Genomic DNA, 63,659 nt, shown 5'->3' with positions numbered 1-63,659 from the left:
AAACATTCCCTCCCTGAGCTTTGAAAAATCCGGTTTCCTGATTGGTCCTCTGGTCAGGTGTTTGGTTCCCTTCATTAACCCTTTACAGGTAAAAGAATCATTAACCCTTAGCTATCTGTTTATGACAAGGTGCAATAGCGTTGGACTTCTGCCCATACTCCCAGCCAGTAGAACCTTTTTAGGACTCTATCCAGGGTCTTGTTTGCTCCTAAATGTCCCCCAAACAGATGACTGTGAGCTAACTCTAGTACAGCCCTCATGCGCCTCCATGGCACCAAGAGCTGTTCTACTACTTCCCCCCATATTGGCACTACTTGGTACAACAGAGCCTGCTTGGTTATATAGTATGGCCCTGTGCCTTTGGTTTTCCCTTCTACTGGCCCACCATTTACCTCTACAACCTCCTCCCTCACGTCTGCATACAGTGGGACATCGGCTTGGTCCTTCCCAAAACATTCACGTGTGGGACCAATCTGGCCTGATTCTATTGACTTGGGCTCCCCTCCTTCTTTTGGGGTGCTTCTGCTCATGCTGGAGGCCATCTCTGGGTCTCCACGGAGCCTCCTCCCAACCAAGGCAGCTCTCTGGTTTGCCGCCAAGATCCTAATCTTTTGTCTGCCCTCCTTTCCTGTCTGGATTTCCAAGACTTCCCGGGGGGTGAAAATAACTCTGGGGAAAACTCAGCAAAAATTGTGGTAGGGTCATCCAGGGGCACCTCAAATTCTGTTCGGGGTTTACTTCCCTCCCCTAAGTCAATGCAGAGGGAGTAGGCTCTCAAACCCAGGAAAGTCCCTGCCAATTAAGACCAGGTGGGGAGCTTGGGGACCATTCCTGCAGTCATCTTGGTAGTATTTCCCTGGATCTCAATCCGTACTGGAATTGTGGGGTAGAAATGTACTGGGCCATGGACACACCTTAGTCCAGTGCTCTTGGCCTGGCTAAGTTGGTCTTGCCCCACTAACTTCCCTGAGACCAATGTGACAGCACTCCCAGAGTCCACCAAAGCTATGGTCTGGATGCCATTCATCTTTACCAGCCTCGTGTTCTCATGTTGGGCTGTCGCAATCCTCACCAGGCTGATTAGGTCACATTGGTCCCCGGGCTCCCCAGATTATATTGCATGGGCTCCTCCCTGTTCGGGCACTGGGCTGCTATATGCCCCAACTCCCCACACTCATAACCGTGGTATTCCAGAGGCTACCCTCTGTCTTGGGCCCTCTGACTCACTTCCCCAGCCCTCTCCCCCCAGACCCCTAGGTCCCTTTGGGGCTTCAGGCCGCTCCTAGGTGCCTGTTCTTCCAGCTATGGCTTTCCTGGAGTTCTCGACAATCCAGGGCCTCGGGGTCAGGACTGGTTTCCTGAAACACCATGTTTCACCTCCCAGGGTTTCGAACAGTTCACGGGCTGCCAGTTGTCTCTCTGCAAGGGTGACTAGTTCATCGCAGGTGGAGGGGTCATTTTCTCCAAGCTGAGAGTCTCTGGATGTAACCACTTCTGGGCTAGGTGGATTAGGTCAAATAGTTGTGATCGCGGTGTCTTGTCTTCACAGTACTGCCATTCATGGAACCTCCGGGCTCGCAAGGCCATTGTTACCCCTGCCCTGGCTAGGATCTCTGCCTTCAGTCAGGGGTAATATGCTGCCTCCTCTGCAGTCACATCATAGTAGGCCTTCTGGGCCTCCCCACACAAAAATGGGGCAAGGATACCTGACCACTGATCTCAGGGCCAGGCCTTCCTCAGGGCTATCCTCTTGAAGGTCAGGGGGTACACCTCCCCATCATCCTCCTGGGTCATTTTCTGCAGACAGTAGCTGGCCCGTATGGTCCATGTCCCATCATATTCGCGGTCAGTTCTATAAGGGCCTTCACTTGGTTCACTAGTTCCTGCAGCATGGCCCGATCTTGAGTGACCTGGGTCATCAGCTGGTGATTGGTCTCTCGCTGCAGCTGCATAGCCTCCTGTTGGGCAGCTGCCTGGACCCAGGTAGCCTCCTGCTGGGGGGCAGTAGCTTGCACGAGTGCTTTGACCACATTTTCCATCTTGAGGCAGGGTGGTTGTGGCCCACCCTGGATTATGTTCATGGTGCAGAGATCCCACAGCTAACACCACATGTGACAAGATGGCCTATGTAGTCTAGTGGGTCCTGCACTTTTCTTGGTGGGGGGCTAAGATGCCACCCCTTGCCCCAGATCTTGGGGTACCAAGGGCCCCACTAGTGGCCCAGAAAGGTGGTAAAAGAGGGAAGCAGGGGTTTGCTCCTTACTCTGAGCCCCAGCTCCCCATAACTCCTGCAGGTTCTTACCCTCTTCCCCCTTGGGTGGGGTACCTTCAGTCCTTAAACACTGAGGCATGGTCTCCCTTATTTCAGTTTTCTGATCTTCCAAGTCTCACAACACACCTCCAAGCTCCAGTCCTCTTTCCTTCCTCCTTCTCCCCTGACTGGCTGAAGCAGGGGTTTTTATTAGGTTGCTAACAGGGCCTTAACTGACTACAGGTGCTCCAATTAACCTGTAGCAACCCTCCCTTGTCTACAGGGAACCACACCTTAATTAGCCTAGGGCTTATATACTTCTCCTCTCCCACTGCTTTCTGGCCCTCCTGTATCACATGGGTGAGAGGCCAGCACTGGGGTACAGGAGTGAAAGAGATGCCAGTTTTCCCTTTTAAATTTTCCTTTCACCTAAGAGATCTGGGGAAAAGAGAATAGGTAACTCAGGGGGCTGGGGCTAAGATGTGAAGCCCTTTGTGGCCATGTCAGCAGATCCAACCTGGGCCCAGGTCCAGGGGGTTGGATGGCTCCTGTGGGTACACACAGAGCCCCACATTCTTTACACACATTTCTCTGACTCAATATCACTTCCCTCCCTTTCACACTTTTCTTTCTGACACACAGTCATACGTTCTCTAGGACACACGCACACTCTCTTGAACACATCCACACAGAGTTGCTGTGGAGAGGAGGAGTTCTCTGCTTGCTCATGTCCCATAGAGCACTGGTTGCCTAGTAACTGTCTCCAGCTGACACTTTCGCCCCAGATTCTGACAATGCTATATTTCATTCCTTGCGCTGCAGTAATAACATGGCCAATAGTAAATTCACAGGTCTTATTTCCCCCTTTAGTCTATGCTAAAGACATTAACTCTTAAGTGCATCCGTGTTCTGGGCTCACATGAGCAGAGCTTTCCAGCAAAATGCAGCAGGGAATGGATAATGCTGAGGGACTGGGGAAGGGCTACAGAGCCTTTCACAGGGCGATCACTGGTTCCAAGCTGGCCCTGGCCTGGAGGAACAAATATGCTCAAAGGGATTGTCAATGGAATACAGACCATTAGGTCTCTGCTTCCCAAAAGTTTTTACCATCTGGTCGCTATTCAGTGGCTTATGTCAAATGAGTTGGTCCCTGCTCTGTGCGTGGGGACCCCCACAATTGAGCAGTGGGGTTATCTCCTATGTTATAGGGCCAGATCTGAGCTGGGTCGGTGTGTAGGGACCCCACACCTCCCCAGGTCACAGAGGTGGGTTTGAGGTCAGCCTGTGTGCGGGGATCCCATACCCAACTTGTGGGCTAATCATCATCACTTTATGTGTGGGAGCCTGCCCTTTAACAGAGATCCCAGCCTTACATTAGAAGTGTTCAAAATCCTCATCCCTTGTGACAGCTGTGAGTTAGTGTCACAGTGGAAAGCAGAAAGTAGGCTGGACGCGACGCTTGCAACCCTCAGGCTCTGCATCACTTCAATGCCAGCATTAAATATTAACCGAAAGATTTTTCATGGAGTCAGGTCTGAGCCTGCAGTGAAACGAGAGCTGGAGAGCTTCAAAACCAGCACTTCTCATTTGGCTATGTAGCAGTGCATCTTGTTGCCATGACAGCATTGCAGGGAAGTGATCAGATTCCTGCCTCCCATCCCCTGCCTGCTGGAGTTGAGTCTTCCTTGGGGCAGGGAGTCCATGATGGCCACTCTCTCTGCGACCTTTCCAGTGCTTTCATGGACTCAGGACTCCCCACCATGCAGTCCAATAGCAGAATGTTATGGAGCCCTGCTCCCCTCCGCAGTAAAGTAAGTCACAAATGATGCACTGCTTATAATTGGATTTTGGAGGACTGTGGCATTTCCCAGCTGGCAGATAGGAAGGGTCATGCTGGTTGGTGCTGACACATGCCACCCTGCAGTTTTCCACCTCACTGCCCACCTGTGACTCAAGCACTCTACGATGGTAGGATGATGGTAACAGCACATGGACTGGGTGCAAGAAAAGTCACACTAGGACAAACCTCTCTTCTCCTCTCCCCACCCCTTAGCACAGAGAAACACACTTGCTGCCAGCCCAGTAGGCTTCTCCTTGAAACTCCACTGCTGATGCTCTCATGGAACAAGTTTGTAAGGTGTGCCAGTAGGGAAGATGACTGTGGCTACTCCCATTCCAGAACGGCCCAAGATTGCTGGCTGCAGAGGGAAATGCTTGTCAGGAAAGGCTTAGGAGAACATGGAAACCTCCCAGATGCCCTAGCTGCACTTGCTTTAGGAAACTGAGGAGTTTTATCTTCCAGATGTGGGGTCTAATTTCTGGGGACCAGCCAACTTCAGCAGAATGTGCTTGTTTTGTGCAGGTCACAGAGACATGGCTGCAGCCACATGACCAGATAACAGGTGGCTGGTGGGGCCAAGAGATTGTTTGCTGAGGTAACCTCCCTCCCTCTGTCTGATCTCTGCAGGTCAGCCTGACCCTAGCATGGGCACCCATGACCAGGAGGCATGTGTGTGTGTGCGCGTGCACGGCTATTAACTATTCATTAGCATGAAAGAATATTAACTGTTCATTAGACAAGAACTGGCACGGACTGTAGCACTGCTTGGGCTCTCTTCTGAGAATGCCAACAATCCAATGAGCCACGGAGACTCAAATCCTCTTTAGAGGTTGCCCCTTTAGATCAGGGCCGAGGCAGATTGGCAGAAGGTGGGGAGTTTGAGTAGCCTGTCATGCTGCTGCTCATGTTGAACCTGCTCCAGAGATAAACAGAAGACTTTGCTCTCCAGCATTGTTGATCTGGCAACCTTCCCTCAGCACTGAATCCTTCCACCAGCACAAAACCCAAATTAAAGAGGACAGACCTCCTTCTTCCCACTGGTACAAGTCACCCAGTCAACAGGAGAGTGAGTGAAGACATGTCCCAGGCACGATGCCTGAACTCAGTCACAGTTGGCTGCCTTCCCTTTTTGCCCCCACCTCGATGGGTTCTAAAGAGAAAACTTCAAACACAAAAGCCACTGTTGTAATAAACTTTTTATTGTTAAAAAAAATCCCCATATTCATATAAATAAGCCACATATGTAAAATACAAGTAGGTTCATTCTCTTCCTTAACACCTTTCCACAGCTGTAAAAAGATAGAACAGACTAAAGAACAAATGTATATTAATCTCCGATGACTAACAAACTGGCAGCTCACATGGAGCCCCCCATTACTACCAGTCTCTAAGCAAGATATGGAGTGTGCACAATCCTGACACCCATGGTGTGCAGAGAGCTTTTGCCTCCTTTAAGGATGCATTCAAATGCTGTATTGAGTTTTCACCCACTCCCCCATGTGCCAGAAACTGCAAACATTTTAGAGCTATGCCACTGCTCAGTGGGTGTGAAAAGGAGGGGTCAGTTTGCATAGCAACCACCCACTGGGTTTGGATTTCTAAGTTGTCACTTTCTTCTCACACCCAGGCAGCTCAGCTGTCATGTTCTTGTCCCAGAGAGTGGGAGAGAAGTGCAGGAAAGCAGACTTAGCCCCTGTCACTGTTTGGGACAGTGGGGCAGGATCCTTCACATGACCTGTTCCAAAAGGCCATCCTAGATGGGGACAGAAAGAAAATGAGAGGGGAGAAACACTGTCAATATTGATCGTCGGGGTGGGGCAGATATTGGTCAACAGAACCTTTCCATGCTGTAGGAGGGGCTTCAGAGAAGAGAGAAAATAGTGTGGAAAGATAGGAGAAGATGGCATGGCTGGATTAACACCCTTTTCCCTTTCACACACACTCTTAGATCTGATGTATAGCTTCATAAATAGCATCCCAAAGGATTGCCTACCCACCAGATCCTTTCCTGCCTAATCTTATCATTTAAGCAAAGAGACACACAAGATCAAAGTGAGATACCCCTTGAACTTGGATTAGATAGCTCAGCAGATTTACACACGCGCACACATACACACAGCGTATCCCAGGGAACTAGTACATAAGTATGAAAAAAAATCCCCACATTTTCCTATTAAAAATAAAGCCCTGCCTCAAGATTGTACAAAACCTGTGAAAGGAATGAAGAAATCCCTTGTATGTGGTGAGCCTTGGACATGAGGAGATGTGTCAGGAGCACTTCCAGACACAAACAGCCAGGCTGCCGCCAAAGAACATGTACAGCAGGTTCTTCACCTCATGGGTGATCTCAAAGCCAAAGCCCTCACCAATCACTACATGCCACGAGGAGCCAAACTTCTTGTCCATTGTCTCTTTGATCATCTTAGCGGCACTCTGAGGAATAAAGAGAAGAGTCCAGGAGTATGTAGAGGGAGCAGCAGGTCAGAGAGATAGGAGGGGTGTGTTTGTGCATACAAATTCCTCACGGTTGCCCTCCCTTTAACATGACTCTCAGGAGGAGGGTGAGAGCTAGGATGAGGTTACAGTACAGCAGAGCTCCACTGAGGAGCACCCAGACTCCTTTGCTGCAGACTTCTGAAAACCCAGTAGGAGATATTAGAGGTCTGTATCTAGAGCCTGATTCTCCTCTCTCACACTGGTCTGAATCAGGATTTAAGTCACACAAGAATGAGTTTGACAGGAGAATCAGATCACTATTCTTTATTGTTTTTTGAGGGAATCCCTTTTTCCTTGCAGCGAATCAGCAAGACAACTTTTGGGACTGGGCCAGGGGAACAAATGGAAGGTATGAAAAACTCCCCCACTCTCCCTTCTAGTTCTTACTCATTTCTAGCACTGAACATCCATTGTAACAAGCAGACTGTCCCGTTGCTCAGCCAGAAATCATCTTGAGAACCAGAGATAAAGGGATGTACTAGGCCAAGTATGTTAATTCAGGAGGGAGCATAACCCCTCTGCCTGTGCAGTGCCCCCAAGTGATACTTGGATCAGAAACCTCCTCCCACTTCACTCAGAATACAGAAAGCTCGCTTACAAGAGGCCATGGGAAGCAGACTAAGTTAGAACAGGCCTAAGGCTTCTCTGATCAATGCTGGGAGCTTAGTCTGGGATTCCAGTCACCTTTCCTCCCCCTTCCCTTTTCTCCTTGTGCTCAATGCAGGAACAAAGCAACAGAAAATTGGGACTAGAGTGTCTGACCTCCTTTCTTCCTCCCCCTTTACTCTTGATCCAGAAGATTCCCCAAGTATGGAGACAGAGTGACTGCAACCAGCATGTCCAGACAAAATAACCTTCTTAGCACTGACTGTTACCTCATTGTTGGTGGCATATTTCTCACAGGCGGTGACACACAACTCCATGGCCTCCACTCGCATCTCCTCTGGCATGTCTGTGTGCTGGGAAAAACAAGCAAACAAGAGGGAGCTCAGCAACCCAAAGAGCTGGGCACAAGACAGAAGAGCAGATAAGCCGGTGTCACCTGCTCCCTCCATCATGGCACGGCTGTGCCCTATATTCTTGGATACAAGCAGAAAAAAAATAATCACATATGCTAGCTCCTCTGATCTGTACCGCAGAGGATGCAAGAGCATCACCCATAGGAGAGCTCAAATGCCAAGGGCTTGAGATCAGAAATAGCTCTGCCTTTGGAGAAATGTAAATGTTCAAGATGGAAGAGGCTTATTAAGTCACCTCTTGTTCCTCCCTCCCTCCCAGTCAATGCAGAATTGTTCCCTGCGTATATTCCAACGATTCAGTGATTTAAGTTACAAGTGATGAAGTTTCCGATTTTTCCATTAGGAGAGTATTCCACAGCCTAACAGACTGAGGCTTTCCCTTTGCTCAGTTTCATCTTTCACTCCTAGCTGTACCTCTGGGATCCCCCTAAACCATTCCCCTTTCCCTTCCTGGTGTGCTTCATTGCCACATAGCCAAGTTAGACATATTTAGGGCCGAATTCAGGAGTGTTGTGAACAGTGGGGAGAGCTGGAGAAGAAAATGGGTGTAAGTGACACAGCAACAAGACTTGTCCCAATCTGGCATTCCTTGTGTTTCCAAGACAAGCGTGACACATGCAGTGAATCAAGGTCTGCTCTCAATTGCATCAGTGTAGTCAATGGGAGACCAGAGTAAGTGAGGGCAGAATAAAGGGGTGAGAAGAGGGAGGTACAAAAGAAAAAATAACTAATGGGGGAGTTAAGATAAAGGGAAGGTGTGTTAGTTCCTCTCCTCATTTCTTTTTCCTATACATCCCACCCTCTCCTGTACAGCCTCAACATGTCAGCTGCACTCATTTCTGCACAACCACTCAATGCCAAATAGGTAGAAGTTATGCTCCGTTACTACATTCTGAACAATTTATACCACTATTTACAACACTGCTGATTATAGCCCTGACACTCCCATGGAATTGCAACTGCTTATTCCAAGTTGAATTTAAGATTTATTTCACTTCTCCTCATAGATCATAATATTTTGTGCTAATATTGTGGTAAGAGTAGGTAGGCAGCCCTTAGATATTATTGCAATAAGCCCTACAGGGAAATCTAAGTTATGCATCATTCCCCCCTGTTCTATTATCTCATTGACTAGAGAAGTCCTTATCCAAGCTCCTCAAAAAAAAAAAAAAAACAAAACCAAGCTGCACAGAGTACCCTGAATGTGGTGGGAGTGCTGTAAAGGCAGCATGCTCAGCGCTGAAGCAGTAGGGTCAGAAAGGGATTGCCTGAGCTCACTGTGGCTGACTGAGTGGCAACATTAATAAATTTTGGAGCAGGCTGCCTCTAAGTTGCCTCACAGTAGAGTGGAACGTGGGGAAATGGTAGGAGGGTGCAGCCCTCAGATAGAATTGGTATGATATGATCATATTCTTGTAGCTACTCAGAAGTTGAGGACAAACTGGTTTGGAGGGTGGGTACGAATGAAATACATTTATCTCCCATCCCTGTACCTTGACATTCTCATGATCATACATGCCCACCCTTGTTCTTACCCTGATCAGCGGGAAGCTGTGAAGTCTTTTATAATCTGCCTCCTCCTTTTTCCCCTCCCCAGTGTCTGCCATGGTCCTTCCACTGTGACCTTGAAAGGGGGCAGAGGTGCCTACTTAGGACCAGCCAGATGGTGCAGTGCAGGTGGGCCAGAGGGATGGAACTCTTGAGAATCAGGCAGAACAGTTTCAGCAGAAGCAGGAGGTTCTCTGCCCAAAGAACACTGCTAAAAAGAGGGGGAAAAGGGGGATAAGAAAGTTGAATTTAAGAAAGGTCCAGTTTGATCACTATGAGAAGATGTGAATCCTGCCATCTCCTCCATTGCTTACTGCTTCTCCACAGTATATAATTAACCTGGAGAGCTCTGTTACAATTTATTACAGAGATAAAGTGCTTACAAAAAGTTGTCACTTTCTATAGTCAAGATTTCAAATGTGCTGCACGTCTCAGGGGCACAACTCCATAAAGAGACATAGGGGTCTGACTTGATGGCAGCTTGGTTACTAGAGAGGGGTCAGGACACAGTGAAATTACAGCACTGCTTTCCAATAGCCAAACAGAGAGCATAGCATCAACCATCCTCTGCCTTAGGCTGTTGTCCTGTTCTTTTCAGGACACAATACTGTTCGCAATGGGGCCAAAGTGTACATGCAACAGGAACAGATTTTGTGTGCGTTTCAGGATGGAAATAGTTAATGGGCTGTTTTGGTTTGTTTTTCAACTTCTTTTTTCAACTCCAGGGTTTGCCAATCACAGGACTGCCACATCAGACTGTGCTGCACCACTTCTCTGGGCCTATGCCTGGCCAGTCGCTCAGAAGGTGAAGCAGTCCTACAGCACTCTCTGATGGGCAAATTCAGAACATTTCACCTTCTTCTCTTCTTTGGTTCTCCTATCTGGCATAAGACACTCCCGTACGGCCTCAGAGAAAGCAGGAGCATCATAAATGTATTTTGAAAAGAGGTCCTGACAAGCTAATGTTCCATCACTGGGCAATAAAACACCCAACACCTCTCTGAGGCCATAGTAAGTCCAGTCTGCAGACACACTAACTAAAGTAACAAGTACTAGGGCTATGGGTTCTCCCAGAAGGGATTGTGGGAGTTTTACACATCCCTCTGAAGTACTCAGTCAGCAGTAATCACAGATGGTGGAAGACAGGATAGCAAACTAGATGGTTGCAATGAGGCAATTCCTTTGAGTTGTTGCGGTGTTTCAGGTTTATCTCCCAAACGTCTCACCCGCAACCCCAGGCCCAATGACACATACAATCCATCTCAGAGTCCTTCATATACAGCAGACAGTTTAAACACACAACCAGGTTGGGAAGAAATGCTGTTGAGAGACATTTCATCCATAAAAGTCTTTTAATTTTAAATAGAGCTGGTTTATAACAACCCCACAGAAACTTCCTTGGAGACCCGTTCCTGTCTGGCGGCATCAGACCCACTTCTGATCATTGCGCCTCCTGCACATGCCCCCTGCTCCAGGCATCAGACCCACCTGACATGGGGAGGGAGGGGGGAGATGGCCTGGAGGGAGGAAAAATAATCACACACACACACACACACAAAATGTTTTGGGCCTTGGTGTCTTATGCTGAGATCCTCACTGAGTGATGGGAGGGGCTGGGTTTCAGAGCCCCCCCTGCACAGAGCACAGTGGAGACCCCACTGGGGTGGCTGCGGCCATCAAGCCACATGAGAACAGGACCCCCCCCCCACTCCCATCATGGAGGGGCCCTGCGGATCGCACAGGCCGGGGGAGGGAGGGGCTATAACCAGAACCTAGAAGGGACTGGGGGGAGGGGACGGCGCTATCCCGGGCGGGGGCTGGACCCTGGCTGCGGCGGGAGCCCCGGCTAGGTGGGGTCCCTGGCTGGGGGGCGGGGGCCTGTCCGCTGGCAGGAGAGTGGGCAGGGGCCTGGCGGGGGGGCGGGCCCGGGAGGGAGAAGGCGGGGGAGGGACTCGGTCTCACCTGCGCCTTCTCGGCTCTGACCCCAAAATATCAGCTTCGCTTGGTTGTTAAGGAGAGAAAAGTGCTTGTCTTAGCAACCAACACCGGAAGTCCCGCCTCCCCTTTCTCATTGGTTGGTTTGGAAAGTTCGAAACATCTTACTGGTTCCAAAGTTGGTCGATGTCGTGAAAGGGTCCTTCCTCCTCCTCGGGGCTGGGTTGGTAGGTGTCCCATACCTGCCTGATCACACGTGAGCCCAAAGTATAGGGAGGGAGACCTTGTGTGAGTGGTTCAGGTTCTTGAGGGGTTGTGCTCAGAGGTTACAGCAGGCACTAGCCCCTCGGCATCAGAGGATATAGCTCTCATGGCACCCTGACAACACAGTGACACCTACATAGTATAACGCTGCCCGTGACAGCATGGCACTAAGGCTGCGTGCCATGCTAGTGGTGTGCACAGCACCACCCACGCTGTGATACCATGGTGCTGTGACACTGCCGCACCATACACTTCCATGCCATGGCACCAGAGTGCTGCGAGACTGCTGCACCATACACTTTCACACCATGGCACCAGGGTGTTGCGAGATTGCCGCACCATGCACTTCCACACCATGGCACCAGGGTGCTGCGAGACCACCGCTCCATGCACTTCCACGCCACAGCACCAGAGTGCAGTGAAACTGCTGCACCATGCACTTCCATGCCGTGGCACCACCCATGCCATGACAGTATGGCACCAGAGGCCGCTCAACAAAATCTACAGCCCTAGGCAATACTTCCATGTGCCACCACCCCATATCACTCAGAATGGCCCGGCTGCTGATCTGTCATGACAAGGGGGTGGCCAGGTCAAATGTGATGTGCCAGGCAGTTGTGACTGGCATTGCAACCTGGAGTGCAGCATTGCAGTATCACTCAAATTGTCCCAGCTGCCTCTCTGTCATGATGGAGGGGCCAGCTGGATCAAATCTGCCACCCTTGGCAGCTGCCCAGGAATCTGCTACCCTAGGCAGATGCCTAGCTGGTATATAGCTAGAGCAGCCTCTGCATGGCACTTTGAGATCTGCACACCATCATGTTGCCATGCCATGGCATAATCCATGCTGTGACACTATGACACCTCTATGCCACAATGCTATCCATGCCCTGGTGCCACTGAGACTGGCAATTCTTAAAACTGCCATATTGCCACAGCACTGTGAGGCCATCACACCAGGGCACCATTATGCCACAGCACTACCCACTCCACAATGCCTTCATGCTGTCACAATATGCAGACCTGCCATGCTGTGATCTCATGACACTTCTATGCCACCCCGACACCTTGTCTTCTCATGCTGACATTACCTCAAGTTTCCCTGTTCATTAATCCTTTGCAACAAGATCATTGCATTAGCAGCAGTGCTGCAATGCCACCTCCTTCCCCCTTGGAAGAGGGGAAAGTAATATTTTCAAGAGACAATTCTTCAAATAGACCAGGGCAGTTCTGGGGCCACTTGAGGGCTTTATGAACTATTTACAGCATTGCCTTAGGCCATCAAGGTTTACAAATGGGTCCTTAGCCCAAAAAGGTTGCAAACCAGTACTTTAGGGCTTGTCTACACTTGAAAGTTAATTAAGATGAAGGCAAGATGTGAATTTAAAGACCCATAGCTGTTCCTGAATAACTCTCTTAGGCCTGGTCTACATTACGAGTTGATACCAAATTTAGCGGCGTTAAACCGATTTAACCCTGGACTAGTCCACACAACTAAGCCATTTATATCGATATAAAGGGCTCTTAATACAGGTATCTGTAATCCTCCCCTACGAGGGTAGTAGCGCTGAAATTGGTATTGCCATGTCGCATTAGGGTTAGTGTGGCTGCAATTCGACGTTATTGGCTTCCGGGCGCTATCCCACAGTGCACCATTGTGACCGCTCTGGACAGCACGGATGCACTGGCCAGGTAGACAGGAAAAGCTATGCGAACTTTTGAATTTCATTTCCTGTTTGCCCAGCCTGAGAGCTGATCAGCACAGGTGACCACGCAGAGCTCATCAGCACAGGTAAGCATGCAGCCTGAGAATCGAAAAAGAGCTCCAGCATGGACCCTATGGGAGGTACTGGATCTGATTGTTATATGGGGAGAGGATTCTGTGCTAACAGAACTCCGTTCCAAAAGATGAAATGAAAAAACATTTGAAAAAATCTCCAAGGCCATGATGGAGACAAGACACATCAGGGACTCAGTACAGTGCCGTGTGAAAGTTAAGGAGCTCAGATAAGCCTACCAGAAAACCAAAGGAGCAAACGGAAGGTCTGGGGCAGGGTCGCAAACATGCTGCTTCTACGCTGAGCTGCATGCAATTCTAGGGGGGTCCGGCACCACTACCCCACCCCTGATCATGGATTCCAAGGCGGGGGTAATCTCAGCCATGCCTGAGGATTCTGCGGACRGGGAAGATGAGGAGGAGGAAGAGGAGGACGAACTTGCAGAAAATACACAGCACACTGTTTTCCCCAACAGCCAGGAGCTTTTTCTCAGCCTGACAGAATTACCCTCCCAGCCCTCCCAAGCTAGTATCCCAGACAATGAACCCATGGAAGCGACCTCTGGTGAGTGTGCCTTTGTAAATATAAAACATGGTTTAAAAGCAAGCGTTTTTTAATGATTAATTTGCCCTGAGGACTTGGGATGCATTTGCAGCCAGTACAGTTACTGGAAAAGTCTGTTAACATGTCTGGGGGTGGAGCAGAAATCCTCCAGGGACATCTCCATGAAGCTCTCCTGGAGGTACTCCAACAGCCTTTGCAGAAGGTTTCTGCACAGGGCAGCCTTATTCCGTCCTTCATGGTAAGACACTTGACCACGCCATGCATGTAGCAAGTAATCTGGTATCATTGCATGACAAAGCCAAGCAGCATATGGTCCCAGTGTTTGCTGGCATTCAAGCAACATCCATTCTTTATCTCGCTGTGTTATCCTCAGGAAAATGATATCGTTCATGGTAACCTGGTTGAAATACGGGAATTTAATTAAAGGGACAGAGGTGGCCATTCCTACTGGGCTGTTTGCCTGTGGCTGACAAAAAATCCTTCCCTGCAATTAGCTAAGCAGGGGGAAAAGGGGGGCGGGTGATTGGTGCTGAGTGTTTTCGTGTTTGGCTAGCAGGGATCTTCCATGATACCAGCCACGTGGTGGGGGGAGGGGTAAAGCGATCATCCCAGAGAATTGGATGCGGGGGGAGTTTGGTTTCTGCTGCTGCATGTTAACAAGAAAGATGCAGCACTCAACGGGCTTTGCTTGATATTTGGGAAAGGAGGGCACTGGATATATGAAGACTGCAGAAACCAAAAGACAATGGCTTACCATGGCCACATGCAAGCTGAATTCTGTTGCCCGGACCTGCGGCTGTGATCTCTAGCACCAAAGCCGCAGACACTCAATACTAAGATGCAAAATGTGACCTTGTAGTGGAATCACATGTGCTATGTAAGGTGAATAATGTTGTTCACAGTGAAAGAGTATAGCCATTGTTCTGTAAAATGTATCTTTTCAAATACTTCTCTCCCTTTTTTCCCTCCCTCCTACAGCTGCAAATTTTTCAAGCCTCCCTCCTCCGTCCCGAAGGCTATCTCAGATAAGGCGGCAAAAAAAAAAGATGTGAGATGAAATGTTCTCGGAAATCATGGAAGTGACCCGCAATGAAAGAGCTCATCTGAATGAGTGGAAGGACGTGGTATCAAAGTACAGGAAAGATGCCAGTGACCGTGAGGACAGGAGGGACGAACGTGAGGACAGGAGAGATGCTCAGGATGAGAGGTGGCTGCAGGAAGATCAGAGGAGGCATGATGCAACGCTGGGGCTGCTGCGCTTGAGTTCAAACTGACATGCTCTGCATCTGGTGGACTTCAAGAAAGGCAGCGGATCTTAGGGTAGTCTCCACTATGGGATTATTTTCCGATTTTACAGAAACTGGTTTTTTTAAACAGATTGTAAAAGTCGAGTGCACGGGCACATAAGCACATTAATTCGGCGTGTGCGTTCCAGTGTACCGAGGCTAGGCATCGATTTCCGGAGCATTGCATTGTGGGTAGCCTATCCATACAGCTATCCCATAGTTCCGCAGTCTCCCCTGCCCATTGGAATCTGGGTTGAGATCACAATGCATGATGGACAAAAACAGTGTCGAGAGTGATTCTTGTGGTAAATGTTGTCACTCAATCCTTCCTCCAGGAAAGCTAACGGCAGACCAATCATTTTGCGCCCTTTCTCTGGATGCCCTGGCAGACACCATAGCATGGTAACCATGGAGCCCGTTAGCCTTTTTTTCCTGTCACCGTACGTTGACTGGATGCTGCTGACAGACACGGTACTGATGCTACACAGCAGCATTATTTGCCTTATGCAAGTGCAGAGAGAGTTACCATGCCCTAGCACCGTCTGCTGCTTTGAAATTGGTATGACGAGTTACCAGTCAATTGTTACCTTTTGCTGTGTCATGGTGCTCTTGGCTGGCCTCGCTGAGGTCGGCCAGGGCCATGACAAAAATGGAATGACTCCAGTATTCCCTTCTTATGTTTTGTCGTAATAGAGTCGTCCTGCCTAGAAATGGGCAAAGTCTACTGAAACCAGAGAGCACAGCTGCTCTGGGTCAGAGCCCCAGATATCCTGCAGAAGAAATGCATTGATCTCGCCTGCCATTCAAGGGGTGCCCCGCAACCAAGCCCCACCGCGTGCTTCCCTCCTCCCACACACCTCCTGGGCGTATCGTGCAGTTGTCCCCATTTGTGATGAAGTAATAAAGAATCAGAATAAGAAACACTGACTTTTTAGTGCGATAAACTGAGGGGAGGCAAGCCTCAACTGCCTATGATATCCAGCAGGACATCTTCCATATCATTAAAGGTGGAGGGGAGAGACACAGCCTCTGCTGCTTGATAGTCCAGAATCTCCATTAGACATGAAAGCGGGGGGTGGGGGCAGAGAGGAGCTCAGGGCTCCAGCTGCGATGATGAGATGGTTTACCAGCCCTATGCCCCATCTGCTAGGACTGAATCTCAGACACCAAAGCAAAGAAGGAGTGACTGGAGTCATTCCCATTTTTGCTTCAGGCCCCCCTGCCAACCTCACGAGCCGCCGAGGAGCACTCACAGGATGATGATGATTGAGGGACAACTATCAGTCTTTTGTACCAGCCGGTAGAGGAGAGGATGCTGCTCTTTAGCGCTGCAGCACCGCATCTACCAGCAGCATCCAGTAGACATACGTGTGACATTGTAAAAGGGACGAGAAATGATTTTTGCCCTTTTCTTGGGAAGGCGTTAAATTGATTGACCAATTCCTGAACCACTGGTTACAGGTTTGACCCTTTCAGCATTGGAGCTCAGCCAAGAATGCAAATACTTTCGGAGACTCGGGGGACTGTGGAAGCTCGATCTCAGTCCTCCCCTCCCTCCCTCCATGCAGCGTCCATTTGTTCTCTGCTTCGTTACGGTTGTCACACAGCACTTGTTGATTCCCTGCTGTCCTCTGCCTGTCATAGCCTGGAGAGTTTTCAAATGCTTTGGCATTTCGTCTTCTGCAAACGAGAGCCAGACTAGAAACAGATTTGTCTCCCCATACAGCGATCTATCCAGATCTTCCCATCGGTCCAGCTGGAACTCTTTTTGGATTTTGGACTGCATGCCACCCGACTGTGATCAGACTCCACACTGAGGCAAGCAGAAAAAGAAATCAAAATTCGGGGCTTTCTTGTTACCTGCCAGTGCATCCAGTTCAGATTGGCTTTCAGAGTGGTCGCAATGGTGCACTGTGGCTACACCTGGAGGCCATAATCATCGAATGCGGCCACACTAACACTATCCACATGGCAATGACGATTTCAATGCTACTCCCTTGTCGGGGAGGAGCACAGAAATCGGTTAAGAGCCTTATATCGAGATACACGGGCTTTGTTTTTGATGGGTTGCACGTTAAATTGGTTTACTCTGCTAACTTTGGTATTAAACGCATAGTGCTTAGACCAGGCCACAGAGCCGCCGCTGCAGCCCCTGTATAACCTACCCTCCCCTTCACCATGTTCCTTACCTCCTCACCCACCAGACATTGTAAGAATGCGTGGGGCAAGGCTCCGTGCACTCGCCCACTCCACCCAATGACAGCCAACCAAAAAGCTGTCATTATTTTACATCTTTTTTTTTAGTGGCCTTTTCCTTCCCTCCTACCTCTCCCACACCCCACTGGCCCTTGTCAGTTCTTTCCTCTTTTTATAATCAATTAATAAAAAATACATGATTTTAAATGATAATGACTTTATTATCCTTAGAAAGCAAGCCGAACGAAGGGAGGGTAGGTTTCTTACAGGGAATGAGTCAATCAAGGGGGCGGGTTTCATCAAGGAGAAACAAACACAACAGTCACACATACCCTGGTCACTGGATGAAATGGTTTTCAAAGCTTCTCTGATGCGTACCACTTCCTGGTGTGCATTCTAATCGCCCTGGTGTCTGGCTGCACGTAATCAGCGAAGCCAAATGATTTGCCTCAGCCTGCCCACCCCGCCATAAAGGTGTCCCCCCTTATCTCCAGAGACTTGTGAGGCATAAAGCAAGCTACAATAACAATGGGATACTGTTGGCGTGAGGTCTGAGCGAGTCCAGTAATGTGCGCCAGGTCCCTTTAAACGTCCAAATGCACATTCTACCACCATTCTAGACTTGTCAGCCTGTAGTTGAAACCAGCTGCTGACTACTGTCCAGCTGCCTGTGTGTGGCTTCATTGAGCCATGCATCAAGGGTAAGGCTGGTTCCCAGATAACTACAGGCATTGTTCATCTTCATACAGTCCCATGTTATTTTCCGGTGCTCTGGGAAGTAATTTCTTGCTGCAGCCGTTAACAGAGTGTGCTACCTGAGGACGCCGAGCGTCCATCTGAACCCTCCCACCCATCTCCCATCGGTGTTTGGTTGAAATGTCCTTTAATCACAGTGCTTTGCAACAACCATGAAAAAGTACTCCTTGCGCGGTTTATGTACTGATGTTGCCTGGTGCTCATTCCAAGAACCTAGGGATATGGGTTCCATCTATCGCCCCCCCACATTAGGGAATCCCATTGCAGCAAACGCCATCCACTTATGACTTGCACATTTCCAGAGTCAGCACACCTGTTGCCCAGCAAGCAGTTGCTAGTGCATTGCTTTGGCTACTTGCATCACAGCAGCCCCACACAGGAGATTTGGCCCACTCCAAAAATGTATTCCCGACTGACTGTAACTGTCTGTCTGGCATTGCAAACTTCCAGAGGGCTATCGCCCCTCGCTTCTCAACTGTGAGGGCTGCTCTCATCTTGATATTCTGGGCAGGGGAAAGCAAGTCACAAAGTTCCATGAAAGTGCCCTTACGCATGCGAAAGTTTTGCAGCCACTGGGAATTATCCCACACCAGCAACACTATGTGGTCCCACCAATCTGTGCTTGTTTCCTGGGCCCAAAATTGGCGTTCAGTGGCTAGAACCTGCCCCATTACCAGCATGATCTCCTATGCGCCGGGGCCCATGGTTTGAGAGAATTCTGTGTCCATGTCCTCATCACTCATGTCGCCGCTCTGCCATAGCTGCCTCCTCCTCGCCTGGTTTTTCAGGTCCTGGTTCAGCAGAGACTGCATAAGAATGCGCGAGGTGTTTACAACGTCCATGATTGCTGTCTTGATCTGAGCAGGAACCATGCTTGCCGTGGTATGGCATCTGCACAGTTCACCCAGGAAAAAAGGTATGAAACGGTTGTCTGCTGCTGTTTTCACAGAGGGAGGGGTGAGGCTGTACCCAGAACCAGCCACGACAATGTTTTTTGCCCCATCAGGCACTGGGATGTCAACCCAGAATTCCAATAGGCGGGGGAGGCTGCGGGAACTATGGGATAGCTACTGGGTAGCTACCACAGTACAACGCTCCGGAAATCGACGCTAGCCTCGGTACATGGATGCACACCGCCGAATTAATGTGCTTAGTGTGGCCGCGTGCACTCGACTTTATACAATCTGTTTAAAAAAAACGGTTTCTGTAAAATCAGAATAATCCTGTAGAGTAGACATACCCTTAGTCTGGAATAAGAGTGCTCTTTTGTTCCTGTTTAGCTTTAACCCACTTTCACCCATGGCTATGCCACTTGCTTAGCATGATTAAAAACAGTTGCGGTTGGGAAAGAGATGACCCTGTAGGGGAGGGGCCATTGCTACCTAACGTCAGGCTTTTGGCTTGAGAAGGAGACTTTTCTAATCAGTCATCAAAACCTAAAGACCCTCAGCTGTGCATTCTGATCAGACAGACTGCAAAGACAATAGCCCTAGAGCTCTACCATTATCTGAAACCACTTAAACTTTGGAGCTAATGTTTTTTGGGTTTAAAAACATTTTTGATATTAGTCCCCCCCCCCACACTTTTAAATAGCAGAGAGTGAGGCTAGGAAGGGTCTGGAAAATCTCAAGCTTTTGAGTTTCTCATTGTAAACTCATTTGGGAGAAGCTTAAGTCTTTCATGTTGATGCCTTGGGAGGGGAGGAGAAAAATGCCTGTATGAACCTGGGGGGCGAGGAGGGGCAGGGGAAGGGTGTTATGGTTCAACAAGAAGATGGTGTGACACTAATCACTTCCCCCTCGCCCCAGCAAAGACCTTTAAACATTTAATTTTTGCTTGCTTTTGAGGGTTTTCTATACCTGTAGTTGTCTATGAAATCCTCTGTGTCACCAAAGTGATGCATCTCTCACTATAGAGTAGGTCTGGTAAAAAAACCAAAACAACCCAGAATTTCTGTCCTGTTGGAAATTCTGAGATTTTAAAATTTCATTTAGTCCTGAATTGGGATGAATAGTTGAAAGCTCAGCATTTTTTTGCAAAATGAAATATTCTGAAAATATTTTGTTGCCACCTTATGAAAATGTTTCATTTCAATAAGGTTGAAACATTTCATTTTGACTAAAATATAATATAATCAAACAGGTTTAATGCTTTCCCACTGAAAATTTGGACAAAATCAATATGTTCCTGTGAAACGTTTTGATTATGTGGAGTCAGCATTTTCAGATGGAGAACTACTCCTTCAGAAAATCATGGTTGGAAGGCACCTCCAGAGATCATCTAGTCTAGCCCCCTGCTCAAAGCAGGACTAATCCCCAAATGGCCATTCAAAGATTGAACTCACAAACCCTGGGTTTCGCAGGCCAATGCTCAAACCACTGAGCTCTCTGTCCTCCTGCTGTTGATCATCTCTACTGTCCAGTTAGCCAAGCATTGACTCCCTTCTAAACTAGAGGTTGAACAATTTAATGGGGCCTTTGGGCTAGATTAGCCTAAAGTCAATACATGAATGGTGTCCCACCAGCAAGCTCCAACAGCAACAGCAACACCCTGGGGAGAAATTTAGCTCCCCGGGTCCAACTGCTAGGCAGGGTACAGGCCTTTCTACTGGGATGCTGTCCTTGCACTCTGCTTGCAGGCTCCATCTTTCATATCAGCTTTTGGCTAGCATGCATTTGAAGCTTCCCCCACTCCTGTCTAGCAGCTTGAAGAAGGAGCTCTCTCTCCCCCCAGAGATAAGTGGAAAGGTGTAGTCAGATGCCCCTATTCCCAGCCTCCACATGGGTCTTCTTCCCATCTGAATAACTTCAGTGCTCATCTAGACTGCTGCTTATGCCTCTCGTGTTTCTCAGCAAGAAACTGTCTGAGAGGGAAAGTACTGGTCAGTCAGTGAAAAGGAATGCTACGCCATTGTGTACGCCCTGGAAAAGCTATGCCCATACGTTTGGGGATGGCGGTTCCAGCTACAAACTGACCATGCTGCACTAAAGTGGCTTCATACTGCCAAGGAGAACAACAAAAAACTTTTTCGATGGAGTTTAGCTCTCCAAGATTTTGATTTTGAAATTCAACACATTTCAGGAGCTTCTAACAAAGTAGCTGATGCACTCTCCCGTGAAAGTTTCCCAGAATCCACTGAGTAAAAGTTGTCCTTAAAATGTAGAAAGTCTTGTAGTTTACATACTTAGTAGTATATGTAAAGATGCATGCGTTGTATTAATCTGTTTATTCTAAAGTTCTAGGAAGAAATCACTGCCAGTGTGGTTTCACACTGTCTGAGATTTGGGGGGCGTGTCATAACAGATAGCTAAGGGTTAATGTCTCTTTCACCTGGAAAGGGTTAACAAACAACACCTGACCAGAGGACCAATCAGGAAACAAGATACTTTCAAATCTCAAGGGAGGGAAGCCTTTGTTTGTGGTTTTTTGGGTTTGGCTTTGTTCTCTCTGGGTCCTGGACAGGACTAGAGGTGCAACCAGGTTTCTGCAATCTCCCTGCTACAGTCTCTTATCTATTCAGAATAGGTAAGTAAAAGGCGGTTATAGTCTTTTTATTTTGTTTTTTCTGTTTTTTGTGCAAATGTGTAGTTTGCTGGAAATTTTTAAATTGTATTTTTCTGGATAAGGCTGTTTATCCATTTGTTATAAGCTAAAGACCCTGTAATATTTCATCTTGATTACAGAGACAATTTTTATGTTTTCTTTCTTTTATTAAAGTTTTCCTTTTTTTTTTAGAATCTAATTGATCTTTTGGTTATTTTGCTTTTTAAGACCTGTCTGATTTTTTTCCTAGTTAAGGCTCAAGGGGATTGAGTCTGTACTCACCAGGGAATTGGTGGGGGAGAAGGGTCTTCCAAGGTAACCTAGGGAGGGAAATGGTTTATTCCCCTTTGTTGTGAGACTCAAGGAATCTGAGTCTTGGGGTCCCCAGGGAAGGTTTTTGGGGGACAGAGTGTACCAGACACTGGACTTTCTGGTTGGTGGCAGCACTACAGGATCTAAGCTGGAAATTAAGCTTAGAGGATTCATGCTAGTATCTCATTTTCTGGACGCTAAGGTTCAGATTTGGGAAAGAATACTATGACAGCCTTTCCCAAGCAATAGTAGAGTGCCCTGATTCTTGACAATTTAACTGCCGGCCACAGGTTTCTAAATAGCAGCAATGAAGCTGATCAAAGCTTTGTTAATATCATTTTCCTCTTTCCTGACAAAGCAGCAGAGGCACTGGAGCTGTTTGTCTGCAGACTCAGGAAGATGAAACTGCATTGGTCTTATTTCATTCACATTAGGAAACGTTTTCTGCCACCATTAAGGATAGAAACTTAATGCTGCCTCTAGTCCTTCACTCATTTACAATCACTTCAGTTGCTTCCACCACTTGATGTTTTACTCATCTCTTCCCCTTTTTTAAAGTCACTGTTCTCTTGGAATGAGACAGTAGCAGCACCCAGGCCATCCAGAGATGGGTAAAAGCTGGAGATCATCTCTTTTGCAATGGATAGATAATTAGGAGCAGGATCTCTGGGAGGAAGAAGATCTTTCTATTGCGATTTTTGTTTCCAGGCAGCCGCTGTAAACTCTCCAGAGATGCAACAAACTCTAGAGTCAATTGTTGTTTTTTAAATGCTCTAATCCCTGTGTAGTTCACCCACCCCTGTCATTAAGCAGCAAGTTAGAGAGGATTTTTTTGTCTTCTTTTTTTTTTTCTCAATCGTTGATGCTGCTGAGTGACTAGATCCCAGTGTATGAAGGTTCAGGATATGACAGATGGTACTAGGCTCCTTCGGGCATTCAAAGAAAGTGGCCAGAGAGAATGCTTTTCAGGGTATCCGTTCCTGAGGCCTACTTGCAAGGGTTAGTCATTGGCAGCCACAAAATGTAGGTGCTTCTTTGGGAACATGTGTACTCAGCTGTGCATGTTTCCTAGTGGGGTGGGTGGAGTGGCCACATATGGAGGGAGACTCCTTTTCTGAAATGTTTTTTTGGGGGGGAAGTTGGGGTCTTTCTGGAGCTCAGGGCCTAGATCAGCTGCTTTGTTCCACTCAGTCTTCGTTCAGACCAAAGTCTTTTACCTCTTTGTTTTGGCTATATAGTGATGTTCAATAAAGAAAAAAATATTCTGCAGCATGGGAAGTGACTGTACCATGGTGTTTATGGCATTTTTTTTCTTGAATGGGAAATTTAACCATTAATTGCAGTAAATGATGATTTAAAAAAAATGGCCCCTGTTGAAAAATAGTCACTGCCTTTTGGCACTGCCTACTTGTCAGCTCCTAAATTATTAAGCCCACGGAGGGTGAGTTCTGGATCCTCCAGCTAATGGGAGTTTTCTTTAGATGTTCATGATATCCTCCTGATAATGGCTGTAAGCAAAGGATAGACTTCTGTGGGTGTCTCTGCTCCAGTGTGGAGGGAAATCCTAAAATTCTCTCCTCTTCCTGAACTTGGCCTTTCCTATAGCCTGTGCTGTGCTGGAGGCCAGATTAGATGATTGCAGAGGTCCCTTCTGAGCTTATAATCTTTGACTCTGTAGACTCCACAAGCGCTTCTCTAACTGTGTTAATTGGGGGCAATGGAAACCCTGGCTGGCTCTCTTCTCACTTAGGGAGCATCAGCTCTTAGAGGTGTACTCTCCGTGCTAGAAACACATTTTGCATGGAGCAGTGCGAGCTGTCGAGCCAGTCGGGATAGGGCACCATGATCTAGTGTTTCCCACGCCACACGCTCTCTGCTTGGCAGGAGGTGATGTGATTCAGTCATGCATAGGGCAGCAAGATCTCTCCAGCCAGTTCACAGCGGGAGCTGTGATCTCAGTTCACTTGGGGCAGCAGGAATTCTTTGGCTAGCTGACAGGAATGCCATTGTTTAGTTTCACTTGGAGCAGAGGCAGCTCTGAAGCAGGTGGATAGGGAAGTACTGTATGAGTCCTCCAGAGCAGGACACTGGGAGCTCCCTGCCTAGATAAATTGGCTGGTGGGATCTTGTCTCACAGAAGGTCTGGGAACACAGCGTAACACTTGCCCTACCCTGCTCCCAAATGGAAAGTTGTCTCTTCCCTGTGCTGAGTGCTCCTGCTCTGCCTCTAACAAGCGCCACAGAGATAAAACTGACATCAGGCCAGAGCAGAGAGGCTACTGGAACCTCAATTCATATCAGACGACTGGTTATCTAGTCCTGTATCCTGTCAACAGTAGTGGTAAGTAGCAGGTGCTCCCCAGGAAAGTCCAAGAAAGTCTATAATGAATAGCCAGCGCATCAGCTCTTCAGGGCACGGGCAGCCTACCACATGCATGTGCAGAGCCTAGCACAATGGGCTCCTAGACACAGCTGGGGCCTCTATGGGCTGCGGCAATACGAATAATAAATAGGAGACGTTTCTTCTACCCCCCTGCCAGTTAGTGGCTGGTTTATGCCCTGCAGCATGAGGGTTTATATCCCTTGTATTTGTAAACGTAGAGCAGTGGTGGGCAAACTTTTTGTCCCAAGGGCCACATCGGGGTTGCGAAACTGTATAGAGGGCTGGGTAGGGAAGGCTGTGCCTCCTCAAACACCCTGGTCCCCACCCCCATCCAACCCCTGACTGCCCCCCTCAGAACCCCTGACCCATCCAACCCCCCCGTCCTTCTTGTTCTCTAACCGCCCCTAACTGCCCCCCTGGAACTCCAATCCTTATTCAAGCCCCCCTGCTCCCTGTCCCCTGACTGCCCCAACCCCTATCCACACCCCCGACCCCGACAGGCCCCCCGGGACTCCCACGCCTATCCAACCCCCCCTATTCCCTGTCCCTTGACCGCCTCCCCCAAACCTCCATCCCATCCAACCCCCCCTGCTTCCTGTCCCCTGACTGCCTCAACCCCTATCCACACCCCCGACTCCTGACAGCCTCCCTGGGATTCCCATGCCTATCCAACCCCCCCCATTCCCCATCCCCTGACCGCCCCCTCAAACCTCCACCCCCTCCATCACCACCCCGCTCCTTGACCCCAGATTGCCCTGATCCCTATCCACACTCCCACCCCCTGACAGGCCCCCTGGGCCCTCCTGCCCCTTATCCAACCCTTCTGCTCCCGCACCCTTACCGGCCAGAGCCAGGCACGCCATCACACTGCTTGGCAGGAGCTCGCAGCTCCGCTGCCTAGAGCGCTGGCAGCACGGTGAGCTGAGGCAGTGGGGGGACAGCAGGGGAAGGGCCAGGGGCTACCCTCCCCAGCCAGGAGCTTAGGGGCCAGGCAGGATGGTCCCGTGAGCCGTAGTTTGCCCACCTCTGATGTAGTCTCTTTATCAGAGCTTATAACATCAACAAGGATGATTGTAATCATCTAATTTGTCCTCCTGTATAACATAGGGCCACAGAACTTCCCAAAATTAAATCCTCTTTGAACTAGAGCAGATCTTTTAGAAAAACATCCACTCTTGATTGAAAAATTGCCAGTGATAGAAAATCCACCACGACCCTCCATAAAGTGTCCCTGTGGTTCATTTTCCTCACTTAAACATGTGTTAGTCTGAAATCGTCTAGCTTCAACTTTCCGTCATTGGCTTTTCTTGTACCTTTGTCTGCTAGACTGAAGAGCCCATTATCAAATTTTTGTTCCCCCATAGGTCCCCATATGGACTGTGTTCAAGTCTAATCCTATGTTTGATCTAATCCTTCTAAGATCTTGGCCTCAGTGATATTTGTGGTGACGAGTGAGCTATCTGCCAGTGTACAAAAATATTTCTTTTGATCACTTTTAATGGTGTTGCCTCTCATGTTCATTGAATGACTCTTGCTGAGAGAGGGTAAAGAAGAGAGTTCACTTTATCTTCTCTACATTGTTCCTTGTTCTTTCTTTCTCTGTCATGTCCTTTTTTAATCACCTCTTCTCTAAGTTAAACAGCACCAATCTTTTCAACTTTCTTCATATACAAGTTTTTCCACCAGCTCTCTGAGCATTGTCCTAGCTCTGGGTTCTTTTACCTCTGCTATGACTTTTGGCTTGGGATGACCAGAACTGAACCCAGTATTCACGGTGAGAGTGTGCTATCAATTTCTATAATAGCATTATTACATTTTCAGTATAACTTTTTTATTCTCTCCTTAATGTGTCATGATATTTTGTTTGCTTTTAATTTATATATATAAATAAATATACATATATTTGGCTGCTGCTGCACAAAGAGAAGAGGTTTTTCACTGACTGGCCCACAATGGTGCTGAGATCTTTTTCCTGAGTGGCTACATTTAATTTAGAACACAGCAATGTGTATAAGTAGCTCCAGTTATGCCTTCCAGTATGCGTTAACTTGCACTTGTTATCTGTCACCATGCTGACCAATCAACTAACTTTTGTGGTCCCTTTGGAATTTCTGTTTTCAATAACCAGCAAAATGTTGTGTCATCTGCACATTTTGCCACTTCACCCTTCATCTCCTTTCTTGATTACTCATAAATAAACTAACAACACTGATTCTAGCACAGCACTTTGGGGCACCTCATATTAACATTTTGCCATGTTGAAAATTGACCATTTGTCCCTACTGTTTATTTTCTGTCTCTCAACTAGTTTCTAATCCATTGCAGTATTTTATCTCTCATGCCATGACGATTTATTTCCCTCATTAGCTGCATATAGAGGACTTTGACAAAGGCTTTTTGAATAGCTAGATAAATCATATCAACCAGGTTGTCTTTATACACCATTTTGTTGATATCTCTAAAGAATTCTAAAAAATTAGAGCGATGCAGCTTTCCTTTACACAACCTGTGCTGGTTTCTCCCTAGCATAGCATGCTCATCTAAGTTATATTATAACTCTACCTGGTAGCGATATGAGTGTAATTTTCCCAGGATCACTCATAGCACCTTTTTCAAGAGAAGTACATGTGCAAACCCCCAGTTCTCTTGTAGAAAAGTTGATTTTAATGAGATGACATATTTTTGTTAGCAGCTCAACTTCACTCCTCCATTCCTTCAGAATTCCTTGATGAAATATCATTGGGTGTTAGTGACTTGCTCTTTTTTGGTGGATCAGTTTGCTCCAACACGTCCTTTTTTGACACCTCAGTCTGATTGCATCTCATCTTGGTTACCTGAATAAAGTAGGTCTGGGTGAAATCTCTCTCCAGCATTGTATGCAGTGAAGGATGATGGCAAAGAAACCAAGGCTGCTCTGTCTTATCCTCCTTAACTGCTTTCCTTACTCTCTGGTAATACAACAGATGCTCCTAATCTTTTGCAGACTTCTTGTTCCTAATATTCTTAAGGAATTTCTTATTGATTTCTATGTCTTTAGCCATTTTGCTGTTCCATTTGGTTCTAACCGTTCTAATTTCCACCTCACATTTTATTTGTGGCAGTCTGTGTTCCTTTCTATGGTTGTCCCTTAGGTTGGATTTCCAGGTCTGAAGGGATAACTATTTGGCTCCAATAACCCCTACAACCTTGCCAGTTAACCAGACTGCTTTGCGCCTTGCTTTCCGCCATCCTTTTTTTGTCTAGGAGCTGTGAAGGGGTCCGCTCATTACAGGGGCAACTCCTTGTGACTGGGTCTAGGAATTAGCTCTCTCCCTGTCTGGTGCCCCCATTTGTCAGTTGCTTATGCTGTGGCCCCTCTCCATGATTTGGGGTGCTCCCTCTTTGTGATCCAGCCCTCCGACTAGGTCATGATATAGTCCCACCAAACTGTCCAGATGCTGCCTCAGCCAGTCTTCCAGTTCACATCTCCTGGCCCTAGGTCCCTTTGCCAGTGTCTGGTAGGGGAACCTGGGGCTGCCTGCTATTCCGGTTCCAACCCAGAGACCCTATGACTAGCAGACTGAAACCCTATTGCTGTTTGCTGGGCATCTCCCTACCATACCTCTCCTAGCCTATCCTTGGTTTATCACCAGAGATGACTTTGTTCTTCATGGCTACTCCACCCTTCTCAGCCCCTTGCCAGACTTTCCAGTCCAGGGCAGGACTCTGGGTCTTACTTTCCTGATGGATCTCCTTCTTGTCCCTGATTAACACCTTTTCCCATCCAGGGAGTGACTGCAGTTCTCCTCCTTGCAGCCTCTTCCTGTGCTCACTTCCAGGCTTATGCTACTAGCCCAGCTCCTCCCCCAGCTGGGCTTCTTCAGCCATTAGGTCCTGTCAGTCTCTGGTTCCCCTCCAGTTGCAGCATCTAAGGTTAATTGGCCTCTCCTTCCCCACATTAACCTGCTCAGGGCTTGTGTGGGACAGATATCTCAGCACAAGGGCATGCATGCCTTCTGTAACTTTGATGGGCAGCTTGCCATTGACTTCAGTGGGGCCAGGATATCACCCCAGAAGCCTCCAGGATGAGTCTAAGGATTGTAGTATCCTGGGTTTTGACTTTAGTGTCTTTTTGACTGGTTTCCTCTTTATTTCTTTAAATCCCCTTTTCTAACATTTAGCCCGACAGTGGTCACTTTTGGATAATGGCTCCCCAGAAGATGTTGCTCTAGTTCTATGGAGATCCCTATTTCTTAGTGGCTCCGTTATGGCTATGTCTTGAACCAGCTCCTGTGGATTACTGAGGAGTAAGACTCCAGTTCAGCAAAGCACCTAAGCACATGCTTACAGGCCAGATCGTCAAAGGCATTTAGGCACCTAACGCCCATTTATTTCAATGGGAATTAGGTGCCTAAAATCCTTTGAGCATCTGGGCTTAAGTGCTTCACTTACTCAGGGCATAATCTGAGAATAGCCTCTTCTTGGCTGTGGCTGCCACGGACATAACCTTAAAATTTCCCACCCAAGTTAGCACCAGACACAGCTCCACTAGCAGAAGCAGCAATGGGAGAACTTGTGCAGACTGGCTGCCAGTATTTGAACCACCATCTCATCTAGCCGTGCTCAGAGCAGGTTTGGATGATACTATGGGTAAAACTCTAGCAGATGCCAGTGCCTCGTCTCTACTAGCACCCTCACTATTGCTACCCTTGGTGGAGCTGTGTTAGTGACAGCAATGGTGAGAAACATTAAGGAAAAAGGTTTCGCGTAGGCCCAGACAACGTTTGCTTTCAAACTAGCTGTTCTAAGAAGTTTCTCCTGTAAACCATGTCCCAGTATGACCAGTTTATGCGTAGGTAGCTAAAAACACTCGTTATCACTGTTGTATTAGATTTCTTGCTCAGCTGATCTCCCTCAGCATGGGAGCACATGAGCACAACACATACACACATACTGAGTGCTATTTTCTGATCGAGAGGCTGGTAGCACCACCTTCATCATAGATTTTGTGTTCTAGCATTTGTATTCCTACTGCTTTCATCGGATAGTCCTCTCTGTGCAGAAGTGTTCTCTTTAGATTCTATAGAATCTTTTACGCTTCCACTTGGGCCCCCAGTTGGTTCTTCCTGTATAGTTCATACCAAAGCATGACAGTATCCCATTTGATTTTGTTTGTTTCAGAAATGTCTGTTATAACAAGCGCCTGTCCCATGGCCAGGCATTCTAGTTCACGTCTGTTTGTCTTATGCTTCCCACATTGGTCTATGAATAGTTATAGCTGTTATTTATGACAGGGCACCTATTTTAATTAGCACCTTTATCTGACACCCCTGTTACTTTTCTAGAAAGTCCCTCTTTGATTCAGCTCTGCCTTTCCTCTGTGGCAGCTGAAATTTCTGTCCTATTATCAAATAGAGAGTCAACTTTGTAGCCGTGACATCGCCAACAGACACCTTGCTCCAACCTGAATGTGCCTTGACAACTGTCAGCTTTCTCTCTGCTTGTAGGCTAAATAAATCTTTGCACTTTGCTGCACCAGCAGCCTGGTTCCACTTTAGTTAAGGTGGGGCCCGTTACTTCTATAGCAGCTCTCGCCTTTCTCAAAAGTGCCTTGGTGTCTTGCATTTAGACTGTGAGCTCTTTGGGCAGGGATCCTCTCTTTGTGCTGTGTTTGTACAGCATCTAGCACAACAGGTCCTGGTCCAGGCCTAGGGCTCCTAAGTGCTACCTCAATACAAATAATAGATACATACTACAAACAATGTACATTAGCTCCTTCTTCTTTATAATGTTTTCTCATCCATGTGCTGTGCCCCGGATGGTCCTTCTGTCTAGCTTGCCCTTTGTGAGGAACTGGAAGCATTACAGAGAAAGCAACCATAAAAGCCCTAGATTTAAGCCTTCATCCCAATAATCTAAGTTTAGCTTCCAGGAACTCTCTCTCATACCAGGAACGCAGCACTCACTAGCCGTGGTCTAGGTGTCTCGGCGGCTCCACCACCTTTGCCCCAAGTTGGCAAGTCACTGGATGGTTCTTAAGCCCCCAAAGGGAATGAAACATAAACATCACATTTATTGTTCACAATCAGCTTTACAAAAGAAAAATATATATGATACATATACACACGCGCGCACGTGGAATCTCATGTCACGGATGTACAAGAGAGAGCGAGAGAGAGCGAACGGCTTGGTCTTTCCCCCTCAGTCATGGTGCACTAAGGTCACAGTGTTTTACAATTTGAACATGATTGTATTTGAGCCCCTCCCCCCCAATACATCTCTCCCTCCAGCAGGGACTAGCTGCATCTTAGTGTGAGCATAGGGCAGCTAGAGGAGAGGCAGGGGATCCAGTAAGAACAGATACTAGAATAATCCAGGAAACAACAATGCATTTGTCTGTCTCCCCTGCACCCTCACTTCCCCATGCTGTGTAGTTGAGAGAGAACAGGGAAAAGATCCAGCAGGTTCAACCACCAGACAAGGAAAGTGGAAGGTTTTGAGGAGGGGGAAGAAAAACACGACACGGGCAATCACAAAACCCCAAAATACCACTTCCCCCACCACACACAATTGTGTATGCAGACATCAGTGGCTTCACGCACCTTGGAAACACTGAGTGATCAGGCACTCCAAAGGAAAATGAACGCTCCCATCCGCAGCTTCAAGTTCAGCAGCTTTCCACCCCATCCCTACCCCCAAGCCTCTTCCCCTCTAAGGGTGCTGGCTCTTTCCCTGTGCTCTGGTGAAAGTCCATCACCAACTCCCCTTTTCGCCCCACACCTGCTGTGCTATGCTGAGCACCTAAGAAGCACAGGCAGGCTACCTCCACATGTGATTAGCAGGTAAAGGGGCTATGGAGCAGGTATGACTACTCAGGACTGGACTATCTATCCCTTGGGCTATTGTTTTCCCTTCATTTCTGTACTGTGGCCCCATGGAATTCATCTTGGATTCCATCTACTCTCCTTCTTGCTCTTTAATGTCGTCTCCCCACAAGCTGTTGACCATGATCTGGGAAACATGCCCAAGGGAGCACCTCTTCCCCCTTTCCTTTGGTTTGCTTACTACAGAGGTGGCACCCACCACTTGGTGGCAGGAGCGGCTCTACACATTTCGCCTCCCCAAGCACGGCGTCATGCTGTGGGGGGTGCTCTGCCACTCGCCGGTCCCAGTGGACGCTCCACAGGCATGCCGCTGAAGGCAGCCTGCCTGCTGCCCTCTCGGCAACCAGCAGAGCACCCCCTGCGGCTTGCCGCCCCAAGCACATGCTTGGTGTGCTGGGGCTTGGTGGGCAGCACGGGAAAGCAGTGCCCTCGCTAACACAGCCTTGCTAGCCCTTGCCCTACTTCCAACTGCCTTTGAACTTGATATGCAGACCCTTTTCTGTCTCAAAGATCCTCCACCAGAGGGCAGCACAGAGTCTAGCAATGCCGGTGCAACAGCCAACCATGAGCGCTCCCACCAAGGAAAATACCCTCTGCCCCAAGCCTACCAAGGGGAGTCAGTGAAGAAGGGAAATGCAGCTTGTTGGCCAAATGGAAAGAGGAAGCATATTAGCTCTATTTCAGAAGAGACTCCAGTTGCAACCCTGAGACCAGGGTGTAATGGCTTGCTTTGCTTTTTCCCACCGAGGGCTGTAACTGAGGCCTTTGCAGCAGCAGAGAGGGGAACAGCTGGTTACTGACTCCGCATCTAAGTGTTCAGGGTCAGATAAAATACAAGAAGAAGCCTTCACACCCCAAAGGATCTGATTCATCTCTCACTATACCAGTGACAATCTAAAGCAACTTCAGTCAAGTCAGTGGAGTTACATCAGGCTGGTGCCTGAGAGAGAAGAATCAGGCCCTGAACTTGTTTTAGGGGGAAAGAACTGTGATCATTGTTTGCTTTTTGTCTGCATGCTTCCCTGTCCTGGCTGCAAGTAGGACATGCCCACCCCAAATCCCTGCACAGGGAAAGAAGGCTGAGCAAAGGAACACACCACCCAGTGGCAATCCCAGCTTTGAAAAGCTGCATTCTGATTGGCTCAGAAAGAACACACCAGGTTCTATGCTACAGCCAATCAGATTTGGACCTGGTGCAAATGAAACTCAGTTGACTACAATGGAGCTGCTTTAACATAAACCAGAGTTTAATCTGGCTCAATCTCTCCATACACACAGTAGATGAAATATATAGCACAGAAAGAGAATGCATGTTGGTGTGGTAGAGAGGCGGGATCAGCATGGGATGACCATATTATTCCTGGGTGGCACAGCTCTGAGTGAGTTATTCAGGTCATCCTAATTCAGTACAAACAGAACACTCAGATCACCCCACCTCATCAGAGAGTCTGTTTAGGCCACAGAAAAATGCTTTAAGAAATGGTGGAGAGGTTTTAACAACATTATTGGAACTACCTTGTATCCCTCTTCCCTGCATACCAGGAGTCTTACTGTACACGACTCAAAGGCAGGGTGAAAGTAAAAGACAGAACACAGTTCCATCCCTCCTGCTAAAAGCAGAGGGAGCACTCCCCTTTCTCTCTCTGCTTTGAGCAAATGGTGCGGCTCCCAGCTCCCCTGTCCCTCTACCCCAGAGCAGAGAAAGCTCCTATGCTGTTTCCATCTACTTTTTTACAGCCCAGAGGGAAAGATCAACTTGTGCTTTTTTAAAACCTCTAAAAGGCCTTTCTAATCCACCGTCACACCATGATTTTGAGGCCAAGCTACCTCCTGATCTATTAGAGTTGGAAACAAAAACTCCTTGACAGTGGCAAAAGCATCGGATTTTAACTTTGGTGTGTCCCAAGATATTGGCCCTTGTCCATGGGTGGGCATCCTGAGCCTCCAGCTTTGTAATTTTGGTGAGGGGAACATTCTAGAGCAGGGAGACTTAGGGAACATTTCTTGGCAGGTTGGCTGGTTTTTAAAGGCAGCTGTTTAAATCACTTCAGAGGTTTGGAATGTTAGGAGTATTTCTAATGGAGATGGCTTATTGGGCAGAGTGCAGGGGAGGAACCCAACAGTGCCTGATAAATGCATCTTTCATGTGGCTATCACCACTCCCTATATAGTATAAATGTGTGTGTGTGTTTGCATTTACTGTATTCTTAGGAATAAAAAGAGTTTGCTGATGAGAGTTTGAGTCATATTATATAAATATAGCTATACAAAAAGAACATATCAGTAAAGTTGGCATTAGTTTTGCCACCCCTCCTATTGGTTGTAACTACCTGCTTTCCGAGAAGATGTAAGACATATTTGATTGACTGGGATTGGAGGGGGTTGATGGGTAGGGACAGTAATAGGTTGAAGGCAATGCTGTCAAGTAGCTTTAGGCCCTGCATTTAAGTGTGGTAAAAGCATGGCCTAACAAAATCAACTACGACAAATGTCAGGGCATTGGGGCAAAAAACAATGCTTTTCAAGGAGGACTGGCCTATTGAAAATCCAAACACAACAGCATCAGGCTAGGGTATGGGAATTAGGAAGTGAAACTAACTAAAGCAGAAAATGAAACTGACTAGGCTTGTTTTGTGGTCCCAGCTCAGTGACATGCAAAAAGCAAACAAATTGCATCCATAAGGATAAGGCAATCAGGCTGGGATTTGCAGAAGAGCCTAAAGGAGTTATGTGCCCAAATCCCATTGAATTTCAATGAGAGCTGAGTGCTTGGCTCCCCTAGGCTCCTTTGCAAATCCCAGTCAAAGGCCTGGTCTACATTTAAAAGTTTTACAGGACATCAATGTTGCATGGGGATGGGTGTGATTTTTTTTTTTAACCAAAATAGTTATATTTGTACCAGTGTAAAGTGCCGTATACAAGAATAGCTTATTCTGCTTCCTGAACCAGAATACGCCAAACCAGTATAAGTATTTTGATACCAGTATAACTGCATCCACACTACAGTCGGGGTTAGTTTGTTTTGTTTGCTACTTTAACTATACTGGTACAGTTAAACCAGCAAAACTTTCTGGGGTATGCAAGCCCTTTGCAAGTTCTAACTCTGTAGGCTTCAGTACTAGGAGGGGCTAGCAGGCATAACACAGTTAGGGCTTTTGTTTTAAGTCTGTGGGACAGATTTACCCCCTGCATCCGCAGGCAGTTGCAAATTGTACCAGGCTGAGGGGAGAGCGCACCTCCAGGAGAAGGCAGTTAGTGCCCCCATTGCGTGCTTCACGGCGGGGTGTGGATGCGGGGGTCCACACAGTCTGCCCGCAGCTCCTGCACACTGAAGCTACACCAGCTGTTACCCAGTCTTGCTTTCACCCTTCCCCTACACAGCACCATTCACTTCTGAGACTGGATTTATCCCAAGCAAGGAGTTCCTTGCATCACCCTCCCTCCTGTTTTAGGCTGACTTCCTCCCCCTGTGAGCTCTCCACCAGCACCTGGGACAGTGGAATGAATCTGGCCCTGTGAGTTTTGTGTTGACAGTCTTCCTTTCAGGTGATTTAAAAGGGACGTGGGAGAAGTGGAGGGAATGAACAATCCTATTTTAAGAAAGGAAACAGAAATGGGACAGCTTTTGAGAATGGATCAGGGGCTTGTTCTTGTCTCCCATCGTTCAGAGGCTACAAGACTTTTTCATGTAGTGAATATTAAGTCTGAGTTTCTCAAATCTGTCTACAGGATGTCGAAGCTCAAATTAAATGGGATTTGAGCAGGGGTTCTCAAACTGGCGGTCAGGACCTGTCAGGGGGTCGTGAGGTTATTACAAGGAGGACTGCGAGCTGTCAGCCTCCACCCTAAACCCTGCTTTGCCTCCAGCATTTATAATGGTGTTAAATATATAAAAAAGTGTTTTTAATTTATAAGGGGGGTTGCACTCAGAGGCTTGCTGTATGAAAGGGATCACCAGTACAAAAGTTTGAGAATCACTGGATTTGAGCATGTAAATGCCCCTAGGCAGCTGTGAGAAACTCAGCCTTAAAACATTAAGTTCTACCCAGGATGAGTTTGGCCCAGTTGTGGCAAGAGGAAATGAACAAAACCTGGTGAGTCCTCTGTGGAACTCAGGTGTTGGTAGCTATAGGAGACGGGAGGAATCCAAGGGGAATCTCAGCTGGCAGGACTATGGAGCTAATATTTGGAGGAGAGTTTATCACTGTGACACTCCCAGTGGAACATGGAGTGACCAGAGAAATATTAGCTTGGGTATTCCCAATCAGCCAGTAGTTTTCCCAGGACCAGTGCCCCCCAAGCTAGGCTCTATGGCCTTTGCAGTTCCACACAGTACCCACGCCAGACTGGCAACAGGATGTGAGGAGAGGAGAAATGTTGGCTCGGGAGTTCTCAGTGTACCTAAGGCTCCCCCATCCCCACACCAGCATGGCCCCCTGGTGGTGCCATTGTATGGATGGTTGGTGGAGAACCTTGCCACTCACTTGTTACCTGTCAAATAGGCCTTAACTGGCACAATAAAACAAACAGCATCAAATTTCTTTGAGTTCAGATGGTTTTCTTGCCCCTCCCACCTCCCTCTCCAAGTGGATTCAGAACTCAAGATGTTTCTATTTGGGAAAAAGGGGATCCCCGACACCTCATTCCTTAGGTGCTGTCATGCTCCTTTCCATGGGTGGGGGTGGGGGGGCTTCTCATGCCTTCATCCTCTCCTCACATATCTCGAAGCTCCACTTGGTGGCGCCCCCAAGGACCTCCACTAGTTCGTCGTCCCACTGGATCACGTTGCCTTGCAGGTGGGAGGTGCAGTTGGCCAGGCCCAGGATCTCGGTGGGTGTCAGGATATGGTCCCATATGTTGAACTGAGCTATCTCACCGACGAAGGCCTGGGTCGCGTCAAATCGCCCGCCCAGCGTATCCTGCACCAGCACATTGAGGATGAGGGGTATCAGCTCATTAACAGGGAAAAGATAGAAAGTGAGGGGGAAGACAGTGAATGAGAGACAGACAAAGGAAACAAGGGGGAGAGAAAGAGAGAAGAAGAGAAAGGAAAAGTGAGAGGAGAGAAAAGGTGAAATAGAGAGGGGAAAAAGAAGAAACAGACAGAAACGGAGAAAAAACAAAGGAGATTAAATGGCAAGAGTGAACAAATGAAAGAGAGAGAAACATGAAGAGAAAGTCAGAGAGAGATAGACAAGGGTAGAGCGAATACAATGAATGAATATGGCCACTGCACTATTCCTGACTACCTCAGATTTCTCTTCTGGGGATCCCTCTTCCCAGGCTGTGTGTGTGATCCGTAGGGGTGCTGTTACTGTAAACACACCCAGCTGACAATGGCTGCCAGGCGAACTCCCACCCAAACTCCCAGGTGCTCTACAACCATCTGGGGGCTATAACTGAGCTTTGGCCTGGAAGCAATCAGGGAGGGGATTCCAAAGAGAACCCAGGCTCTTGCTGTGTAGGGCTGACACAGGCAGTATGCTCAGCCCCCACCCCATCACCACCCCTGAGGAGAGGCTGCGGGAGGTGGACACTGCATCAGTCAACAATGGTCCCTCTGATCAGCTGAGTAGCTGGTCTGACCAGCTCCAAATAGGGTGGTAGCTGCAGTCCAAGGAGAGTGCTAAAGGGGACACTAGTTTTCTGCTTTTGAGGCTTACAAATACCACAAAGGCTGTGCATGTTCCCCAGAACACCAGGTTACTTGTTCCCCAAGATGATGCAGCAACTGCAACCCACCTGCTCCTGGCCCAGGATTATCACCCCGTTGGGTTTGATGGGATGCCAGGCGGCCAGGTTCTCACTGGACCCACGCTGCTCACCATCCTCATACGCCCACCATATGCCATCCCGGGTGGTCCAAGCGATACAGATGTGGTGCCATGTCCCATCCTTCAGATTCAGGGGCAGCTCGGCAACCTTAAAAAAAACCCCAAAACCAAACCAGGCATGTCATGGGGCTGCCTTAAAACCCACAGTGCACCCTTGGGATGTTGTGGGACAATTACTTCCAGCAGTCACATGCAGCAGCAGGTCAGGAGTCCTGCACAGACCTTCTCCCACTGGCTCTGACATGCAGCAGCCTGACATTCAGGGATAGTGCACAGGGGAATGGGAGATGTTAGGTGGGGGGGATAGATCCTCAGGACTGTGCCTGGAAAGATGAGGATCCCCTCAGGAGAAAGGAGGTGGAGAGAGGAGAAAAAGAAAGGAGGCAAATAAGAGAGGAAGGGAGAGGTAGGAAGGGGGAGGGGGAGGGAGGAGGGAAGACCAGAGGTAGGTAGATAAGATGTCTGAGTTAGAAACAACAGGGTCTGGTAGACATGCCTCTTCCCTCTCCAGGACAAAGGGAAGCATGGAGGTAATCCCCATCACTGGGAGGAGGGTCCTCCCCACACACACACAGGAAAGGGTGACATACACGCTTATGCTCCCAGCTCAGAGGCTTTAATCCCTCCTGACCTTATCGTTGATGAGCAGCTCCATGGGGCTGTGTTCCCACTCCATCAGCACAATCTCGTTGGCTTGCCCGGGGGCAGAATAGGAGAAAGGAGTGCCCAGCCCTGAGGAGGCCTTGGACTTCAGCCACATACAGACTGTGAAGGCGAAAAGCTCCGGCAGGCTCTTCTTCATGCGCGCGTACATGTAGTTGGTCCGTACGGGGATGGTCACCTTGTAGGCATTTGGAGGGTTAAAGTCTGGTGCTCCTGGGTGCTCTTGAGTGAACAAAGGAGAGGGGGGAAAGAAACAGGGCTACAGGTGAGTAACAGTGGGAGCTGCAGAGGGACCATCCCACATAGAAACACTGAGAATTAAACCAATCCAACACTAAAATCAACCTACAGCATAGAACCCTTGCTGACAAGGGCCACTGGCAGCACCTGCAGCTCAGCACTATCCTGCCCCCATATACAGCACCAACTCGGCTGCAACTGTTAACAACCACTGCCAGCATTGAAAGGGCCTGGTACAATCAGACAGGCCCAGCAGCAATAGCCCAGTGAGCACCGTGCCTAGCAGAGATTTGAAAGAACACCCTCACCGCTCCATGTCTGGCCCTACAGACTCTGTGCCCTACATTTGAACCTGACCCAAGTCCAGGTTAGATTGTAGTCTCCTTAGGCCACAGGCTGTGTTTCCACTTATTTGTACACTGATAAATAATCATTAGAGTGACACAGTATTTCATCTCTAGCCCAAAGCGTCTACCCTTCCTCCTGATTAGGAACAGTGAGGCACCCACATGTGCATAGATGGCAGATGTGGGGGGTAGAATTTTTTGAATCATCCAGGGGCAGATTATGGTTTAATCAGACTCTCCCCTACCAGTACTGACCCTGTTCCAACTCAGAAACCCGGCTCTGGAGAACGCTCAGCTCCTTCTCCACCTCTTGTTGCTGCTGGCCATTGTTGCTGGTAACGGAGGAGCGTTCTTTCTCCAGAGACAGTATCTTGGAGAGAAGCTGCTCCTCTAGCTCCTCCATCTTGGTGTGGAGCACATCTCGGGTCAGCACAGGGGAGGAGGAGGTGGAGATGTTGGCTCGTGCTGGGAGCTCCTGCTGCACTCAGGAAGAGAGGTGGAGAACGGGGAGGGGAGAGGGAAAGGAAGAAAGACAAAAATCAGGGATAAACATAACCACAAGGATGAAAGCAAATTACCCTGCGCCATCACTTCAGAGACACCTGGAGATAAAGCATTGGACTTCCAAGTCAAAGTGGTTGGTCTTTAACGCCCTCAGTCTTCATGTGAGCCTCCATCTAAATTTGAACTTCACCTTTAAGAGACTCCATTAGTTTCAGTACAAACATCTCCGACATTAAGCATGTCTACTGGTTACACTTCATGATCCTTCCCTGTTATCTTGTGGTTGAATAGAGAAAGGGACTTCCATGGACATCTGTTCTCTCCCTGGACAGACTTTCTCAGGAGACCAGGGGGCTGTGACTGGAAATTTTGTGAGGATTTTCCCAATGGCCAGTCATTGGACACTAGATGGGAAGGGCTCTAAATTACTTCAGAGAATTCTTTCCCAGGTGTCTGGCTGGTGGGTGTTGCCCACATGCTCAGGGTCCAACAAATCATCATATCTGGGATCAGGAAGGAATTTTCTCTGGGGTCAGATTGGCAGAGACTCTGGGGGTTTTTTTCACCTTCCTCTTCAGTGCGGGGCATGGGTCACTCGCTGGTTTAAACTGGTATAAATGGTGAATTCGCTGTAACTTGAAGTCTTTAAATCATGATTTGAGGACTCCAGTAACTCAGCCAGAGGTTAGGGGATCTATCACACGAGTGGGTGGGCGATATTCTGTGGCCTGCGATATGCAGGTGGTCTGACTAGCAATGGTCCCTTCTGACCTTAAAGGCTCTGAGTCTATAATGATGGCTGGGGCTGAGCAACGAAAGATCAGAGGTCCCCTCCCTGCCGGTCTCATCTCCGAATTTCAGGCGACTGTCATTGTAACATCACAAAGTGGTGCTGTAATCCTCTTAGCTCAGCTCAGTCGCTGCTCTCTCTGTGTTTGTGTGTGAGGTCACAGCAGGTAGTACATGGCAAAGTGGGGGGAGGACCTGTGACAGGAGAGAAGGCCCCAGCTGGTAAAGCTCCCCACCAGAGTGTGTATTAACTTGTATAACAGAAACTTGGGGTGTAGTGGCCACACCTACAGTGTCTCTCTGGTTACTGGGAATTTAAATCCCAGCACTGAGATTTACAGATCATGCCTGTGCTGCACAAGTGTCCACACTCCAAACTCCCAAAGTCCTACCTCCCCACGGACCAGGCACAGAGTATAACCTGCACGGGACTCATTGAGGCAGGTTCTGCTTTGGCTATTGCAAAATCCTGGTCAGGAACACTGAGTGATATCCCAAGACGTTACAGCACTTTCAAAAGATGCAACCATCATCCTGAAGGCTCCTTGTGGACACCAGGCCAGCTGGGAGAAGGGTAGGGTATTACCCAGTGGTGGTGGAAGCCGGGGTGAGAGGGGAGAGCTGAATGAAAAGGTGTTGCCCTTTGGAGGCCCTGCTGCACAGCGTTTGTCTATGACCCTGCCCATTCTGGCAGAAGGGGTCAGCTCAGCCAGAGAAACCCACCCACCTCCAGGTGATGTTTGCGAAGGAAAGGTATTGTCTTAGCCTAAAATGTGCTGCCTCCTCTATGTAACCAGTTTGGTGATGGCAGATGGTGCTGTGGGAGTCAGTGCTCGACACCATCCCACACGCCTCCTGCTCTTAACGCCAGCGTGGGGAAGGTGAGGTGGCTGCTGCCGGGATGTGTTCCCCCTCAAATATCAGCTCTTTCCTGGACTAGCTTACACTCTCTGCCTCCCTTTGTGCTGGGCTTCACAAATCCTCTCAAGGCTACTTATTCCAGGGCCGGGGTTTCTGTATGTGTGTGTGGCTAACTGTGGTCACCTTCCACCCTCTTTCTGTTCCAGCCCTCCTCCTGCCCATGTGGAATTGAGGAACTGCCTCATGCTATCTCCAATTATCTTCCCCCAGAGAAACAACCTTCTTTCATTTCCCCTGTGTACCTCTCCCGCTATGTTAAGCTCAGGCTCTCCTAAGATGCGGGGTCGGGGGGGAAAGAACAGCTGTGATGCTCAGCCTTTGCCCCCCAGAGCTGGCCTGAGATGAGGTCATGGCACTCAAGGCTTCTGGATAATCACTGCTTAGTTAATGACTTGGGGAGAGGGCATTTGGGAGTGCAACCAGCTCAGGTGAGTGCTGGTATTGGCTCAAAGTGGCAGGCGAGGAAGGAAAACGTGCCAGGGGCAGGGGAACTGACCTCAAAGATCAAACACTGTCTCTGTCTCCTGCTCTCTTTCCAGGCATCTGGAGCACAGTTTCCTCACCCACCTAGTTTGTCTGTTTACATGTAACCAATCCATCTCTGCCTGCCTGCCCTGCCTATGGCGTATTGGTCTGTTTTTATACACATGTACCTCTGTCCTGCTTTTCCATCAAAGTCTCCTGCCTCTTTTAGAGTTGGATTTGCAAGAAGTATTGATGCTTGGGAAAACCTTCCTTACTGAGACATCTCTCAGTTGATAATTCCTGATACAGACCTGGGCTAGAGAAAGGAAGGACACAAAACACCATTAACTGACCAGCTGGGATATTAACTTGAGTACTTTCCACCCACCTCCAATGAAGCATTACATGAAATTCCCTTCCTCCTGTCTCTAGTGAGACGTTACAGCAATGTTGCTTCTGCCCCTCTCCAGTGGCTTGTCCAGCTGAGGATCCTTTGGCCCTTTTGGAAAAATTTGGGGGATAATTCTAATGCCCAAGCAAATCTTTTCCTCACAATAAAACAGGCTCCATTATCCCAGGCCCTCTGCTAGCTCTTGTTGCTGTGCTCAGAGGTTTGACTGGGGCTAGGTTATGGTAGAGGGAGTGGTGAAACCCTTACCCACGCCCCACCAAAAATCCCCAACTCCACCCATAATCTCAGAGTAGCTAGAGGTCTGATGAAAGGACAAGACATGAAAGAGTTCATAACTGAAACTGACATCTTAAGGGTTAGAATTAACCCTGCAGTGACCGGAACAGGAGCTCTTAATGCCACTCTCAAGACCAAAAGTCTGCTTTGTGTATAGGATCAATGAGCAGAAGGGAATGGAAAAGGAATCTCTGTACACACCACGTGGTGGGTTGGGCCAAAGCTGTTCCTCTGCAGGGCTGTGATAGAGTATGAGACCCCCTGGGCATGCCGTGGTGAATCTATGGGGTTCCTGCACCTTCCTCTGAAGCATCTGCTGCTGCTGGTGGTCAAAGATGAGATGCTGGGGTAGAAGGTCTGACAATTCCTTTGCATCTGCAGGCTACTTCACTGCATCTCTACCTTGACATAGGGTCACCATACATGCCTGCCTTCCACCCACCTAACACACAGCAGAACCCACAGCAATTAGCTCCACTGTACTTAAGACCATCAGTGTCGACAGGATTGGGGCAGCATTTGCAACACAGCAGCAGCAGCAATGTCTAACGCTCTTCATCAGTAGATCTCAAAGCACTTTACGTAACTGTCTCCATTTTACAGATGGGGAAATGGAGGCACAGAGACTTACCCAAGTCACCGAGCAGGCCAACAGCAGAGCTGGAAATAGAACCCAGATCTCCCGAGTCACTGTCCAGTGCTCTAACCACTAGTCCACACCACCTCCCTATAAATAGTATTATTATTATTTCACTCCAGACTGCACTGGGTCTATGTTCTGAAGGTCTCTTCCACAGCCCTAAAGTCTAGAAGTTGAATTTTAATGTTCAATGGGCGTTTCAGTGAAGAGCTGGTTGAAAAAAAAGGGATTTATTTTCCATACATATTTTGAATGAAATGAATTTGTTTTAATTTGTGTGTGTGTGCGGAATTTTCAACTTCATCAACCAAATGACTTAGAATAATTCTTTTCCTTTAAATTCTTTAGTGGGAAAACTGGAACCATTTCAAACACATTTTTCACACTGTTCAAAAATCCATTTGTCATCAACAGAAAAAAACTTTTAAACAAGCTATTTTCCTTTCACCCTGCTTAGATGTTAAGGAAACTGATGGGCCTTCAGGCAGTTCTACTGCAAACTGGCTTGATCTGAGCCCAGACTGCACTGCCAACAGGCACCTCACTACTGTGTGGGCTAAGAAAGGGATCCAGAGAAAATTCTCCATTTCCTGCTTTGCTTCATTAGAAACTATGACAGGGTGGTGACTTCCTGTAATTTCACAGCCTAGAAGCTTCTGCAAATGCCAGCAAAAGTAGATTTCTGACTGATTCCTATTATTACTGCCAGCAGCACTTGCTGTTTCCTAGCTGGGAACAACTGGTATTGTCTGTTTTGTAACTGGAAAGCAGAATCTGAGGGGAATCCTCTGGGTTTTAAATCTTTTTATTTATCCTGTAAAGTTATCTTCCATCCTGATTTTGCAGGTGTGATGCTTTTACTTTTTTTTTTTTAAATAAAATTCTTCTTTTAAGAACCTGATTGATTTTCAGTGTCCTATAAACCAGGGATTTGGTCTGTGCTCACTTTGTTAATCTAACGGTTGGTATATTATTCTCAAGCCTTCCCAGGAAAGGTAGTGAAGGAGCTTGGGGGGATATTTTGGGAGGGATAGGGATCCAAGTGACCCCTCCCTGAATGTTTATTTAAATCATTTGGTGGTGGCAGCAATACCGTCCAAGGACAAGGAAAGGAATTTGTGCCTTAGGGAAGTTTTAACCTAAGCTGGTGGAATATAAGCTTAGGGGACTTTCATGTGGGTCCCCACATCTGTACCCCAGAGTTCAGAGTGGGTAGGGAACCCTGAGATGCCCCCTGTCTGGGAGTCTAACCAGAAGGTTTAAACTGGTAGGAGACCCTATCTGGGAATGTCTTGCATGCAGCCTTCCCACTGCTGGCAACAAAGGTAACTACTAAGGGAATCACAGACTTGGAATAAGAGCTATTCAAGCTAAGCAGCAACAAAAGAACTCATTAGCACATCAGGAAATTTAAAACAAAGCAGCTCTGTGTAATTTGATTGAAATAAGCAAACAGGCTGTAGGGTTAAAGTGGACCCCATTCAAGCAAACCTATACAAATGGAACAGCGCCTCCACCTCCTTCTCCTCCTACCAGCTCTTCCCTAAGCTCTCACTAGTGTCCTCAGGTACACATTACATTTCCTCACTCCTGCTCTCTTCAGTTAGTGGTGCCTAGAACAGTCCCTTCCTGTAGTTAATCCACACAGGGGCATTTTCCCCCTCAAAGGGAGATCAGTGTTTGGCATTCTCTGCCTCCCTTCCAGGCTTTGGTGCAGGAGCTCTTGCGGGTCTCAGATCATGTATGTTGTGAGCTCTCAGATCTTGACTGAAGTATTGGGTGGTGTTGAAGCTTTAACGAGGATGTTCCTTCCTCAAAATCTTCATTAGTCATAGGAGTGATGTAGGTGTCCAGATAAACAAACTAAAATTATACAGCCAGCTCTTCAGCTGATGGGCTGGTCTAAAGGGTTTTTAAACAGTCTTACTAAACTCTCCTTCTCCTCTCTACTGGCTGTGTGAAGTCACTAGTTCAAGAGTTTTCCAGGGCAGACAAGACCTGAATTTTTGATGTAAACAAACAAGCAGAAACCTCTCTCACATACACTTTCAGGCCTTCTTTATTCATTATCAATAGAGCTGGGTGAAGAAAGGGAATCTCCTTTCACACAGGATTTCAATACTTTGACATCTGGTTTCATTCCAATTAGGAATGAAAACCCAACATATTGAAATTCTTTGCAAATGAAGCCTCTACCCCGGGGCAGTCTGCCTAGTGTAATGTCATGGAGCCATGGGCCCTGGAAGCCCCGGGCTTCCCAGCCCCAAGGCAGTCTGGTGAGCTATCCTGAAGCTGCAGACCCAGGAAGTACTGGCGTCTCCAGCCCTGGGCAGCCCAGCAGGCAGGCTGCTGAGGAGCCAGGAGGGGGCAATCTGACGGTAAACGAGGCCGTTTTGAAACCTACCTGGCAAAACATTTTGACTCAGTGAATCAGCAAATTCTGATGAAAAAATGTTTGGTCAGAAATTTGCCAACCAGCTATGATCTAAAAGAAGCAAAAAAAAGGGGCACACACTCTCTTTAATATTAAGTTTTGTGGGTCACCTTAGTCAATCATTAGATTCATTGAGTTTAAGGCCAGGAGGAACCTTCATGGTGAAATAGTATGACCTCCTGCAAAACACAAGCCAGAGAACCTCACCCAGTAATTCCTGAATCAAGCTCATAACTTCCGTTTGAGAGAAAGATATCCAGTGTTGATTTAGAGACTTCAAGTGATGGAGAATCCATCACACTCCTTGGTAATTTATTCACTGGTTAATTATCCTCACTGTTAAAAATGTGGACCTTATTTCTAGTCTAAATTTGTCTGACTTCCTTCTCCAACCACTAGGTCTTGCTATGCCTTGTCCTGCTAGGTCAAAGATCTGTCTCCTCTCAGATCAGAAATCAGGATGGAATCCTGCCCTTCAGTGTATTGGGTGTGTCTCCTTTCTTTGGAATGGTGAACTGGGATGGTCTAGGATCAGGAAGACATATTCCACACCATCTATTTCCTGAGAAAAAGCAGTGAGGGCTACTGGTGAACATCTGTCTTTCTCATCTTCTTTGCATTAATAATAATAATAATAATAGAATTAATAATAGAGCAACAATTCCAGGACTGTCAGGCAAAGACTCATGCAGAGAGATGGACTTCCTAGCATCCTGGTAGGTGGGAGAAGATCAGCTGCTTCTGCCAGGCTTTTTTAGCTAAGCCAGTGATAACGGAACCTCTTTTTGAATAATAATCATTTTTAAAAAACATCACAAACTACATCACTTCTTGTGTTATTCTATCAAGGGAAAAAACATCCCCACTGTGGGTAAAATGAGGCATAGAACATACTTTTAGAATACAGATGAATTAACAAGAAAATGCTCCATCAGCAAAGAGGTGATGGTTAGAGGGGGGTAAATTCTCTCTTTAGTCAGCTGCCTGCTGAGTACTTCTCTATCCTGGCCTCCTTCAGGGCAAAAGATGCTTTAATTGCAATAACAGTCATAGAATTGTAAGCATTAAAGATGAAAGAGATCTATTATGCTATCTAGTTCCACCCCCTGCCATCAGCCAATGCAGGATTGTCTTCTAAAATCTATTCCCTGGTGGTATTTCCATTCTAGCTTTAATTGTCCCAAACAACAGGGCTCCCACCACTTTCCTTGAGAGATTATTCTACAGGCTTTGAAGTTCTCACTGTTAGGAATACATTTCCTGATCTCCAGTCACATTTCTCCTTTGCTCAATTTTGTGCCATTACTTCTAGATACTCCCTATTGGGCACATGGTGCTTTTTGTGGGGGCAAAATGACACATTGATAAAGACACGGAAAGGAGAAGAGAAAGCTGAGGAAAGGAACAGCAGGGAAGGGGGATGGATGGAAAGGAGGGAAAGCTGAATGAGTCATTTACATGTCCATGAGAGGAATAATTTATGATCAGGTGGGTGTGTGGGGTACCCTACTTTGTTTTGGTGGGGTTATTTACTTGAGCGCCCTGTTGGTTTTAGCTTTTATTTATTTATTTACTATTACTGTTGCTGTGGATTTTGAGGGCTTTTCTAATCCATTTAGGATGCTTGGATGTTACAAAGGCTGCAGAGATACTGTCTGCTACACTCTTTGATTGTTCTAGCTCTGGATTTAAATGCCATGTCCCTGTTTTCATGTTCAGCTCTATCTGTTAACAGAAAAGAGAACTAGCTCTTGTCACTGTTGTTATCATCATGACAATCTGCCCTACACTGATCAATAAAAGTTTGGTTTTTTTTCCTCGTTCCCTGTGACTGCCTTTTTTTCCTTTTCCTTCTTTCTCTGTAACATCTTTTCTTTCTTCTGGCAGCTTCCTCCATTTCTCTCTGAAACTTTTCTCTCTTTCCCTAGCTCCCTTCATACCACATTCTCTAATTATTTTTGTCTCTCTCCCCTACCTTTTCTCTCTCTTTCTGTATTGATCTCTCTATCTCAGTTTATCTGTTCCTCTCTCTCCCTCTCCTGACTCCACTGATTCCTCGATGGGCCACAAAGATGCTCTTGTATCCACTCTGAGGAGAACAAGATTGCAGTGTTGGCTCTGGCACTGTCAGCATATGGGACGATGAGCCAGCATAACCTGTCTGCACACAGAGCATTCACTTGTCACCACTTTCCCTGTGTGCTGACTGAAAGGGACAGTAGGAATGTCATCCCATTTCCCTAGCAGAGAACATCAACCAACCTAGCAGGAGCCGGTGCAAAATTAGACCTGTGGAGCCCCAGACAATTTCAGAAAGTAACAGAAATCGGGGTGGGTGGTAAGGGCTTGGCAACTGGGCAGGAGACAGTGGAAACTGTCACTGTGGAGCAGAGAGTAAGGTTTTGGCAGCTGGGAGAGGGTTTGTCTCTGGAGGATGAGGAGGGAAGATTTCAGAAGCTGTGAGAGGGTCAGTTTGGCACTGCAAGGAGAGAGGGCTTCAGAAGCTGGTCGGGGTTTTGGATGAATGTGCTTGTCCCTGGGAGTGTTAGAGAGAGTTCTGCTCTTGATCATCTTTCATGTGGAGTTGGTGGGGTCAGGCAGATGGGAAGGTTCGTGCTAGGTTGAAAGGTGCCAGCAAGGGCCCCTGGACCTCAAAACTTGGCTCATGCCTGGGGTTGTCAGCAAGGAGCATGATTTTTGGACAGGCTCCTCAGAATTAGCTCATCTCCTAGGAGAGGGTAAGGAGCAGCTGGGATTGATTAGTGGGATCTGTCTGGCCATTCCTATAAGGATTCTGCTTGGCCCAGGTGGGATGTAAGTCAGGAGGTTTCTGGAGTATGAGGACATCATTTACAGCTCTCCCTGGAACGATCATATTAGCCTCACTCTTTGTGGGAAGAGACAAAAATGTATTTGCCAAACGATTGGATGGTGAATGGTTCACGCAGCCTTTCGCCTCCAGGTCAGCAGTTCCAGTCTGGTCCCAGGCCAGTGGACCAGGAAATAAATACTCCTGACATGTGTTCAGTGGCTTGTGCAGAATTAGCTGAAGGGTGTTTCAATCCCGTTCCTAGTGGCACAGATTTTCACAGCACAAAGCCATCATCCCATCATGGGCTAATTGCCCAGCTCACCAGAGAGGCCCAGGAATGAAAAGGCCATAGAGACTGAACTCCCCACATCAAACTTAAAGGCTTCCCCTAGAGTCAGCATTGAGATACATCACTGTGCTGGAAATTTTCACTGCCGCTGGCTAAGTTGTGCCTGTGATGGAGATTTCAGTTTCCAGGCCTGCCAATCTAGCACCTTTCCTCTCAAACCAAATTACTTCAAAGCTGTAACTGCTGAACTGACATTATTTACCACTGACCTTTTGGGAGGAGGGAATGTATGGAACGAATTCTGAAAAGCTGTTCATTGAGCTCAGCGCTTCCCATCTGCCATAGCGAAGGCAGCAAGGGGGTGGGCAGCAGGGGCTTTGCTATGCTTTTGTGCTGCCAAACCAACAAAAAGATTGAAATTTGCCAGTTAATATTAGTCACGTTAAATGTCAACGTCTGGAGTGGGGGTGGGGGAGAAGCCAACACCTTGGCAATCTGTGAGTCTGTGAATTTGGGACTTGACTGGATTTTATTCACTGTTAAGCAAATGCACTTTCATTTACATAAGGAGATCATTTAGCTAATGCATTACAAAATCTGTTCCCACTGCTTTTGTTATGATCTCCCCACTCCTATCTCCTCCCTCCAATATGTTCACCTTAACTGCTAAGATAAAGAGGACAAGACCAAGGACGAATGCCCCGTATGCTCATGGGAAACCTCTCAATCTAGATTGCATCAGTTTGGAAGCCATGGGACCAGTCCTCCTCCTGTCTTTGCAGAGACTCCTCTGGAAGGAACACCACTGTGGTTCCACTGTGCAAGGGGGTGTAGCAGAGGTCCATAAAGGGAGCTCAGCTTTGTTGGGACCCATGCACACTGGCATGCAGGGGGCAGGTGGGATTGAAGTGGTTTGTGGAAAAAATGGGGCTGGAGAAGTCTTGTTATTACAGTAGGACCTAGAGGCTCCAGCTGAGATGAGGGCTCCATTCTGCTAGGCACTGTACGTTCACATAGCAAAAGAGATTCTGCTCCTACATGGAATACCCCTCGCAACCCTCACTTCCTCCTCTCCCCCATGGAGATGGCCACAGATTCTACTGCAGCTTTAGGACTGCATTAGCCTGAGCACAGCCTTTCTACAGCCTCTCTGCAGCCTGGGGCTGGGCACTGCCTCAGTACACTTGCTCCATATGAACGACAAGAAACCATTCCTATCAGAGAGGCTTGTCAGACTGCGGACCAGTCTCCCAGGGAAAGAGGTAGAAAGCCCTGCTGCTGAAGTCATTAAAAACTCACCAAGACAAAGCCACAAGGGACGTACTGTAGAGAACCACCTTACAGTGGAGGTGGGGGCGGAGAGTGGACCAGATGTGACATAATAGGCTTTTTCCACTTAGGATCTTTTTTTCCTGATAAGAGGCCCAATCTCTCTGGTTTGCCATGAACTGAAATGGGATGGACGTTCCTGTTTCTCTCCATAGCAGATTCCTTTAGACAAAGGTATGCTAGTAATTTATGTAATGGGACAAAACATCACAGTTTAAAAACAATGACATGGCAGTTACTGGGTCATTAATGTAGAATAGTATTGTGGTTTAATAAGGATTAGTTCCCTTATAAAACTCTGGATTGGCCTGTATGTTTCCCTTCCTCATTTACCCATCTCAGATGGGTGTAGGAGTGGAGAAGGCTCCACAAACTGAAAGCAGCAAATTGAGTTAAGGTCAATTGTTCTCTCTTAAGTTTGGGGCTGAAATTAAAATAATTTAACTGGTGCCTCTGGCATCACTGGCTTTGCAAGCCAAGAATATATGTCCACGTATAGGTGCGTGTGTGTGTCTACAGAGACATGGAGAGAACGTGAGAAAATGAGAAAAACATACTGCACAGGAAGAAGAAAGGAAGAGTTGCTTGGCAGACTGAATGGCTAGAGGGATTAAGGAATTGGTTATAGAAGGTTTTATCTCTAGGCATCAGTCTGAATTTAGTCTGAGGTTGGTAGTGCCGGAAGAGTTGTTCCCATCTGACAATGGCTGTCTGATGGCCTATGTGAAATGAGTTAGGTAACCCATTCCGTTCCCTAGTGGACAGGTGTCCACATTCCACAAACAAATCCAACACAACTGATGCTGTTCTCCCCTTCTCCATCTGCAGTCTCAGCAGGAGGGCTGGGGACTGAAAGGCCCGAGGACACCCTCAGCTGGTAAGGGTCTCTCCAGAGCGAGCGGGGTGCACAGTTGCTGAGGGTGGTGTGCCTGGGAAGTGTTACTGCTTCTGTCAGTTGTGCCTCTGTTCTTTGTGGATAGGGTATTCCAGCCTCCAGGATTATCAAGCCAGCCTGTCTAACCACAGCTAAATCACATAAAAAAAAAAATAAGAATGAAACTACTTAATAGGGGTTTTTTGAAGCACCAATAAATCCTGTTATGACTGACAGCCACACTAACAGCATTCAGATTATATTAATAATTGTCTTTCAAATCCCTCCCAAAACTCACTTCTCTTGCAAAACCTGCAAATGTTAATCCATGTCAATAAAAATACTGTCACTTAATGTGCTTGTTACCAGATAGATGCTCTAAGACAAAACCTTCCTATGAGTCTCTCAGTGCATTTGGTTTTGTCTGTCTATTGACACTAAGCTCCTGAAGGCAGGGAACAGCTCTTTTTCTATGCCTTATTCAGTGCCAAGAGCACTGTCAGTCCCAAAGAAAGACTTTTGCCATGACATATCCCCACCAATTGACCCTTTCCCCCCACTTTATCCCCCCCACACAGAATTTTTATCTTTAAAAAAATCCTTAGCAGAAAGCAAATAAAACTGGAAGCTGAGGTGCAGAGACACAACCCGGCACCACAGTCTGGATGAAAACACATACAAATCACTATTAGAAGAGACATATTAGGCTAACCCTCCTCATCTCCAATTACTGCAGAATATTCCCCATACAGTTTGTTTTCTAGTGCTTTATCGAATCCTATCTAAAAGTGCCAACTTGCTAGGGCTTCCACTACTTCCCTTGGGAGACTGTTCCACAGGCTAAGAAATCTTGCCCTTAGGGAATGTTTCTTAAGATTCAGGTGACGTTTATCCTTTGCTCAGTTCTATCCTATCGCTCCTAGTGACACCCACACTGAACAATTCCTCCCCCTCCTTAAAAGCAACACCTTTCAAATACTTGTGGTCTGTTATGTACTCAACATTTTTAATCTTTCTTTGGTCAATTATTCCCATCCCCAATAATTTTAGTAGCTTCCTCCAAGTTGCTGACATCTTCCTCTTCCTCTGCCCTCTTCTTGGCATCTGGTGCCAAAAATTGAATGCAGTATTTTAGAGGCTGACTAATCAAGCTGTGTCAAGAGAAATTATCATTTTTCTGCTTCATAATGGGATGTTTTGTCTTGTATTAGGTGTAGGGTGACCATATTTCCCTATGCTGAATACAGGACACCTGGTAAAATTAATTGTATTCAAGAGAGTTCAATGGCAATCAATTGTACAAATGTTCAAATTAACATCAAGATGACTGAGCCCCTGTTAAAAAGAAATACTGTGTAGTTGGATTATTTTTATTTACCTTTTTATCTTTTAAGACTTTAGGGTTCACACGGGGAGGGGTGACGTGTACCCCTACCCCCTTACTCCTCCACACACATGGGGTGGGGTGACCTTCACTCACTCCCATAAACGGGGGAGGGGGGCTGACCAACTGACCCAACCCTCCCTGCCTGGTGTTCTCCACCCTCCATGCCTGGCTGGGCCCGCAAGATGGACCTGTCTGTCCTGGTACCTGGCATCATGTCTTCCCGAGGCAACAGATGGGGTGGGGGCATGCAGGGTCACCTGCCTCCCTCCCCAGATTTCTGCCAGGGTTCGCACCAGAATGTGGCCAGCAGCAGCCTTTCCACACTGTGCAGGAAGGCAGTGATGGGAGCAGCTTCCAGCCGCAGGCAGGGTGAGGAGTGGGGAAGGGGTGATCTGGCCTGTGTCTCTGCAGAGCTCTTCTCTACCCTCACCCCCTCCCATGTGGCTGGAAGTTGCTTGTCCCTTCCTGCACGCATAGTGTCAAGGCAGCTAACATCTCCAGGCTGCTGCTGGCCACCGACATAACCCAGCTGCCTCTTGTCCCTCAACTACAGTGCGGGCAGGAAGGGGTTAAGCCCTAAGGATGCATTGTGCACCAGGACTCAGGGAATCTGACTGCAGGGGCTTCAGTGAACCCAGCCAGAGAGAGATGGCTCAGCAGAGGAGGGTGCCTGGGGGGACAGAATAGTCCGCGCTCCTTGGGGTGTGGGGGGGTGGGAAGGGGATGAAGAGGACGGTAAGCCCCTTCCCTGGGGGCTGCTGTAGAGCCTGCAGGATCGGGGCATGAAAGGGCTGGAAATTGCTTTTCCCCTCCCCCTGCTGCCAATCCAGAGTTTAGCTGAGGGGCAGAGAGGCTTCCCTGTGTCAGAGCTGTGCAGGGCTTTGGCACATGCAGGGCTTGGCTCCTCCTGGCCAGTGTCCTGGGCCAGAGGGTTTTGGGCTTTCCCAGGGTGCCAGCCCAGCCAGATGGACTGGGGGAAGGAAGGAGCCTGCTTGCTAGGCTGCTGGTAAGCTGAACGCTCTGATCATGGGCTGGTTCGCCACACAGCGCTGAGAGTGGGACGCGTCCTGCTGGGAAGGAAATGGAGGAGCAGCGGGGTTGGGAGGGTGAAGGGGCAAAGCAGGTAGAGGACAGTGAGAGGGGAAGCATGTCAAGAGCCGATGGGTTGGCAGTAGAGGTGACATGTAACCAGCCACCGCATGGCACCTGCCTGCACTTACTAGCCACTGCAGCTCACAGTGCACAGCCAGTGCCTGCCAGAAACAGGACGGGTGGCAGGGCCCTGCTGGCTAAGAGCCGGCATGCAGCAGGGGCTGCGCTGATGGACCAGCAGGGGGAGCAGCCGGCCCCACGAGCTGCATCTTTGCCCCGCCACTAGCTTTGCATACCCACCTCCATCGTTAGCCACTGGACCCCCCCACACACTGCTGGTAGGTGGGCGGCTGACAAACAAGAATCCGGCCAGCAACAGGACCCACCAGTACTGATGAGGGAGGGGGGAGACAGAAAATACAGGACAATTTGCCCATTTTTAAGAAAAAGTTGGGTCACCTGCAGGAGGGCTTAAATACAGGACTGTCCCTTTAAAAACAGCACGTCTGGTTACCCTAATTTGGTGTGACCAAGTGCAAGCCTATTGTGCGGGTTCTCTAGGAACAGTGAAATCTCAGAATATGGAATAGCCTCCCCAAGGGAAAGTGGAGAAGCTCAATAGCTTCTGACATTTTGTACTGCACCAGACAAATAACTGGATAGTACGCTACAAGCGACAGCCTTGCAGCACGGAGATTAGATGTAATCTAAGAGATTGTCTCCACCTTGGACTTCTAGGGTTTAATATTATGTTGGACCATCACACACCGTAAGTTCTAACTGACATGTTTTTCATGCTAAAACCAAAGAAGACTTATCCCAACCTGTCTGTGACATACTATCCTATTTACTCACTTGCTTGATCCCTTGGCCTGGGTCTGTGAGGTGCTGAGAATTTATTGCAAAGTATAAACACTCTTGACTCCCAGAAGATACAATACAGAGCACACTCTTGGTCCACTTGCCACCATCCTTTGATGCACTGATATTAACCTCATATCGTCAAGTGGATACTTTTACATGTTTGTGTCTCTCTGCCAAATGCTGCTTTCATTTGTAAACTCACTGAAGCTATTCAAGTTTCACTGGTGCAACTGAGAGCAGAATTTGACCCTCTGTGTACATATCTGTCTCCCCCTCTTTACTATGTCAGTGCAAATAGAAATAAAGAAACAGAAGAAGGAAGGTGCTCCAATGACAGTACCTCCCCTCACCTTGCCCCTCTTAGATTCAGAGATTCTAGGACTGGAAGGGACCTCGAGAGGCCATCGAGTCCGGTCCCCTGCCCTCATGGCAGGACCAAATACTGTCTAGACCATCCCTTGCAACTGCCATTTGAAATCACGGGAAACAGGTCAAAATAGCTCATATATTATACAACACCCCACCATCTCCTGAAATGGAGAGCTGCTTTTTGGAGGCAAAGAATTGTGACTTCTGTCATGGCACATAATGGTAAAACTAAAGGGCATCACATTATTCACTTTGTCATCTCATGATGCTCAATGAGATGAAATGTAATGTACACCCATCATCTGGGCTTTTGTGTATTGTACTGTCCGTGTGTGTGTGTGTGTGTGTGTGTGTGAGAGAGAGAGAGAGAGAGAGACTTTTCCTCTCTACCCCTGTGTGTGTGTGTCTAGTTGTGTTTGTGATTCTCTCACTCAGTCTTTGCATCTTTCTGACCCTCTGCCCATGTGTCTCTCCATTCGGGGGGGTTTCTATGGGTATGGTGTGTCTGACTCTCTCTCTAGATGGATCTTTGTCTCCTTGCATATGTGTCTTTGTCCCTTGGTGTGTCTGTCTCGCACCGTGTGACAGTCTTTCCCTCTGTTCCTATGTGTGCCTCTTTCTCTCCTTTGTGTGCGTGTTGTTCTCTGGGAGCTCACTAGTTCTCACTCTGCATGTCTGTGTGGCTCTGTAATTCCATGCGTGTTTCATAGTCTTTTCCTATGTGTGTGCACTTGCCTCTCTCTTCGTCTCACCAGCCATCTTCCTGCATATCTGTCTCTCCCCGTGTCTTTGTTTGTCTCTGTCTCTTCTTGTGTTTTTCTGCCCATCTGTTGCATGGATAATCTGAGTGGCTACATGTGTTATGTTAGCTCTTTCTCTCTGTTCGTGTATCAGCCTCTCTCACACACTGTATGTGCCTAAGTGTGTTTCTCTCCTTTTCTGTTTTTTTTGCATGCAGAAAGTTATCCCTGATGATGGTGTCTCTGAGAGAGGGATCATCCCTGCCCACCCATCTCTAGATTCTATGCTTATAGGAGTCCCCCAACATATAGCTCTCCTCCTTCCCGTGTGGAAGATGATGAGCTGTTTTCATGGCACACTCTTCCTCTGCCCCCGCACCCCCGAATCCACTAAGAGCCCTCCAGGGGTTGAGAGACCTTGGTGTGGAGAGGTGAGTCTGGACAGGCACTGATATCAGCCTGGGTTAAATTTTCATTCTCCCCACATCACTCTCCCATGCTGAGAGATCCCTTTTCATTCATAGATAGAAATGAGTGAGGAATCCCTTGCCAGGGATCCAGATGGGGGGATCAGTAGGCCCTGGAGTCACTCACAACATCCAGGTTTCTATACAAATGTCCCTGGCCTTTGGCAGATCTTCTGAGATCCATACAGATCTTGGGAGATCCTTGGGTTGAGTGGCAAACCCATGCTCATTCCACAGGGAAGGAGCAACCCTTTACTTACTATAAGAAACATATCTCCTCATAATGCATCCAGATAATATGCTACACACCTTGGTATAATCCTGACCTCACCAAAGTCATGGACTTCAGCGGGGCCAGGATTTCACCCCTTGAAGGTACACAAATCCATCAGTATCTCCCAGCTCGAGATCTAGCCAGAGGGCATCCCAGAAAGAAAAGAGACATTTAACTCACTTTGCAAAGGTGTATATCATCTCTGAGAGTGCCATCTCCCACTAACAAAATGAGAATTCAGTTTGCACACACAGACCCTCCCACACCTACCCACCAAAGGGAACAGCTGTTGTAAGTTTTAAGTAAGGCTCACTTTCATCCACTTGTAACCAGACTGGAGACTGAAACCTGGGCAGTGACCCCAAAGGAGGGACAGGAAGAGTAATAGCACTGCAGGCAAGCAGAAAATGACCCAGGGCCATTTCTTGAGTGTAAACAAAAATGTTCATGGCCTCACTTTCATAATTCATTATTTCTTATGTAAGCAATATTCATTATTGTTATTAATATTGCCACCTTGCTCCCAGTGAGTAGTACAGGGCTTACTCCTGTACTACTCTGCCACCTTGCTCCCAGTGAGTAGTACAGGGCTTACTCCGCAAGCAGTCCCATTGCAATCAGTGACATAACTTGATAAGTAAGGAACTACTCATCATGTGCGAAGGCAGCAGAATCTAGCCTGACTAACTCCATGCTACTACCCTCACCCACATCAATAGGACTATGGGCAGAGTGAGATGCTACTCTGTGGGAGCACTGGTGGCCTGCTCTAGCCCTGAGTAATTAATAGTATTGACATGTGGGGAATGGAGACATGGATTCAAAATAAACTTGACGGTGGAGTTGAAACAGATACACATCCCCATTTATGGAGAGAGACGTCTACAAAATGTTTCAATGGATACCTATAAAACGTCCTAAGGTCTTTTACATAAGAGTCTTTGAAGGGAAGTGATGAAAGCCCCATCTCCTGAGAGTCAATTAAAATTAGGCTGGGAATATTCTGTGGGGAACAATCTGACATTGGTGGGGCATCTGGAAGTGTGAGAGGAGGGCATGAAATAGCCATTTCTTCTCTCTCTCTCTCTCTCTGTATATATATATATAATTTCCACCTGTGGATTCTATGAAAGCTACTTATTTTATTTCAATGCAAGCTATTTACCATAGGAAATCTCACATCAAAGAGTAGGGAGAAACTAGAGAAAAGGTGGCAAGGAATCAAACACACACACACACATATATTCAATCTATTATACTGTGTCCCCATTTCACCACCACCACCCTATATATACACACACACACACATACTTCCCAGAGCCAACAGTCAGGGCTTGCCAGGCTGGGTCTGATTTACCAGAGTACATTACATTTCTGATTTAATTACATAAAGTATTCAAATACACTACCCGCCCCAGCCCCGCCACTGGCACTCTAGGAAAACCCCGGAGAGGGCCGTGCAAAGCAGGGAAGGAGAGGCTCAGGGGTAGGAGCTGAAAGGCTGAGGGGCACAGAGTGGGGAGGAAGGGGAGAAGTGAGAAGAGGGGAGATCGGCAGGGGAGATGGGATGGGACTGGGAGGGGAGGGGGTTCACGCCTTGCCTCTATCTTGTCGATCCTGTCTTTCAGCGACCGGACAGCATCCTCCAGCTCCTGGACCATGGCAGGCGAGTCCCAGGGCAGGTCGCCCATGGTGTCTTTGCGGGGCCCGCCCCAGAGAGCGGCGCTGTCCTGGAAGCTCAGCTCCAGCCCGTTCTCGCACTGGCTCAGCTTGCCCGTCAGCTCGCGGATGGTCTCCCAGTCGCTCAGGATCTGGTCCCTCTGCTGCAGCGCCGTCTGCCTCAGCTGCTCGGCCGCGGCGTGCAGCAAGAAGAGGTCCTCGGCGGGCGCGGGGCCGTCCCCCGCCGCGGGGCTGTCGGAGGGGCACTCGGCCGGCAGCGGCGTGCAGAGGAAGCGGCTGAAGAGCGGCTGGTGCTGCTGCTGCTGCTGGCGGGGCCGGGCGCTGCTGGAGAGCAGCTCCAGCAGGGAGTCCTGCGGGCTGCCCGAGAAGCTCTGCCCAGCACCGTGGAGAGCGCCCGGCGCCTTGTCGGCGGCGGCGCTGGAGTCATTGTCAGCACCGCGGAGAGCTCCGGCGGGGCTGGCCGCAGGGTGGACGCTCGCGATGATGCAGATGATTGCACCAAGGAACGCGAGCATCCCTGCGGCCAGGAGCACGGCCAGAAACTTCAGGGTGGCAGCTGCGAGGGGGGCCCCGCCCCGGCCAGCAGAGAACAAGGCGGGATGGCGGCCGGAGGGAGAGCGCGAGGCAGAGCGGGCGCTGCCTGAGGAGCCCCCGGCTGCCTTGTGCCGCCGGAACCAGCGCTGCGCCGAGTGTCTCCGGCTGGTGGGCACGTCACTGACTCTGCCCCCGCGGGTCCCTCCTCGCCCTTCCCCGCACCCTGTCGGCGCCGGGCGGGGAGCGCAGCCTGCTGCCGGGGCTGCCTGCCACGCGCGCTGCCTCTCCCGCCCAGGGGCGTGAGGGGGGGAAGAGAGAAGACCCCGCCCTAGAGCTGCTGCTGCTGCTGCCGAGCAGGGGAGCAAAACACCCCTCAGAAGCCCCCCCCCCCAGCTGGGAGCTGGCACAGTCCCCGCGCCCCCCCCCCCGCAGACACTCACAGAATCCACCACAGGACCCCCTGCAGCCCACCTAGCCTGGGCTGTTAAACACATTTCTTTAAGCAAGGGGGGAGGGTTGCCAATTTTGGTTGGTTTCATCACAGGGCATAATCTTTAATTAAAGACTAATCTTTAATTCCTGGAGACTCTGGGACAGTCCTGGAGGGTCACAACCCTACAAAGGGGTGGAGGTTGGAATCATACAATAAGAATAAGTTTAAAGCAACAGCTAACAGCTGCCAACAAAAACCCATAAGACGTTTATTCTAGTCCCTCTTATTTTCTTTATTGCCATATCAAATAGGAAAAGGTTTCATCTTCTGGGAAGTGTTGAGCGTTTCAAAATATTAGACACATTAGTGCGGTTGTTGTGTGTCTCTGAGGGTAAAACTAATAGCTTTCTTCCTTTAAAAATGTATTAGAGGTAAATAACTAGACCCAGAAATATAAAGCAGAAGTACACATGTTCCTACTCTAGCCAACAATACTGAAGTGCCATACACACCGGTAACCTAGAAACAATGAAATAAAATCATATCAGCCCCTAGGAAGCCTTCTCAGGATAACATGTATTCAGGAGTCTGGGGGATGTCCATGGGTAGGATTAGATTTTTATTAGTAAATGCTGATTTTACTGTACCTGCATAAATCAATGAGAACATGTTTCCATCAAATAATAATTAAAATGTATAGATAGGCAAAGTAAGAAAATGCTGCTTGAGACCTTATTAAATGATTTAGACTTTTGAATTGGGCTTTCTATAAAAGGACTAGCAAATTGACAGTAAAAACAGGTCTAATCTGTTGATTTAAGGATATTTATTTTGTGTATTTGGGGACACAATGTTGACAAATTGTGTTTTCACAGTTTATATAGCTTTAACTTTTTGAATTGCAGCATCAGCTGTCATTAAATAATGATCTGACCCCACTCCCAATTTCCTGCATTTGTGAACATTTAAATTGATGAAAATTAAAAATGCTTTAAAATAAACCTTGATCTTTTCAGTCAAAATTATATGGCCAAAAATCAAAATCTGCCAAGGTTGTTTATGTGCCTGACCCAGAGCCCAGTGATGTCAGTGGAAAGACTCCCATTGGCTGCAATGGGCTGTGGATCCACCCCATCTGGTGGGTGCCTGAGGGTCTGCGTGTCCTCTTGGTGGGTGGGTGCCAGCATGAGTTCTAGATGTGCCATGTGAGGAGCCATCCATGTGGTATTTTGTCATCACATGGATGCAGGAGGAGGGTATCACTGTGTGTGTTGGCATGCTTGAGTGTTGGAACCTGTATAGGAGTGTGATGGGGTCTAGCTTTTGGATGTCAGTAGCTGGATGGCTCTCCTTGCTTTATTTTACTGTAAACTGTTGGCCTGTCTCCCCAGCCCAGGAAAGAATCAGCACCATGTCCAGATCTCTTTCAGGCCCTTCCTTCAGGGCATGGTTTATTAATTCAAGCAAAAAATCACAAAGAAACACAAGACAAAGTTATTTTGCTAATCAACAATTATCCACAGAGGCCTAATGGCCTTTCATTCTGCCTGCCTCTCTCTGCTCCAGGGCCACTCACAGGAGCTAACCCCCATCCCACATCTCTCCTGAGCTCTCTCAGCCTTTTATAGGGATCCCCTGCCCCCTTCCCAGCTGGGTGTGATAACAGAACAAGGCTGGTTGGCCCCAGGCCCCCTGACCCTTAAAGGGGCAGACCATCTTGTTACACCTACACTCTCCTGCTCCTTGCTTTTCTTGCTACACCCTTTCTTTCTGCCCTATTGGAGTGTAAGTTCATCCACTTCAACCAGTTTGCGCTGACTTACCAACATGTAACCTGCTACACCCTTTGTCACCTTTGAATCTGGCCCATTAGGATGATGAGGGTTTTCAGGTATAAAAGCCACAGTCAACATTAACAGAGACAAAAGGAGAGCAAGAAGCCACAATTCCCATGGAGAAGCAGCCTCCAATGAGATGTTCTAAACATGCATTTCTCTATATTCTTCTCAAATTGGTCACTAGTTACCAAGGAAATAAATTCTTAAGTAGTTCAAATATAAATGAAATACCCAAATTAGAACCTCGGGGAAGATAAGTTATCAGAATTCTCAGTGAAAACTTGTGTTACCAATTATCCTTAACTTAAAAGTAAATACACTCTCAGTCTCTTCCTTTAGCACATGAACCATTTCCCTGGTCTGGGCAGTAGTAAAACAAACCATCAGATATTGCTTCAGCTTTGAGCTTAATTAGAGGATGGGCAAAAGGTTTTACAAAGGTAACAAAGCAGATTTTATTTGCATGTTTGGTTTTGGAGGAATTTGACTTATGAGAAAAGACTAAACTATCTAAATATGTCTAGATTTGCCAAAGTTTAGTGCTTTCCTGAGGGAGGATCCTAATGAAGATATGACAATTCTCTTCAAGAATATGAAAGGTGTAAACACCAAGGAGGGGAAGGAATTGTTCAGAGTGTTGTTCTTTGGTCCAAAAATGAAAGGGGCTGGAGATCTTGTGAGATGCATGTTTTTCCCTGCCTGCAAGAGTGCTTGTTCTTCCTGATTTCAGCTGACACTGAAAGCCGGAGTTAGAGGTCTAAACTCCTATACAATGATTAGGGAGATATAGGCACCTTAGTTCATGATCCATAAAAGCCAACATGCTAGGTAGGGAGCCACCTAAGCTAGCCAATGGGGGATGCTGAGGAGAAGGGTGTGTGCTCAGGAGGTACCTGTCTCCGCTTACTTAGTCACAAATGAGGGGACACTGCCTGGAGTCAGGCAGCTCAGGTATCTAAGGGCTTGGCTACACTCGAAACTTCAAAGTGCTGCTGCAGGAGCGCTGCCACAGCAGCACTTTGAAGTGTGAGGCCTTGGCCACACTTGGAGGTCTGCAGCGCTGGAAGTTACAGCTGCCTTCGTACAACTGTGTAGGAAAAGCGCTGGAGCGTGGCCACACAGACAGCTACCAGCGCTGCAGTGTGGCCACATTTGCAGCATTTGCAGCGCTGTTGGGAGTGGTGCATTAGGCAGCTATCCCACAGAGCACCTCGTCCCATTTTTGCGCCGTAGGTTGTGGGAAGGGAATGGAAGGGTGTGGGTCATCTGCTTCCTGTCCCAATGCCCCGTGATGCATCGCTTTGCATCCCTGCAGTCCCTGTTTTTCCGTCCACGTTTGGCACCATTGTGACTCTCCCAACAGTTTCTGTGCAGCGCGATTTCTGTGGGAAATGGAGTCCGAACTGCTGAGGACTTTGCTGATGAGTGTCACCAGCACATCACGTTTGACAGTTGAGCGATTCCTTAAGCTCCAAAGTGATGAGGAGTCCGACGATGATTGCGAGTTGCCTGATGAGTACGACACGACATTGCTTGTGGCTTTCATGGAAATACTCAGCACCGNGGGGTGCAGTATATCCCACCGCTACCACCAGTTGTCATGGAGTGTGGGGGAGTCTGGCCCTGCACCCCTCTTCCTGGGACTCACAGTGACTTTGAGCCAGCCAGTAAAACAGAAGGTTTATTGGACAACAGGAATGCAGGTTACAGCAGAGCTTGTTGGCACAGTCAGGACCCCTCAATCAAGTCCTTCTGGGGGTTCAGGGTGCTTGGATCCCAGCTTAGAATACCCCTGAATTCCTCCGCCCCAGCCCATAACCGAAAATGACTCAACTCCCCTGCAGCCAGCCCCTTTCTTTGTCCCCCTTCCCGGGCAAAGGTGTATACCCTTCTCCCTGGCTCAGGTTACAGGCTGAGCACTTGTCCCTCGCCTAAAGTCGTCCCTAGCTCTGCCATGCCCCACACAGACAGGCCCTACTCCATCACACCGCCTTTTCCCAGTTCCTAGGGCTCCAGGCAAAAAACACCCAACTTTTCCCCTCTGTGGGCTCCAGACTCTACTCCTCCATGGGCTCTGGGCTCTACCCTTCCCTTTGGACTCAGGACTTAACTCTGCAGGTTTACAGGGTCTTTTACCAGTGACAGAGCCTTACACAGTAATATACTACATAACCTCTATTTCTTAACCACCACCACCAAAACCACACTGCACATGCTAAACATGCAGTACTCACCACTCCCAATAAGACAGATGAACTTTTCCTGATGGCCAGTCAGAATCAGTTCCATCTGGGGAACTCCAGTTTCTGCACGATGTCATTGGCAGAGTATGAAGGTCTGGCAGCTCTGATCTTTGGGGCTGTGTCCTGGAGTTGGTTCCCTGTCTCTCTGGGAATTTCTCCACTCGAGCAGGCAATCAGCCTGAGTTCTGAGTCCCAGTAACAGAATGTATCCGTAGATCAACTTGCAAACTGCAACATGGGAAATTGTAGGGAGCGACTCCACCCCACCGTCTTTTACCTCCTTTTGCAATGGACGAACTACACACTGTTTGTACCATCCATCTCCTTCCTCTCCATCACTCCTCGCTGGGGCCTCCAAATTCTGTTACCCAGGGTTCTTTCAATCCAAAGCTCTTGGTAACTTTACTCTGTGCAAGGAGGTGTCAGGAAATAAATCGGGAGACACGGCCGTCCGACCGATAGATGGCTGGCACAGACAGGACAACACAAGAGGGCTTTCACTTAAAGCTAAACTTTACTTAGTCTCAAGCACTTACACATGTCTGCAACAGGTTAGTAAAACACCCTCAACCCTTGATAATTACCAAAGCTGCGTGTGGCTCTCGAGTGATACAGCGGCAGCCCGTCTGCCGCTGGGAAACACAAGATGCATCCAGAGGGAGAGGCCAGTCCTGAAATGAGTCCCACTTATCTCAAGCTTTTTCCGCTTATTTATACATTAGTAATTAAAGAAACCTTGTTAAGTAAGCAGTTTCAAGCAAGAGATTCCTTCTGATTATTGATTAACTAGGTGTGGGTTTTTCCAGAACTTGCAGCCTTAAGACCTCAGTAGACATTCCTGGGGCATATCCTACTCTTTGAAAACACATGTATCAGCAATTTTAACTCAATTCTTATCAGGAAGGACTCGGGGTCAAGCTGTCCTTTCGGTGGCACCCAAAACCCTCTCCTCCTACCTTGGTTAAGCTGAGACTTGCTTTTAACAGCTTGCCGACTAGGCTGTCTTTAACAATAAGCCATAGTGGTTTCAGGCACTTTACTGGTTTGCCAAAGTCTCCCTGTACAAAGGCAGATACTGTTTCTCACTGTATGTATATACAGAGCCTAAAACAATAGGGCCCTGATCTCAGTTGTGGAGAGTGTCACCCAAAGAGATATGGCCCCAGTTTCATTAAGTGCCAGCATCCATAGTGTTGCCAGGGTCATTCACTTCTCATGGGCATATAGTTCTGGCTCCCAGGTGCTAGACAACTTCATTAGATCAGTGACACACGGAGGTGTCGTTTTCCCCCATATTTCATCCTCCTGCATCATACACTCGAGCCCCCTCCCGTGTCGGACCAGTCGTGTGAACACCATATAAGCGGGTCTTGTCAAAGTCTGCATTGCCAGGAACTGGCCACTAAACCAGAGCCTCCGTGCAGCGCCCGGAGGCCTGTCTGGCCAACTGCTCAGTCTAGACCACCTTGTCTGCGTCCCCTTCTTGAACCAGTCAGTGAATCTCTCTCTTTTGTGGAGAGTGTCACCACCAAAGAGATATGGCCCCAGTTTCTTAAGGGCCAGCCCATATGGCCAGGGGCATTCACTTCTCCATGGGCATATAGTCTGGCTCCCGGTGCTAGACAACTTCTTAGATCAGTACACACGGGGTGTCGTTTCCCCCCTTTTCATCCGTCACTGCATCTCAACACCGGCCCCCTCCCGTGTCGAAGGTCAGGTAGAACACCAATAAGGAGGATCTTGTCAAAGTCTGCATTGCCAGAACTGGCCACTAACCAGAGCCTCTCGTCAGCCCCGGGAGGCCTTTGGCCACTGTCAGTCTAGACCACCCTTGTCTGCGTCTTCCCTTCTGCCGTCAGTGAATCTCTCTCTTTT

General features: G+C 48.0%; 2 protein-coding genes and 1 long non-coding RNA gene across 6 annotated transcripts; 1 reads left to right on the top strand and 2 right to left on the bottom strand.

The window, feature by feature from the left end:
• Positions 1-5,269: 5,269 nt before the first annotated feature.
• DNAL4 (dynein axonemal light chain 4) lies at positions 5,270-11,218 on the bottom strand. Of its 4 annotated transcripts, none has more exons than XM_032782882.2 (5): positions 11,117-11,218; positions 9,142-9,362; positions 7,463-7,546; positions 6,458-6,524; positions 5,270-5,844 (listed from the first exon to the last, which is right to left on the bottom strand). In XM_032782882.2, exons 2-5 carry the CDS (start codon positions 9,211-9,213, stop codon positions 5,690-5,692), a joined length of 378 nt encoding a protein of 125 aa, XP_032638773.1. In that variant the 5' UTR covers positions 9,214-9,362; positions 11,117-11,218; the 3' UTR covers positions 5,270-5,689. The 4 variants fall into 4 exon arrangements, with proteins under 4 accessions (XP_032638773.1, XP_032638772.1, XP_074924348.1 ...); XM_032782881.2 differs by having other exon boundaries at positions 9,142-9,365; positions 11,117-11,206; XM_075068247.1 differs by having other exon boundaries at positions 5,270-6,524.
• On the top strand, positions 6,531-7,451 carry LOC142047149 (uncharacterized). Its single transcript, XR_012656329.1, has 2 exons — positions 6,531-6,936; positions 7,312-7,451. It is a non-coding gene; the product is annotated as an uncharacterized LOC142047149 (long non-coding RNA).
• Positions 11,219-35,689: 24,471 nt separating the features above from the next.
• On the bottom strand, positions 35,690-57,446 carry NPTXR (neuronal pentraxin receptor). Its single transcript, XM_075068204.1, has 5 exons — positions 56,658-57,446; positions 38,374-38,596; positions 37,500-37,753; positions 36,777-36,956; positions 35,690-35,953 (listed from the first exon to the last, which is right to left on the bottom strand). Exons 1-5 carry the CDS (start codon positions 57,249-57,251, stop codon positions 35,729-35,731), a joined length of 1,476 nt encoding a protein of 491 aa, XP_074924305.1. The 5' UTR covers positions 57,252-57,446; the 3' UTR covers positions 35,690-35,728.
• Between the last annotated feature and the right edge of the window lie 6,213 nt (positions 57,447-63,659).

This window comes from Chelonoidis abingdonii, chromosome 1, assembly GCF_003597395.2.
Source record: "Chelonoidis abingdonii isolate Lonesome George chromosome 1, CheloAbing_2.0, whole genome shotgun sequence".
Lineage (NCBI taxonomy): Eukaryota > Metazoa > Chordata > Testudines > Testudinidae > Chelonoidis > Chelonoidis abingdonii.
Note: the sequence above shows the minus strand (reverse complement) of the source record. Positions and strands in the feature narration are given on the sequence as shown.

What these genes read in the sequence shown, in the direction of transcription:
- NPTXR (XM_075068204.1), bottom strand. Translation starts at nt 57,251, where the DNA reads ATGCTCGCGTTCCTTGGTGCAATCATCTGCATCATCGCGAGCGTCCAC. An exon ending in GGTTTCTGAGTTGGAACAGG is followed by an intron (nt 37,754 to 38,373) that starts GTCAGTACTGGT and finishes TGTTCACTCAAG; the next exon opens with AGCACCCAGGAGCACCAGAC. An exon ending in AGCTGCTCATCAACGATAAG is followed by an intron (nt 36,957 to 37,499) that starts GTCAGGAGGGAT and finishes GTTTTTTTTAAG; the next exon opens with GTTGCCGAGCTGCCCCTGAA.
- DNAL4 (XM_032782882.2), bottom strand. Translation starts at nt 9,213, where the DNA reads ATGGCAGACACTGGGGAGGGGAAAAAGGAGGAGGCAGATTATAAAAGA. An exon ending in ACAGCTTCCCGCTGATCAGG is followed by an intron (nt 7,547 to 9,141) that starts GTAAGAACAAGG and finishes TGTTTTTCCCAG; the next exon opens with CACACAGACATGCCAGAGGA. An exon ending in CTCGTGGCATGTAGTGATTG is followed by an intron (nt 5,845 to 6,457) that starts GTGAGGGCTTTG and finishes GTCCCCATCTAG; the next exon opens with GATGGCCTTTTGGAACAGGT.